Below are 72,089 nucleotides of genomic sequence, written 5' to 3' on the forward strand. Positions count from 1 at the left end.
CTTTTTTTACTTTTCCACCGACAGAGGGTTGTTTTTCTGTGAGATGAGTGATAGCTTGGTTCCATTTTTTGATACACACAATTTTTTAATCACTTTTTATTCAATTTTTTTGTTCCAAAGATAAGCAAGAACCAGTTAAAAAATATTAAAAAAAACTTTCCCAAAATTGTTATATTCACTATTAATCAACTTTACTTGCCTATATTTTAGAACATATACATCTGATCTCACAAGTAAAGGTATGTATAGGATCCGCATGATAGCGCCAGTATAGCACTGGCTTTAGTTTATATAGGAAAATCCTGGTGGTTGGTCTTCTTTAACTTTTCATGTTTTTTTACATTCCGCTAAGAATGTCAGAAAAACATTTTTTCCTGCAGAATTTTACAAATATCTTTGGTTACTTACTTAAATTCGACATCTACAGTATATTGCCCCCAAAGGTAATTATATGCTGCTTAATAACTTTAACAGTCATATTACCACATTTTTGGGCCTCACACAACAGAAACTTTAGGCCCATATCACTTTTAAATTTCGATGTAAAATTGTATGCAAAAATTATTTCGGCCAGGGTTCATAAAATTCTCCTGAAACTAATTGCTCCAGATTAGGTGGGGTTTGAGGCGGGCAGACAGGCGAAGGATGGAACAAGAAGGATGCTGGACATGATCGCGCTAGTTGAGAAAAGGAAAACCCCCAGTGTGCTCCTGTACTTAGATGCAGAAAAAGCATTCGACAGGGTACACTGGGGTTACCTGAAATCGGTACTAGATAAGTTTGGATTTGAAGGCCCTATTTTATCTGCTATAATGGCGCTTTATTCTAGTCCCAATGCTAAGGTATTGGCGTCCAGGTTTATGTCTCGGAGCTTTGAAATCACTAATTGGACACGTCAAGGATGCCCCCTCTCCCCTATCATTTATGCTCTCACCATTGAACCCTTGGCCCAGGCCATTCGTGAGTGTCCGCAGATTTCGGGAGTGAAAGCGGGCAAGATGGATCATGTGATCAGCTTATATGCAGATAATGTCATCCTATCGTGTACCAATGTGGTGGTGTCCATGAAGCATATAATGGAGATTTTGACCTCTTTTTCACAAATCTCGTACTACAAACTAAACGTTAATAAATCCCTCATTTTTCCCGCTTTTCCTGCCTTGCCGCTTCCAAAACCGCCTTATCTCAGTTATACCCCTTTAAGTGGGAAGAGGATGGTATCCCCTACCTGGGTATTATACTGGCCCCACTTAAGACCATAATTCAAAAGAATATGATAGCTCTACATAATTCACTGGAAAATGAACTTGCCCGCATTACTCTGCTTCCTCTGTCCTGGATGGCAAGAATGCAGACTTTCAAAATGATATGTCTCCCAAAAATCATCTACTTCCTGAGATGCCTCCCCTTGGCAATGCAACACCGCTATCTATCTAAAATCCATTCACTAATGGGAAAATTCATTTGGGCTGGGAAAAAAACGAGAATAGCCCTGCGCTGTATGCATGCCCCGTTGAATGGCGGAGGCATGGGTATCCCAAATATTCTAACCTATCATAGAGCTGCCATTTTGGAGGCGGCCCGTGACTGGTGGAAAAACGAACTAGACCAGAGATGGTTGCAGATCGAACATTCCTCAATCAGTTTTCACCCTAAACGGTTAATTGAATCGTTAATTCTAGCCCCCTCTTCCCATGGCGATCTTCTTTCCACAACAGCAACACTGAAGAAAAATTGGAGCGAGTGGAGTGGAACAGTGTCACAAGCTTTAAGACCAAATATCCCCTCAGAGCGCTTGAATCCTTCATCCCAAATTTAAACCTTACCTCATGGGTAAAAAAAGAGCCTGTGGTGTTAGCGGACCTATATAAAGATGATGTTTTGCTTCCTTACTCAGAGATGTGTGAGAAATCCAATCTTCCTCGGCACAGCTTGTTCCAATTTTTTCAGTTACGCCACTTTCTCATAAACGCCCACATCTTCTCCAACCCTCTAGTAGCTGACCCCATCTCAATTAAAAACTTCTTTCAAAATAGTAAAATTAAGGGCCTATCATACGTGTATAAATTACTAAATGGCCCACTAGATGATAAACAACTCCCCTACATGCTTAAATGGGAGAAGGATCTTTCCTCCTCACTCCAAACTCAGGCCTGGCACTCTGCCTCAAAGTGGATCCAAAGATTTTCCTCATGCCTTAGCCATATTGAACAACTAAAAAAAATCCACCTGAGATGGTATAATTTCCCCACCAAATTAGCAACCTTTTCTCCAAACATGTCCCCACTGTGCTGGAGGGGCTGCAACCACAGAGGTACTTTAAGTCATATGGGGGGGATCTGCCCGAGGACCTTTGAATTTTGGAATTTAGTTTTTGAAATGATCCGGGAGGTCACTGGTCTCCGGATCCCCCCGTCCCCAGCCCTCGCCGTTCTACATATGGGTATAGACACAATTCCTGACCCCTTTAAAACCATTATCTCCCATTCCTTATTGCAGGAAGGCATTGTATAGCTTACAGATGGAAGTTCCCGCTGTCTCCAACTAGGACAGCGCTAACAGACAGGCTGAATCTACAGTGGGTATATGAAACGAGTTTAGCTTCTAGTCTGAAAAAGAAAGTGGCAGTGCTAGAACAATGGGCCCCCTGAGCACCTTCTCCTTATGCCGCGTCTCTCCCGCAACCTTCTAACCCCCACAGTCGCCAAGCTCCTGTGAACCTTGAAGTAACCTAGAGCTGGCCCCTTGAGACAGAGAACCCCAGGGAAATTGCCAGACTCACTAAGGTAATTTATCTATATGGCTGCTCACCCCTCCCCCCCCCTATGTTTTTCCTTAGTTATTCCCAGTTCGTACTGTAGGGTTATTTAATGTCCCACAATGATATGTTGATATACCCTATATGTACTCTGTTTTTGTATTGTTATCTGTATGTGGTTTGACATTGTCAAATTTCTTTGTTATATGCTGGAAATTTAATAAAACCTTTATGAGTAAAAAAAATTATTTATTTGTTTATTTCCCACAGTGACCTGGAAGTCAGAGATGTGTCCATTTATGTGCTATTTCTATCCATTTAAGTGATTTTCCTGCCCTCCTGTTGGGGTCTTTTGAAGAAATGCTTGAGTTTCCCACTGACTTCCATTATACTCATTAATCGAGTCAAGCCCATCCGAGTTAGGTAAATCCCAAGCACACAAGAGGACAAAAGAAATTTGAATGCAATAGTGTTTTATTGACAGACTATCTGCAAAGAAAAACAAACGCCTCAACCAGAAATAGTGCAAAAGCCAACGTTTTGGCCAAGATTGGCCTTTATCAAGGTTTTGCGTATCCTACACTAGTGAGTAAGACGAATTGGACGTCTACAAGTATGTATCTCAAAGGAGCCGTCTTTTTTTTTTAGGTATATTGCAATAACACAAGGAGGCACGTAGGATAGGTAGAGGGAGAGAGGAGATGCCTTAGCAGCAGGAGGAATGGGGACAGGGTCCCAGGGGTCAGCGGGTGGCCAGACCGAGTGTCTGACCTGCTCGATTCGAGTACCGAGCACTCGAGCATATTAGTGCTCGCTCATCACTGTTCTTTATGCATAAAATTTGATCATTAGATTGCCTCTGCAGTGTGTTTACCCAAGAGCTTAATACTCTTCAATCTTTTCTGATGGAATTAGTTACATATGCTGGTTGGGTGTGGTAATTATTGAAGTTTTAGATCATATTTTATCATACATTTATTGAATTTGATATGGATGTGGAACAAACAGACTTTTTATAGTCCTGTGAAGTTTGAAAGATTATTTTGTAACAGAATATTAAATTTCATAACTGCCATCAATATCAACACATGGACGAACACTAATCTCCAATTAGAGAAAAGTGCGTAATGATTACGCATGGCTGACGTAAATGCCAACGTCAACACAAGTTAATAAAATATAATCAAAACCATAATAGAATCAGATGGTAAATTTCATTACTCTGTTATAAATGTAATCATTACAAGTAACATTTTATAATTACTCATGGACAAGAAGGGTAATCAACAAAAGGTAATGGTAAAGTCACAAATCTATATGACCTTTTTTAACTTTTAAATAAATACACTCTTCAAAACTGAAATTACAACCCCAAGAAGAAAAAGTCGTAAAGTTATGAAAATCACATTATTATTAGAAATGTTACTGATATGCAAACTATGAAAAAATGGAAACAACCTTTTTAAAAACATCTCGATTTATTTAGTATCTAGTGTGAGCACCACACTCATAAATCCCTGCACTTATACTTCTTGGCAGCTATCAATGAGGTTATTAATGGTTGTCTGAGATATGTTCTGCCACACTGAATTAACAAATCATCAAGATCCACTGCTGGCAGCTTCTTGCACAATTGCCGACTCATGACGTCCTAGATGTACTCAATGGGAAACAGTTCCAGGGATACTGTAGGCTATAGTAGCTTATTTAGGCCACAGAGGCTTCCTACAATAGCATGAACAACATGCAGCCTGGAACTGTGTAAAAAATGGCTCTTGGGACACTTTCATATTCAGTTCTGAAGGCTTTTTTATTGCATTGCCCACTTGATCTCCAGAACAATATCACTGCAACCAAGACAAAAGTGGAACACATTGCTCAAGAGTAGTGATGGTCGAACTAGCAGATTTCCAAGATTGGCGGGACTAACTGGATATTAAATAGAAAATCGGTTCCAGCCCGGAATTGATCCAAGATATCTGACCAGACACCAGTCCTCATATAAGTCTATGGTGACCAGAATCTGGTGCTTAAAAATGGTGGTAGACAGGATGGGGGTATTAGAGCAAGCACGCTATACTTACCGAGTCTCTGGCGCAGTTGTAACTGTTTCCGGACCGTTCACTCTTCCTTCCAGGGCAGCTCATTTAACTTCATGCGTATTCACTGCTTCCCCCACAGTTCCCACGGTCCTTTTCCTCTGATCACAAGTAACCTGACTTCAGGTGACCTAATTAAACTCAGTGACCTCACCTCACTAAATTCACTGAAATGCATCTCCTGGCAGAAAACCTCCGTTTTCTTTTCGAAAGAGATTTAGGCGGGCTTTGCACACTACGACATCGCAGGTGCGATGTCGGTGGGGTCAAATCGAAAGTGACGCACATCCGGCGTCACTTGCGATGTCGTAGTGTGTAAATCCTAGATGATACGATGAACGAGCGCAAAATCGTCGTCATCGTATCATCTCTGCAGCCTCCGACATTTCCATAATGCCGGGGGAGCGACAGGTACGATGTAGTTCCTCGTTCCTGCGGCCGCACACATCGCTGTGTGTGAAGCCGCAGGAGCGAGGAACTTCACCTTACCTGCCTCCCGGCTGCAATGAGAAGGACGGAGGTGGGCGGGATGTTTACATCCTGCTCATCTCCGCCCCTCCACTTCAATTGGCCGCCTGCCGTGTGACGTCACTGTGACGCCGCACGACCCGCCCCCTAAGGAAGGAGGCGGGTCGCTGGCCAGAGGGACGTCGCACGGCAGGTATGTGCGTGTAAAGCTGCCGTAGCGATAATAATCGCTACGGCAGCTTTCACTATATATCGAACGTGCGACGGGGGCGGGACTATCGCTGCAGCATCGGTAACACATTGTTACCGATGTTGCAACGTGCAAAGCCCGCCTTAGATTTGATGCTGATATTTTTACACCATATTCCTGCACTCAGTCTACACCTCCTAGACAAAAATCGCATCATACCGCATTAGGTTTTGATGTTTTTTTTGTCAGGAGGTGTAGATTGGGTACATGAATATTGTGTAAAAATTTAATCACCAAATTTGCATCTTTTGGCCCAAAAATGCAAAAAAATGGTTTTGACACTGTTTCAGTGTGGGGAGGTTCACTGTCAGGAGGTGAACATTTTGTGCTGATATATCTGCAGAAGATTTCAGCACCAAATTTGCATCTCCTGCCAGAAAACCACACCAAAATGGCATGAAAACTGTTTTCCCCCCAGTTTTGGGCCGAGATGCAAATTTGGTGATGACATTATTACACGATATTCCAGCACCTAATCTACACCTCCTGGTAAAAAAAATCGCATCACTGCTGCATCATACCACATGCGGTAGTGATGCAATTTTTTACCAGGAGGTGTAGATTGAGTTGCTGTTGAAATTTCAGCACCAAATCTGCATGTCTTGGCAAAAAAATAGGCGGTTCTGCCAAAGATGCAGGTCTGTCAACTCAGTGACCTCACCTAAGGTAAGGTCACTGACTTTACTGAGGTCACCTGAGGTCAGGTTACCTGCAATCACAGGTGGAGGACCATGGGTACCTTCAGCTGTAACCACAAATAACCTTATTTACATCACTGCTCATCGCGTGGCCCAGATATTCTTTGCCTGAAGCCCACAGTGGGTGGGCATGTTCTATGGCTGACCCCTGTCACTTCAGATGTTGCAGAGCTGGAATCGTCATGGGACCTCACGTGAATTATGACAGACCTGGGTGTTTTTGTATTTAATTTCAAATAAAGAATTTTTTTCGTGTTTGTGTTTATTTCTTTTCACTTACAGATTAGAAATGGGGGACGTCTCATAGACGCCTCCCATTACTAATCTAGGGCTTAGTGGCAGCTGTGAGCTGTTATTAACCCCTTACTACCCTAATTGCCACTGTACCTGGGCAATCAGAATGAGCCAGGTAAAGTTCTGGGATGGTCACATCTAATGGATGCGACAATCCTGGGTGGATGCAGGCTGCTGTTTTTAGGGCCCAATAAGCATGGGTCTTCCCAGCCTGAGAATACCAGCCCCCAGCTCTGGGGCTTTATCATGGCTTGGAATCAAAATTTGGGTGGACCACAAGCCGGTTGTTTTAATGATTTATTTAAATAATAATAAAAAAACAAGACAAAAAAAACCCGCATGTGCGTATTTTGATACACAGCCAAAATAAGCGCACGGCTGGGGGCTGCAGCCTGAAGCTGTTTGCTTTATCTGTGGGAGGTATCATAATATGGGGGGACCCTATGACAGTTTATTTATTTATTTTTAGACATGCGTGTCTCTGCTCAATACAAGAGAATTGAACATTGCCTAACAACTCTAGCTGGGATATGGCCAGAAGAATGCCAATAGCATATTTACAATAACATGACCGCCCACTCCCAATGCTAGTACCGGATAGTCCTCACAGCTTGTGGTGGTCGCGCAGTAAGTACTAAAGTCTGTAGTCACATAGACTTTAACGTCAAGCCTAGACAACCCCTTACAGGGTTAAAGTATGTTTCCACCCAATAAATAATTTGACTGTTTTTTAATTAGTACATGCAATTTTCTTAGTAGTTAAATGAGAATAGGAGATTCCATGAAATTTGGATGAACAATTATAGTGAACTTGAATATACAAAATGATGCATTAAAATACAATCAACATGTGTGTTTGGAAATGAGCAGTGCATTGCAGAAAACATGTCATCCTCCACAGTCACACAATTGGAAACCTTGACCAAAATATCTTGTTAATGCACTTTTTGGCAAACTACTTTGTTCCACCTCTAAATTTGTCTCTGTCCACTTTTCTGCACATATTTCTTGGAATATTGATGAATTTCTGTGTATTGTTTTCATAGACCAAAATATATACAATACAGACCAAAAGTTGGGACACACCTTCTCGTCTCTAGAACAACTATTAAGAGGAGACTTTGTGCAGCAGGCCTTCATAGTAAAATAGCTGCTAGGAAAACACTGCTAAGGACAGGCAACAAGCAGAAGAGACTTGTTTGGGCTAAAGAACACAAGGAATGGACATTAGACCAGTGGAAATCTGTGCTTTGGTCTGATGAGTCCAAATTTGAGATATTTGGATCCAACCACCGTGTCTTTGTAGAAAAGGTGAACGGATGGACTCTACATGCCTGGTTCCCACCATGAAGAAAGGAGGAGGAGGTGTGAGGGTGTGGGGGTGCTTCGCTGGTGACACTGTTGGGGATTTATTCAAAATTGAAGGCATACTGAACCAGCATGCCTACCACAGCATCTTGCAGTGGCGTGCTATTCCATCCGGTTTGCGTTTAGTTGGACCATCATTTATTTTTCAACAGGACAATGACCCCAAACACACTTCCAGGCTGTGTAAGGGCTATTTGACTAAGAAGGAGAGTGATGGGTGCTACGCCAGATGACCTGGTCTCCACAGTCACCAGACCTTAACCCAATTGAGATGGTTTGGGGTGAGCTGGACCGCAGAATGAAGGCAAAAGGGCCAACAAGTGCTAAGCATCTCTGGGAACTCCTTCAAGACTGTTGGAAGACTATTTCCGGTGACTACCTCTTGAAGCTCATCAAAAAAATGCCAAGAGTGTGCAAAGTAGTAATCAAAGCAAAAGGTGGCTACTTTGAAGAACCTAGAATATAAGACATATTTTCATTTGTGTCACACTTTTTTAAGTATTTCATTCCACATGTTTTAATTCATAGTTTTGATGCCTTCAATATGAATCTACAATTTTTAGAGTCATGAAAATAAAGAAAACTCTTTGAATGAGAAGGTGTGTCCAAACGTTTGGTCTGTACTGTATTTGTGGGAGATATTGCTGTGATTTTGGTAACCACATTTAGCCACATTTTCATACAGCAATAAACTATCTTTGCTTTGATCACTAATAAGAGTGATCTACAATAGGGCTGGGCAACGAGCAATCCTCTGGCTGTTCCAATTCGGCCGGTGGACCTGGACAGCCGAAGGGCTGAAACAGTGGATCATAGGCCGCACCATGCCCTCAGCTGCCAAGCCGCTGCTCCCACCCACCGCACAATGCTCTGTACACCAATCAGTATGTGATGCCAGTCCTCCGCTCTGAAAGGGACAGTGAATCGCCTGGCTCTGCAGCGTGCCGCAGATCACCACGTGCCATTCCACTGAGCCTGGCAGGCTCGGATGGCCTTCTACAAAATGGCTATGGCCCTACTCCAGGCTGGAGACCGGGAGGGCTACAAGGAACTCATGGGAGAGCGCAAGGCACAGCGTGAGGCTGTGGAGCGAGAGCGCAGGGCAGAACGTGAAGCTGCGGAACGCAGGGCAGAGAGCAGGGCAGCGTGTGAAGAGTGAGAGCGCCAGGCAGAGCGTGACCACCAGCTGCAGCTAGCTCAGCTCCGGCCCTCATCAGCCACCCGTGACCTTCAAGACACCAAACTTTCAAAGGTCCGTGTTGAGGACTTCCCAGCGCTGGAGAAGGATGGAGACTTGGACTCTTTCCTGACTGCTTTTGAACGGACTTGCCTGCAGCACCATCTGGACAAGGATCAGTGGGCCAAATACCTGACCCCCCATTTAAGGGGTAAGGCCCTGGAAATCCTTGGGGACTTACCTACTGAGGCAGATCAGGGCTATGACACCATCAAGTGGGCCCTGATCCAACAGTACAACCTCACTCCGGAGTCCTACCGCAAGAAGTTCCGGACCCTGCAGAAGGGACCAAAGGACTCCTGGGCTGACCACCGGTGGGCACTTGCCCGAGCTGCCGACCACTGGACCCAAGGCCTGCAGCTTTCCACCGGACCGGAGGTCCTGGACTTGTTCATCACGGAGCAACTCTTGTGGAACTGCCCTGAGGATCTCCGCCAGTTCATCCGTGACCAGAAGCCAAAGGGGTCCACAGCTACAGCTGCCCTGGCCGATGACTACACCAACAATCGGGCCCCTGAGGTCAGGAGAGCGGCCACCAGCAGCACCTGGAGAGGGGGTAAGATGAATTCTGCGACTGCCCCACCTGCCCCTAGACTGCAGGGGGTGTCCCCCTCAACGCCCCTCTCCAGGCCCGTGGCAGAACCAAGACGGTGCCACCAGTGCAACCAACCTGGACACTTCAAGGCCATGTGACCTCAGCGTCCCAAGGGCCGCCCAAGGTGTATTGTGTGGGTGGGGTTGGTGGTAGGTCCCTGGACAGCTTCCAACCTGTCACCGTCGGCCGGTCTACGACCATAGGACTGCGAGACAGCACCTCGGAGGTGACTCTGGTGCGGCCTGAGATGGTGTCCCCCCAAGACTTGGTACCTGAAAAAACCCTCGCTGTCTCCGGAATTGGAGGCACTGACCCAGCGCTGCCCGTCGCCAAGCTTTATTTGGACTGGGGCGCCGGACGAGGGGTGAGGGAGGTGGGGGTAACTGATCGGATCCTCGCGAAAGTGTTACTTGGGACAGATTTGGGGCAGATAACCTCCCAGTTTGGGCCCCTGCAAAGGGCTGAACCTTCAGCCAGTACTGACATGCCTCCTGACAATGTTAATGTGTTATCTATGAATGATGTAAGGGAGGAGGGGGTTGGAGAGGGGTGTGACAATGCCTCTACAAGTGATCAGCCAGTGAGCTGGGATCTGTTGCCCTCTGCAAGGATAAGCAGAGAGCAGGGTGCTGCAGGGGGAGAATCACTGTGTGGGGTGGGGGCTACCACAGCAAATAATGTGGGGTCCCCAGAGATTTCTCAGCGGGGTTCTGTTGCTGCAGGGGGGGAACAGGCAGATGAGATTGGGGCCGGTCCCGGAGCGGAAGTGCTCCCAGGTAAGATCTCGGTGCAGGGTTCCCCCACAACCGGGGTGTCAGGAGGCCAGGTAGGTCTGCCTGAACCGGCGGCTTGGTCAGGAACGGAGAAGGAGCAGGCACGACCCACGGTAGCAGCGTCTGTGGCCGCTGTCAGTGGGAGTGCTGGAACCCAAGGGGCCTCCCGGAGGTCCGATAGCTCTTCCCCTTCTGACCAAGTGACAGCCGAGTCAGGCGGAGGCCAGGACACAGGTCCCGGGGTACTGACCGAAGATGTGACAGTCTCGTCGATTCTGGCCACATCTAGTCAGGGGTTTCAGGCCGCGTTAGAAGCTGACGACAGCCTGAAAGCTCTTAAGGAGCAGGCGGCACAGCCTCCCTCGGACTCGGAGCGAGTGATCTGGGACCAAGGACGGCTGTACCGGGTCACGGTCCAGCAGGGTTCACCGGAGGCGTGGCCCAGGGACCGACAGTTGGTGGTACCCTATCCGTTCCGGACGGAGTTGTTGCGGATCGCACATGAGATTCCGATGGCCGGACACCTAGGGATCGCTAAGACCAAGGCCAGGTTAAACCAGCATTTCTACTGGCCAAAAATGGGGGCCGATGTGGCTGCCTACTGCCGTTCATGTGAAACCTGTCAGAGAGTGGGGAAGGCGGGGCCACACTCCAAAGCCCCACTGGTATCTCTGCCCATCATAGATGAGCCTTTCAGGAGGGTAGCTGTGGATCTGGTCGGCCCGCTGGCCATCCCCAGCAGCTCCGGGAAACGCTTCATACTGACGGTAGTGGACTATGCCATCCGGTACCCTGAAGCAGTGGCCTTGTCGTCCATTCGGGCTGACAAGGTGGCCACCACATTGCTGGAGATTTTCTCCCGAGTGGGTTTTCCCCAGGAAATGCTCACTGACCGGGGGACCCAATTCATGTCACAGCTGATGGAGGCCCTCTGTAAGCAAGTCCAGGTGCAACATCTGGTGGCCAGCCCGTACCATCCACAGACTAATGGCCTGTGCGAGCAGTTCAATGGCACCTTAAAGCAGATGCTTAAGATGTTGGTCGACTCCCACGGGCGTGACTGGGAGCTGTATCTCCCACACCTGTTATTTGCTTACCGGGAGGTCCCACAGGCCTCAACGGGATTCTCACCGTTTGAGCTCCTGTACGGGCGACGTGTGTGGGGCCCCCTGGCTCTGGTGAAAGAGGCTTGGGAAGGGGATTTGGCCACCCCTGGAGTGTCGGTTATCGAGTATGTCATGCGCTTCCGGGACAAAATGCAGGCCTTGAAGCAACTGGTACACGACAATATGGCTCAAGCCCAGGCCGATCAGAAGCGTTGGTACGACCAGAACGCTTGTGAGAGGACCTACCAAGTGGGTCAAAAGGTGTGGGTACTGGTCCCTGTACCACAGAACAAGCTTCAGGCAGCCTGGGAAGGCCCATACCTCGTGTACCAGCAGCTCAACCCTGTAACGTACCTGGTCACCCTCGACCCTGCCCGTGGAAGGCGGAAGCCCTTCCATGTGAACATGATGAAGGCACATCATGAGCGGGATCCATGTGTGCTCCCTGTGTGCAACCTGCCCGAGGAGGGAGAAGCGGAAACCCTCTTGGATATGCTAGACCAGGTTAGGGCAGGCGGATCCATTGAGGATGTGGAGGTTGGCCACCAGCTCTTGGAGGACCAACGGTCCCAGCTGTGGGCCACCCTACACCCCTTCCGGGGGTTGTTTACCAACCAGCCCGGAAGGACTGACTTGGCTGTCCATCATGTGGACACTGGGGATCATCCCCCAATCCGGCGTTCAGCATATCGGGTCTCCCTGGAGGTGCAGCAACACATGCGCCAGGAGATTGACGAGATGCTGAAGCTGGGGGCGATCCGGGCATCCAACAGCGCTTGGGCCTCGCCTGTAGTCCTCGTCCTTAAGACGGACCGAACCACTCGGTTCTGCGTGGACTACAGGGGGCTCAATGCTGTCACGGTCGCCGATGCGTACCCAATGCCACGCATCGATGACCTGCTCGATCAGTTGGCCGGGGCTCAGTACCTGACCATCATGGATCTGAGCCGGGGATATTGGCAGATCCCCCTGACTCACAAGGCCAGGGAACGCTCTGCCTTTATTACCCCATTTGGACTGTACGAGTCCACGGTGATGCCATTCGGGATGAGGAATGCCCCTGCCACTTTCCAGCGGATGGTCAACACCCTGCTCAAGGGACTTGAAGGGTACGCGGCCGCGTACCTGGATGACATTGCCGTATTCAGTCCCACCTGGGAGGACCACCTAGAGCATCTAGCACAGGTGCTCAGGCGGATCCACCAGGCAGGTTTGACCATCAAGCCAGGAAAGTGTCAGCTGGCCATGAGCGATGTCCAGTACCTCGGTCACCGGGTAGGTGGGAGAACTCTGAAGCCCGAGCCTGAGAAAGTGGAGGCCATCGCATCTTGGCCCACCCCCAGGACCAAGAAGCAGGTGATGTCCTTCTTGGGGACCGCCGGGTACTATAGTAGGTTTGCTCCATGCTATAGTAGCCTGGCAAAGCCCTTGACGGACCTCACCAAGAAGAAGCTGCCCTCTGCAGTCGATTGGACAATGGACTGCGAGACAGCCTTCCGGGCCCTAAAGGACGCCCTGTCCAGCCCACCCATGCTACAGGCAGCCGACTTCACGCGGCCGTTTGTAGTACAGACCAACGCCAGTGACTTCGGCCTCGGTGTGGTGCTCAGCCAGGTGGACTCTGCGAGCCAAGAGCACCCAGTCTTGTACCTGAGCAGGAAGCTGTTACCGAGGGAGGTGGCCTATTCCACGATGGAAAATGAATGTCTGGCCATAGTGTGGGCCCTACAGCGTCTGCAACCCTATCTATACGGGCGCCACTTCATCGTAGAGACGGACCACAATCCCCTCAGCTGGTTACACACCGTCTCCGGGACGAATGGCAGGTTGTTGCGGAGGAGCCTTGCGCTCCAGCAATACAACTTCACCATTCGACACAAAAGGGACCGTGACCACGGTAACGCAGACGGGGTGTCCCGACAAGGAGAGGTCGCGGATGGGCGCACGGGGGAACACCGGAGTGTGCTGCCCCCTAGCGCCCTCAAAATGGGGGAGGTGTGAGGTAAATCCGGAGATATGACGATAAATCATGATATTCAAGTCATGTCCATAAGCCCTCTCCTGGTGTCACCCCCCCTTTCCTTCACACAACTCCTTCAATCAGAAAAGTTACCACAGGGATAAATGGTTTGTTTAGCAGATAGGTGTCAGAGGAACTGGTCTGTGTTCCACTCACACAGCAGAGGAAATCTCCTGTGATATGGAGATTAGTTGTAATCTCAGGCCTTTAAAACAAAGAGAGAGAGGAAGACCCCCTGGAAGCTGTGTCCACTCATCAAAGAAAGTGGACAGTGACCTGGCAGAACCAAAAGGAAGCTAGTCACCACAGGAGAGCATACTGCTGGCTCCGTAATATCATACACAGTTATGATATTACCGTGTGTCTCAGCCATACACCCCCTACATCGTTAGAATCGGGACTTCGAGCCGAATCTGTGCATATCCTCGGAGTCTATGTGGCACCCTGGGGCGGCGAGATATAGAGAACTGCTAGTAGGAGTCCGGTAAATGAGTCGTGCTTGGACTCAAAATGTAGAGGGGACCCGGGCGGATCTGATGGCACCAGAACCGTCCCAATCGGACCTCCCAGTCCGGAGTTGCGGGTAATAGTCCCTTCTGGGATATTACTCTGACTCAATGCAGGGGGAGTGGCAGTGCTTCCCTGTGAGGTCACTAAGGTAGGAGGGGACAGGGATTTGCCCAGGTTGATAACCCCAATTCAGCCATTTTCCAATGTTCTTTCGCTGGGGGTCACGTGTAGGAAACATCTGTGGGAAAGATCCTAGAAACCTGGTCTACAGCGCCCCCCTGTGGCCAGACGCACAAGGTAACTGATTGAATTGTATACCTGTTTGTAATCCATATCTTGCTTGTAACTGTACTCTGACCTATGTATATTCTGTAGATCCCCTATTGTATATATTGTAGTTTCTAGTGTGCTTTAGGCTGATTAAATTATATAATTAATCTTGGGCTGTTCTGTTATCTTGATCTTGAATCCCACGTCTGTGTGTTCGGCTAATAGTTACCATAAATCGGTTGGTGGCAGCGAGTGTGTGCCAAGGACCATTGTGGGGCGGCCAGTGAGAGGCGAGGAGGTTCTTATATATTCCGTCCGCGGAGGAATATATACCCTGCTCTCACCGGGGACCCTTCAATCATCGGCACAGGAGAATAGCGGCCACCTTGCTTATTTTCGGGCAATTCCATAATTGGCCTGACTATAAGAGGGGCACTAGAGAGCGCGTCACGTGCTCTGTCTGTCGGTCGGGAGGTATAAAGGAGGGGTGACCCCCACTTGTTACCCCCCGATCGTGACCTTGGTGGACAGCACGGGGGGATTTCTGAGTGACCCCCCCGGTGGTTCGTGACAGCCGTGTCTGACTGTACAGGGACATGATCTGACCATACCACAGCACCTGGGCCGGGGAGCACGTAATAAAGTATAAAGACATTATAGCTTGGGATCACAAATTATTCTTTTTATGAGATAAAATATCTTTTAAAAAAAAGGCAGGGAAAACCTCAAAAAACAAGAATCAGATATGATTCTATGTTGTGCTAGCTATACACTCTTTTGCTTTCTCCCTTGCCCAGGAGCTGTGGTATGATCAGACCATGTCCCTGTACAGTCAGACATGGCCATTACACAGTACATAGCAGGGGCACATGTGCCCCCCCAGCAGCGGTCGAACCGCTCGGGTCCGGGGGTGATTACTCATGGCTCGAGGGTCTCCGGACCTGGGGGCTAGAGGCCACTCTTAAATGTAAAAGGGGGGGTTATTTACAGGGGAGATATAGTTCGTGACGCCACCCGTGGTGTGCGGTAACGGAAAGTACCGCCGCTGCCGATGGGAGTACTGGGGTTGATGGAATGGGGGCAGCTAGATGACGTTTTCCCTCCATGGGTAGGAAAGGCCCCAGGCCCAGGACTCTGGATGGTGGGGTGAAGGGGAGCGCAGGCTTGTTGGAAGCAGGGGATGACCGTGTACTCACTCAGACAGCATCGGTGATGAAAGCAGACTCTGACAACAAGGTAAACCAAGTCTCTGGGTGCCGCTGTTCTCTTGGGGGAGCCCGTCCAGGTATCCGTCCCCTGCAGTACTGCCTGATGGTCCGGAGCCTGCCTCCGTGCACAATTTTAAAAGTGTCCAAGTGGCCTGTAAGCATACAGCTGTTCGGGCCTCACTCCCTACTATGGATAGAAGAGGAGCTTGCTTTCAAGGGCTCATGCTTGGGATTTCTGTGGGCTGCTTGAATTGGAAAGCTCTATCCCCCTCGTTGTGCTAGTGCCCCTGATCTCTGAGCTTCGTGGGGACAGTCCATAAAGTCACTATCCTCCGTAGGTTAATTGCCGGGTTGCTTGAAGCTACTCCCTGACCTAGGGTCTAGTACCCCGCCGTGCTTTCGGTCCCGGACCGGATATTGTACTTGACCTGCTGACTGTCCTCCAAGACTAGTCCAGGCACCCAGTCCCAATATCCCGCGACGGGTCTCCGACTCCTCTGGGCCCAGACCACCGTCTGCAATCCAACCTTTACTTCCCGGGAGCTACACGCTCCCCTAGCTCTTCACTGCTCAAGGGCTATCACAGAACTCACGTGTCACCTCCCACTAGTCTGCCTGACCCCTAGGTGGGTGGCCCTATTCCAGCTCAGCAGCCCACTGGTGTGTCTGACAGGGTGTGGTGTGAGGTCTGATTGGCATTTTTGAATGCTGGTGGAGGCAGTACTACAGGTTAGGAACCCAGAACCATGGGGGTTTTAGTGCTGCACTAAGGATAAAGAGCGTGCAGTACCCTGTGATGATCTGACTAGTCAAGGGGTGTCACACATCTACAGTATAAGATTATCTCAGCACAGGAACATTTTTTTTTTTTAAACACATCCAATTGTGGAAATTATTATTATTATAAGACCTATTGATTAAAATCAACTTTGAAATTAACTGTTAGTGGGAAAATCCCTTAAAGATCTATTGTGGCTTATCTGTTTAAATTGTCAAACTGACAAACACAGCACACCAATATTTCAATATTTTACCCTACCTGGCATTTCTAATTGATTTATTATTTTTTTGGACAAGTGTGGTAAAAATTTGCTTTGCATCATTCAGAGGAAGCGTCAATGTGCAGCACACCTTTCTCCTCACGTTCACCTTTCTGTCAGCCAGGCCACAGCCTCAAATTGTATCTATTACCATCATCGTTCTCTACCACTACTGGTTGCCATACTCTGAATTCTCTTCCTCCTTCTATTCTGTGGCACCAATGGAATTTTAGTCCTCATAGTGTGTAGAGGAAAAAGCATTAATTCCCCAGTCATCCGCTTGTGTGCCATCTAAACTGTAATCTATTAAAATTGCTTGATGTGATGACAAGAACCCGGGTGTAATAAGACACCAAACCACTAGGTGTCGCCAGGCATACTAGTGGAGTGTGTCTGCTGGGTATGTAGACTAGGTGTTGCTAAACACACCTAGTGAGGAGCAGTCAAACAACCAGGGGTCAATAGCCAAGAGATAACGTAAATGACAAAAGGAGAGAGCGTAAGTACAAGGAGCGAGCAGAGCTGGAGTCAGGGGTCAGTAAACTGAAAGGTCACATAAGTAGAAGGGAGCTAGCAGAGCCGAAGTCAGGGAACAAGCCGAGGTCAGGGAGTCAGGGAATCAAGTCAGTAGGCCATACAGTGGACAGTTTGCTGCAATGCATCAAGAGGCAACTCTTCTGGTGGCTGGCTCCCTATGAACTACATTTGGGAATTGTCGTAGAGACAATACTCAGAACATTCTGGCTGCTTCATGGTCAGGCAAAGTAACTCATGCTCCTTGCATGGCCCATGTCTTAAATTTAATTGTGTAACATTTCGTTAAGAAATATATCCACTCTCTGCTCATTTCAGCCATTCTTACATGGCTAAGCATGTCCTCCTGGCTTTGCAAAAACAGAACAGATAAAGAGTCTGTACAAGCAGCATAAAATGGATACAGACCATACCATCCATCAGCTAATGGGAGAATGGGTTATTTTGAGATCCACCATTGACACCTGATGAGGGACACATGTTGCCTACTAAAGCCCTACAATATTTGTCAGTAAGGACAACTGTAGAATTAATAATGTCACCCACCTCATATTTATCCTGGAAAAAATACTCGAATGTAAGAAAGGATGTAGGAAGAGCAGCAACTTGTCACCCTATGTCTGTTGGAGACTGTCAAGGTCTCCATGTTTGATGCTGCAGGATGTGAAGGAGGAAGAGCATGAAGAGGAGGATGAGTAACAGCAAATGGTTATGCAGGAGGACATTGAGTTGGCACAGGCAGGGTATGAGGATGATAGTGTGAAAATCCCAACAGCGAAGCTGGCCATGATAACCAACTTTTGCAGTGGGGTGATGGAAGTGAACCAACGAGGTCTACCCTGCATGTCACTGTGGTGCCCCTGAGGCTTCAGTCGCCACAGAGTATTGAACCCGATTTAAGGTGTAGTGCTAAACCAGGATCCGGAGGAGGTTGGTACTGGTTTCACCACTTACACACTCAAATACACCACCAGGTTGCCTTCCCCAATGGGGACCAGGCTAGGGTCTTAAGGTTGCCTCCTTCAAACATGGGGGGCACCACCCACTAGTGAAAGGGACCAAGGGGAGGGGCAGCCACTAGGGGGATTCAGGAGCCAACACAACAGTTTTAGGAGGAGTTCTCCAGCAGGAGAGGAAAGGAGCAGACGTGTCTTACCAGTGCTCCGGTGGGACACAGGAATTGTTCTTGCGGTTGCCGAGGTGTGAGCTTAATCGCTCCCTTGGAACCCGGCGCTGCGCAGGATGCAGGACCCTAGGGAAGATCACACTACAAGTTGGTTTTCTAGAATCTTCTGGGACGGGGTGGTATCAAGCTTCCCTGGCCACAAAGAGCCCTAAAGCATAGTTCCAGATAGGATCCGGGGCCTTGGAAAGCACCAGGCCCCATTGCGGAGCTGCGGCACCTGCAAATAGGAAAAAGAGTACTACTCGGGACGACCTGGGTCCCCAAGTAGCTTTAAGCCACGGGGATCCAACATATGGGGTGCTAGGAGGAAGGGCCCACCGAGCACCACACCGGACTGACCTCCAAAGGAATCCGGGTTCAAAGGGGCCCATCACAGCAAGTGACCAGTACTACCCGGGAGAGCGGCAGAAAGAGTGAGAAAGACACATGGAACCGCAGCATCTGACTTGGACTCTTCTTACCGCCGCCGCCCTGTACCTCGCCGTCAAAGGCCTTCACCATCCCTACTCCCCTCATCATTCTCCCCCGGGCCCGCTCCACCTGTGGGAAGCGATACCATCTTTGGCTGCTATTACCATCCGCCCCAGAGGACAGCGACAGCAGCGGCAGCTAATCCCTGGCCATGAACCACAGGTGGCATCACGACAATCTTCCTACTACAATCCCCATCACCTTGCCTCTTTATTGGTGTACACCTCGGGGCATGAAGCCGGGCAGGCCACCGCAACATCCCAGATCACCACACCGGCCCGGCGATGAGTATCTCAGGTACGAGAGCCTTGTGCCTGATTCCTCCTGCTCACTGGGTGCTACATGACAACCATAGGTGACAACTTATTTTATGGATTGAAATAAAGGAATTCAATTTATGGGAGGATTCAACATTTTGGTTTTTGTATGTGTGGCGCCCCTGACCTGGTCAGGCACCACTGAGTACTGCACCCACCCTGGGGACAGTACAATACAGGTAATCCAGAAGGCTGACCGAGGTGTGACTACACAGGCGCATAGTGATCAGGTCTCACACATGTACCTTTGAGAGGACCCCTGGGGATCCCAGGAGGGGGCAAAGCCTTCACCTCCACTGGAATAGTGGAGGGGGCCAAAAGCCTCCATCTCCAATCAAGGGGTGTGGTAAGAGAGCCTGGTTGCTAGGTGGCGTAGGCAGGCACAAGAGGGAAAAGAAGGAAAAACAGTCTGAAGCAGAGTGGGGAGGAGAGAGGAGCAGACCCCTGGGGCTGTGCAGTCTGACAGCGCCCGCGCAGTGGCTACCGACGGGGGAGAACGGTCACCTAGGGGTGCTACCCGAAACCCATCTCAGCTAGAGAGAGCACGGAGTGGGAAGTAAGGAGACTGCTAGGGAGAACCAGGCCCAAACGGGCGGCAGATCCCGATGCGGGGATAGATCCACCTTTCCTTGCTAAACCTGCCGGTGTGGGGCTCTCAAAGCCCACGCCACAACACCACAAAAGCCGCAGCCACGTAGCCACAGTTAGGGCCCATAGTTCGCAGGAGGCAAGCAGCTGGAGTGATCTGGTCCAGGCGACAAGCAAACGGCAACTGAAGGGGAGTGAGGCTTCAGCAACTTCCCTGGGTGACCCCCATAGGGACTCAAAGTCGGGGTTGCCCCAAACCAAAAAGGGCTAAGGAAGGCGAGTTGGTAGTCACCCTCACAAGTCAGCCTGAAGGATGCCTGGTTCCAGCCTGGTTCATCCCAGCTACGCCCGGGTTACTCACTTTGCCACCTTCTGTGAGTAAAAACCCTGAAAGACATCCTGCTTGTGTGGAGTCATTCTGCGCCTTGTAGTTCTACACATCTCCACAGGGCCCTGGGGCTTGCCTCACTCTCAGGAGGCTACTACAACTGACTGCACCCACCATCAGCCCCAGGCATCCCTTAATCTGCAGTGGCGGTCCCCATTGACCGCAATTCTGAGAGTGGCGTCACGACAATCCAAATAGAAGATCTCCTACCGGTGACCAGATCCAGCCGAGTGGAGTCCCTGAAGGTAATGCACCGACACAGCGTTAGCGGGGCTTCACATATGGACAATGATATTATTGGACTTTCCTGATATTCTACATGTGACCAAGTAAGATTGGATAATACTTCTTGCCATATGCTTTCAGATAATTGGACACATATAAATTTTGCCTCAATGCGTTTCTCATATTAGTATCTGCACTTTATATCGTGTATAAATAAGGGCCCAGTTATCTTGAGGCTATTAATAATAATCCAGGTACTATTTGCATGGTGCACTTTCTGCTCTGCATGATACCGCTATCAACTGCACCATATATTCTGCATCATGTTTAGGCAGAATTTATAGGTGCCTATTGTTGGGAGGGCCTTAAAGGGGTATTCCCATCTCCAAGATCCTATCCCAATATGTAGGAGATGTAATAATAATATTAGCAAATACTTCCAACCGGAAATGTAGTATAGTTCTCCTGATATAGCTATGTTTCTTACCTCATGGGCAGAGTATTGCAGCTTAGGTATGGTTTATGTCCACTCATATAGTGAGTTAGTTGCTCGTGGTTATAACCATGGACACCAAAGGTCCTCCAGTGCCCTGCACATGAGGTAAAAGACATGGCTATATCAGGAGAACTATACTACATTTCTGATTGGAGGTATTTGCTAATATTGTTATTATTACATCTACTACATATTGGGATAGGATCTTGGAAATAGGAATAACACTTAAGCATTTAGCTGGACAACATCGAGCTCTATTAGGGGGACAGTGTAGGTCAGCTGACATCGAGTTGGGGTGCCACACATCAGTCGACTGGGGGTGACACACATCAGTCAAGCGGGGGTGCCACACATCAGTCGATCGGGGGTTACACACATCGGTCAAGCGGGGGTGTCACACATCAGTCGATCGGGGGTGACACACATCAGTCAAGCGGGGGTGCCACACATCAGTCGATCGGGGGTGACATACATGAGTCAAGCAAGGGTACCACACATCAGTCAATCGGGGGTTACACAAATCAGTCAAGCGGGGGTGCCACACATCAGTCAGTCAAAGGTAACACACATTGGTCAATCCGGGGTGACATGCATCAGTCAAGCAGGGGTTCCACCCATCAGTCGATCGGGGGTGCCATGCCATTCATCACTACGGTGCCAACCTCCGCAACCAGGTAGTAAGAGTTATCAGTTTAGGGATATTCAGGTTCTCTTTGCCTCGTTAGCCATTTGGGTTGATATTCATATTTATATCCACCATATTGTAATATTCCACTATATGCTGTTTATCATGTTATTTTTTTTGTGGTGTGTTTTAATATTTATTAATAAAAAGCTGATTTTTTTTAAGGCAAACTGTATGTTGCACATTTTGATTTTCTCTTGCTTATATACAGTATATTTCTATCCCTGAGGAAGCTGAGATGTGCGACGCGAAACACGAGTTGGATTGGTTTCATTGATTGTGGGACGCAGTAGCGACGCTCTTTATTAATGGGAAAGCAATTGATATAAGGCTTGACATATTGTACTTTATGACTTACTAGCTGTAGTATCCGGGCGTTGCCCGGGATAGTAACTGTCTCTCTGTCTCAATCCCAGTCTTTGTCTGTGTGTCGCTGTCTGTCTGTCTCTTTCCTTGTCTGTCTGTTTCTATCTCTCTGTATTTGCATCAGTCTATCTGTCTCAATCTCTGTATCTGTCTGTCTCTCTCTCTGTCTCTTTGCCCGGCTGTCTCTTTGCCCGGCTGTCTCTTTGCCCGGCTGTTTCTTTCCCAGGCTGTTTCTTTCCCAGGCTGTTTATTTCCCGGGCTGTTTCTTTCCCGGGCTGTCTCTTTCCCGGGCTGTCTATTTCCCGGGCTGTCTCTTTCCCGGTCTGTCTCTTTCCAGGGCTGTCTCTTTCCAGGGCTGTCTCTTTGGGCATCTGTCTCTTTACCCGGCTGCCTCTTTTCAGGGCTGTCTCTTTCCCGGGTTGTCTCTTTCCAGGGCTGTCTTTTTTCCAGAGCTGTCTCTTTCCAGGGCTGTTTATTTCCAGGGCAGTCTCTTTGCCCGGCTGTCTCTTTGCCCAGCTGTCTCTTTGCAGGGCTGTCTCTTTCCTGGGCTGTCTCTTTTCCAGGACTGTCTCTTTGCCTGGCTGTCTCTTTACCCGGCTGTCTCTTTGCCCGGCTGTCTCTTTGCCTGGCTGTCTCTTTGCAGGGCTGTCTCTTTGCAGGGCTGTCTCTCTCCCGGGCTGTCTCTTTCTAGGGCTGTCTTTTTCTAGGGCTGTCTCTTTCTAGGGCTGTCTCTTTCCAGGGCTGTTTCTTTGCCTAGGTGTCTCTTTGGGCATCTGTCTCTTTGGGCATCTGTCTCTTTGCCCGGCTGCCTCTTTCCAGGGCTGTCTCTTTGCCTGGTCTGTCTCTTTGCCTGGTCTGTCTCTTTGCCCGTCTGTCTCTTTGCCCGTCTGTCTCTTTCCAGGGCTGTCTCTTTCTCTGGCTGTCTCTTTCTCTGGATGTCTCTTTGCCCGGCTGTCTCTTTGCAGGGCTGTTTCTTTCCTGGGCTGTCTCTTTTCCAGGACTGTCTCTTTGCCTGGCTGTCTCTTTACCCGGCTGTCTCTTTGCCCGGCTGTCTCTTTGCCCGGCTGTCTCTTTGCAGGGCTGTCTCTTTGCAGGGCTGTCTCTCTCCCGGGCTGTCTTTTTCTAGGGCTGTCTCTTTCCAGGGCTGTTTCTTTGCCTAGGTGTCTCATTGGGCATCTGTCTCTTTGGGCATCTGTCTCTTTGCCCGGCTGCCTCTTTCCAGGGCTGTCTCTTTGCCTGGTCTGTGTCTTTCTCCGTCTGTCTCTTTGCCCAGTCTGTCTCTTTCCCAGTCTGTCTCTTTCCCAGTCTGTCTCTTTCCCAGTCTGTCTCTTTCCCAGTCTGTCTCTGTCTGTCTTTTTCTGTCTCTCTCTATCCCTCTATCCTATCTTATGCTAACAGTTTATTTTGTTCCTATAGCAACCACTGACAGTTGCTATTTATAGCCTATAGCTCCCAGCTCCATTCAGTTTAATGGCTGTAGGATTTTATAGCGTAACTGGAAAGCACGGGGTTAAATTTTCCCGCCCAAACATAGTCTATGACGTTCCCTGAGTCACATGGAGTGTCTGTATAAAATTTCGTGATTGTAAATGCGACGGTGCGGATTCCTTTAGCGGACATACACACATACACACACACATACACTGAGCTTTATATATTAGATTTATTAAAGCCTGGCTTGTATACCCTTGCTATTGATAGTAATATGAGCGTGCTTCTCTGTCCCACGTATCTGTGGGTGTTTTCCCCTTTATAGCACTTTTTAATCCATATGTCTGTTTTCATAATATGTGATTTTTTGCGACTTTTGTATGAATAAAATTCTTTATTGCCTTATAAAAACTCCTGTCTTTTTCTGGTTTCTCATTCTATTTATTGGGCAGAAGAATGAAAAGAAAACCCCAGCAATTGTATACTTGTCTTATTTTGTTTTATACCGTACAGCATTTTCCTCATGTAATGTTCACTTAATAACTTTATTCTGTGGCCTGTTTGTTTTTAGTAATACGCGATGTATGCCATTTTTATATGTAAGTACTTTTAGACAATAAAAGCACTTACCCTTTGTTTTTTTATATAGTCATATCCATAACTTTTCTCATTCTTTTTGCTGAAAGGGCTTTATGGGCGTTTGTTTGTTTTTTGCAGGAGAAACTGCAAAATTGGTACCATATTGAGGAACATATGACTTTTTTATCACTTCTTTTGAGTGGAGGGGAGCAGAGTGAGCAAAAACCACAATTTTGGCTTTGTTTTTCTACTTTTTCTATATTCACTGTGTGGAATAAATCTTGTGATATTTCTAGAGTTAGTTTTTATGCATGCAATTATGTTCAGATTTTTATTCTTTAGTTTATAATGAAGCATTTAGAAGTATAAAAGTGATTTTTGTGTTTTTTTATACTTCAAAATAAATTATTCATGTTTTACAATATTTATTAGTTTTATTAGGGAAATTGAACATACAGTTTTTTTAACATAATATGAAGCGAATTTTATTATGTAAGTGTTAAAAAAAATGATGTTTAAGTACTGTAATGTATAACTTAAAGGAATTCACCTACAAAGTACATTTTAATCAATAGATCTCAGAATGAAAAATAAGTTACTTAATTGGGTGTGTTAAATAAATGTTCCTCTGCTGAGATAACCTTGTATACAGCTTTGGCAAAAATTAAGAAACCACTGCAAAATTTTCAGTTTATCTGATTTTTCTCTTTATAGGTATATTTTTGAGTAAAATGTAAATTGTTCTTTTATTCTATAAACTACTGAGAACACGTCTCCGAATTTCCAAGCAATAAATGTTTTATTTATTTTCTGAAAATGAGAAATAGTCAAAATAACAAAGAAAAAATGCATTGCTTTCAGACCTCAAATAATGTAAAGAAAACAAGTTCATAATCATTTAGAAACAGCAATACTAATGTTTTAACTCATGAAGAGTTTAGAAATCAATATTTTGTGGAATAACCATGGATTTTAATCACAGCTTTCATGCATCTTGGCTGCTTTACACCAGTCTTTCACACTACTTTTGGGTGACCTTATGACACTCCTGGTGCAAAAATTTAAGCAATTCCTCTTTGTTTGATGGCTTGTGACTATCCATCTTCCTCTTGATTACATTCCAGAGGTTTTCAATGGGGTTCAGGTCTGAAGATTGGGCTGGCCATGACAAAGTTTTGATGTGGTGGTCCTTCATCCACACATTGATTGACCTAGCTGTGTGGTATGGCGCAATGTCCTTTTCCGCTTTGCCCAACACCTTGTGGTCTAATGGTTAGACGGAGACCTGGAGAGGTGTACAAGCCACAGTGTCTTGCACCCACTGTAAAATTTGGTGGAGGATCGGTGATGATCTGGGGATGCTTCAGCAAGGCTGGAAATTCGCAGATTAAACTTTGTGAAGGATGTATTACTCAAGCTGCATACTAGGTTATCCTGGAAAACAGTTGCTTCCTTCTGCTCAGGCAGTGTTCCCCAACTCTGAGGACTGTTTTTTTCCAGCAGGACAATGTGCCATACCACACAACTAGATCAATCAATGTGTAGATGAAGGACCACCACATCAAAAACCTGTCATGGCTAGCCCAATCTCCAGACCTGAACCCCATTGAAAACCTCTGGAATGTAATCAAGAGGAAGATGGATAGTCACAAGCCATCAAACAAAGAAGAACTGCTTAAATGTTTGCACCAGGAGTGCTCCTGACCTCCTCTCACTTTCACCTCCAACACTACACTCTCCCTTTCTCTGACTCTCTTCTGACTGACTACTGACACTCCTGACCTCCCCTTAACCAACCCCCCACGTGGGCGACCCTATTCCACTCAGACCGTCCACTGGTGTGTCTGATGAGTGTGGTGCAGAGTGTTCCTTGGATTTTGATTAGCTGGTTTTGGCAACACCTAGGGAGGGACTATAGTTGAGCGCGGTTCGCGGTTCGAGTGATTTTGGGGGGTGTTCTAAATCGAACTAGAACTCGAGCTTTTTGCTAAAGTTCGATAGTTCTAGTTACGTTCGAGAACGGTTCTAGCAGCAAAAAGCAGGGCTTTTTACAGCTACAGTGTGCAGGAGCCATTGCTGGCAGCCTGCCAGAAGCTGGTAACCAAGATAAACATCGTGTATCCAAGCAAAGCGCTTTGGTTAGTAACCCGATATTTATCCTAGTTACGTGCAGGAAGCCCACACTTCCCCGCTCAGCTCACTCTGCCCCCTCCTGCACGCGGCATGTACACACACACACACACACACACACACTCACCTGTCCCCAGCCAAGCAGTCCACAACACTGACGTCCTCAGCGCCACATGACCCCGCTAGGCTCCACCCACTTCGCACTCCGGCGCCAGCACACATGGCTCCGCCCACCTGGCACTCTGCACACATGGTCCCGCTAGGCTCTGCCCACCTGTCACTCTGCACACATGGTCCCGCTAGGCTCCGCCCACCTGTCACTCTGCACACATGGTCCCGCTAGGCTCCACCCACCTGACACTCTGCACACATTACCCCACTAGGCTCTTCCCACCTGTCACTCTGCACACATGGTCCCGGTATGCTCCGCCCACCTGTCACTCTGCACACATTACCCAGGAAGGCTCAGCCCACCTGGCACTCTGCACACATGGTCCCGCTAGGCTCCGCCCACCTGGCACTCTGCACACATGGTCCCGCTAGGCCCCGCCCACCTGGCACTCTGCACACATTACCCCGCTAGGCTCCACCCACCTGGCACTCTGCACACATGGTCCCGCTAGGCTCCGCCCACCTGGCACTCTGCACACATGGTCCTGCTAGGCTCCGCCCACCTGGCACTCTGCACACATCGTCCCGCTAGGCTCCACCCACCTGACACTCTGCACACATTACCCCGCTAGGCTCCACCCACCTGTCACTCTGCACACATGGTCCCGCTAGGCACCGCCCACCTGGCACTCTGCACACATGGTCCTGCTAGGCTCCGCCCACCTGGCACTCTGCACACATCATCCCGCTAGGCTCCACCCACCTGACACTCTGCACACATTACCCCGCTAGGCTCCACCCACCTGTCACTCTGCACACATGGCCCCGCTAGGCTCCGCCCACCTGTCACTCTGCACACATGTTCCCGCTAGGCTCCGCCCACCTGTCACTCTGCACACATTACCATGCTAGGCTCCGCCCACCTGTCACTCTGCGCACATTACCCCGCTAGGCTCCGCCCACCTGTCACTCTGCACACATGGTCCCGCTAGGCTCCGCCCACCTGACACTCTGCACACATGGTCCCGCTAGGCTCCGCCCACCTGGCACTCTGCACACATTGTCCCGCTAGGCTCCGCCCACCTGTCACTCTGCACACATTACCCCGCTAGGCTCCGCCCACCTGTCACTCTGCACACATGGTCCCGCTAGGCTCCGCCCACCTGGCACTCTGCATAAATGGTCCCGCTAGGCTCCGCCCACTTGTCACTCTGCACACATTACCCCGCTAGGCTCTGCCCACCTGTCACTCTGCACACATTGTCCCGCTAGGCTCCGCCCACCTGACACTCTGCACACATGGTCCCGCTAGGCTTCGCCCACCTGTCACTCTGCACACATTACCCCGCTAGGCTCCGCCCACCTGTCACTCTGCACACATGGTCCCGGTATGCTCCGCCCACCTGGCACTCTGCACACATTGTCCCGCTAGGCTCCGCCCACCTGGCACTCTGAACACATTACTCCACTAGGCTCCGCCCACCTGGCACTCTGCACACATGGTCCCGCTGGGCTTACCTGCGGTGATGAAGTCCCGACCTCAGCGCTGTCACTGTCCTCCATGGCCGCCGCTTGTCACATCACCTTCTCTCGCTTCCGACCCGAGACTGACTAGCGGTGATGTCACGGGCTGCTCGCGATACTTGGCTGTGAAGATGATTGAAGTCAGTGTGCAGGAGATCAGCGCAGGTAATGTACCTCGCTGACAGCAGCACTTGTCATCCCCTGCAGTGACCTGGGCTGACCCATTGATGTTAGCTCAGGTCACTGCATTGCTCTCCCAGCCAATGGGGAACATCCTGCTCTTCATTGACTGGGACAGTGTGGATCGTCATGTCAACCCCTTGGATTACAGCAGACCTGGATTTGTTTTTCTTTCTAATAAATTGGTTAAAGAGGGAATGTATTGGGGAGTGTTTTTTCAAATAAAAATGTGTTTGTCGTCCATTTTTTTTTATTACTGACTGGGTTGGTGATGTCGGGTATCTGATAGACGCCTGACCTCACCAACCCCAGGGCTTGGTGCCAGGTGACATTACACATCTAATATTAACCCCATATATTACCCCGTTTGCCACCGCACCAGGGCGCGGGATGAGCTGGGGCGAAGCACCAGGATTGGCACATCTAATGGATGCGCCACTTCTGGGGCGACTGCGGCCTGCTATTTTTAGGCTGAGGAGAGTCCAATAACCATGGACCTCCCTAGTCTGAGAATATCAGACCCCAGCTGTCTGCTTTACCTTGGCTGGTGATCCAATTTTGGGGGGACCCCTACGTGGTTTTTTTTTTAATTATTTATTTAATTTAAAATAACAGCGTGGGGTGCCCTCAGTTTTGGATTACCAGCCAAGGTGAGGCTGCCAGCTGTGGTCTGCAGGTTGCAGCCGTCTGCTTTACCCTAGCTGGCTACAAAAATAGGGGGAACCCTACGTCATTTTTTTTTTAATTTTTTTGGCTAAATACAAAGCTAAGCACCCCTTAGTGCCACATGAAAGGCACCAAAGGGTGCAAAATTACAAAATGCAGGAGAGTGGGACATTATGTGTCTTTCTGCCATTATAATGACAGAAAAGACTGATATGAAGTGTACAAGCAAAAGAAAATCACCAGAGCGCTCTACGCTGTGAAAAGCAGTAGAAAATGGCACTGAAGTGAACATGTGACCGCCTCATGTAGGATGAAGCTATGGATCCTGGGTAAATTTATGTATTTTCCCTCCTTCAGTTTTTTTGCAGTACACAAAAAAACGGAAGGCACACGGATGACAAACAGATGACATACGGACCGTCTACGGAACGGAAACGGATGCCACACGGATGCACCCGTGAAAAAAAAAGGACTGTTTTTTGCAGACCACAAAAATGGATCGGTCGTGTTAATGTAGTCTTATTCTGATCTGCCGTTTATAAACAGCAGGCAGAAATAAGTGAATAACGCCCCCCGGCATCAGAAAATCTCCGGGGTTTCAGGGCTAGCTGAGACCCTGGAGATCATGATTCAGGACGGTTTTTCCGGTCCCCGCTCACGTGATCACAGGTATACACCGTACACCGATGATCACGTTACAGTAAATGACAGCGCCGGTAAAAAAATATTTATCTCCCATCTGGCATGAACAAACATGATAAATCTCCTACCCGGTCCCCTCCGGTCCCCCGGTGTCGCCAAAGTGCCCCCCCTGATGCCCTCCCAGAAATCCAAGATGGCCGCGCGCACAGCAGCGCGCCAGCCGCATTCACCCTACTCCTCTGATTTCTGTCGCATGTGCCATGTACCAAACTCCTCCCCAGGCCCTGCCAGGTCACCCCCTATAAACCCACCGGTGTTCCCCGGTGTCCCAAGGTACCTGTGCAGCGTTGATCCCCCCACGGCCCTCTCCTTCACAATAGACGCTGCCGCATGCACATAGCGGCTGTCAGCTCAGCTTCCTGTGTTCAGACACAGTGAGTGGTGGTTATGCATCTGTAAGCTAAATGGGCGGCACGGTGGCTCAGTGGTTAGCACTGCAGTCTTGCAGCGCTGAGGTCCTGGGTTCAATTCTCACCAAGGACACCATCTGCAAGGAGTTTGTATGTTCTCCCCGTGTTTGCGTGGGTTTCCTCTGGGTACTCCGGTTTCCTCCCACACTCCAAAGACATACAGCGCTATGGAATTAATAACGCTATATAAATGAATAAATTATTATTATTACTGCAATGCCCTGCTCATGAGGTAAGGAACATAATTGATCAGGAGAGCTATATACTACATTTCCAAATGGAGGGATTTGCTTTTATAGTTTCCCTGCTGAACGACTACCAAACATGAGAGTCCGTTATACGCCACAAGAAAACACATCTAAATAGCGAGCTCTGTTGTTAAGTATTCATTCAGCTGGATAACTGGACTTAAAGGGGTATTCCATCTCCAAGATCCTATCCCCAATATATAGTAGGTGGAATAGCAATAATATCAGCAAATACCAATATTTGGAAATGTAGAATAGTTCTCCTGATTAGGCATGCCCTTACCTCATGAGCAGGGTATTGCAGCTTTGGAAGCAACCATTACGACATGGACTCTGCTACTGTGAACCCGGGGAGAGTGAGTGCAGATTCATTGCACCCACACTCCTCACATGAAGGGTCCGCACTCCTAGAAAATGGGGGATACGTTCCCTGAGTGTCTCCCCCCCATATTCTAGACGGTCCAGAGTCGTCGGGGGACCCCTTTATTTTTTTTCGTACAATAAATTGGTGAAAGAGGAAATGTTTTGGGGACTGTTTTTTCAAATAAATTTCTTTTGTCGATTTTGTTTTTGTTAGTACTGACAGTTTATGATGTATCTGATAGACGCCATGACATCACAAACTGCTGGGCATGATCTCAGGTGACTTTACAGCTAGTATCAACCCGATTTATTACCCCGTTTGCCACTGCACCAGGGCACGGGATGAGCTGGGGTGAAGTGCCAGGATTGGCGCATCTAGTGGATGCGCCACGTCTGGGGTGCCTGCGGCCTGCTATTTTTAGGCTGTGAAGGCCCAATAACTATGGACCTTCCCACCCTGAGAATACCAGACCACAGCTGTCCGCTTTACCTTGGCTGGTGATCCAATTTGGGGGGGACCCTACTTTTTTTGTGAAATTATTAATATTTATAAAATAATTATAAAAAAAGAGCCTGGGGGGACCTCCACATTGGATCCCCAACCACGGTAAAGCTGCCAGCTGTGGTTTTCAGGCTACAGCCGTTTGCTTTACCCTAGCTGGCTATCAAAAATGGGGGGACCCAACGTCATTTTTTTTTTAACTATTTTTTAAATAGAAAAAATTAATGGGCTTCCCTGTATTTTGATTGCCAACCAAGGTAACGGCAGGCAGATGGGGGTGGTAACCCATAGCTGTCTGCTTTATCTGCGCTGAGAATCAAAAATACCGCGGAGCGCTACGTCATTTTTTTAAAGATTTATTTTTACAGCACTGTGATGTCCAGCAATCAAAATACAGGGAAGCCCATTTTGTTTTTAGTTATTTAAATAAATAGTTAAAAAAATATATATGGGCTCCCGCTGCATTTTTTGTATTGCTAGCTAAGCGTAATCCAAGCAGCTACTGGCTGCTAACCCCCACTGCTTGGTGTTACCTTCACTGGCAATGTAAAATCCAGGGAAGCATTTTTTATTTTTTTTGACAAAAAACTACAAAAAAAGGACGTGAGCTTCGCCATATTTTTGTATGCTAGCCAGGTATAGCAGGCAGGTGCTGGAAGAGTTGGATACAGCGCCAGAAGATGGCGCTTCTATGAAAGTGCCATTTTCTGAGGCGGCTGCAGACTGCAATTCGCAGCAGTGGGGCCCAGAAAGCTCAGGCCAACCTGTGCTGCGGATTCCAATCCCCAGCTGCCTAGTTGTACCTGGCTGGACACAAAAATGGGGCGAAGCCTACGTCATTTGTTTTCTAATTATTTCATGAAATTCATGAAATAATAAAAAAAGGGCTTCCCTTTATTTTTGGTTCCCAGCCGGGTACAAATAGGCAACTGGGGGTTGGGGGCAGCCGTACCTGCCTGCTGTACCTGGCTAGCATACAAAAATATGGCGAAGCCCACATAATTTTTTCAAGGGGCAAAAAACGTCTGCATACAGTCCTGGATGGAGTATGCTGAGCCTTGTAGTTCTGCAGCTGCTGTCTGTCTGTATGGAGAAGAGCAGACAGCAGCTGCAGAACTACAAGGCTCAGCATACTCCATCCAGGAATGTATGCAGAAGTTTTTTGCCCACCAAAAAAATGACGTGGGCTTCGCCATATTTTTGCATGCTAGCCAGGTACAGCAGGCAGCCACGAGCTGCCTCCAACCCCAAGCTGCCTATTTGTACCCGGCTGGGAACCAAAAATATAGGGAAGCCCGTTTTTTTTAATTATTTCACTTATTTCATGAAATAATTAAAAAACAAATGACGTGGGCTTTGCCCCATTTTTGTGTCCAGCCAGGTACAACTAGGCAGCTGGGGATTGGAATCCGCAGCACAGGTTAGCCCGAGGTTTCTGGGCGCCTCTGCTGCGAATTTCAGTCTGCAGCCACCCCAGAAAATGGCGCTCTCATAGAAGCGCCATCATCTGGCGCTGTATGCAACTCTTCCAACAGCCCTGGAGCCGGGTGGCTTGTTGGGTAATCATGAGTTAATACTGGCTTTGTTTTACTAGCCAGTATTAAGCCAGAGATTCTTAATGTCAGGCACGTTTGACCCGGCCATTAAGAATCTCCAATAAAGGGTTAAAAAAAACCACCACACAGAGAAAAAATACTTTAATAGAAATAAATACACAGACAGATTAGAGACTCCATCTTTATTACCCTCTGTCAGCCCTCCACGATCCTGCTCTTCTGTCTTTCTCGTTCAACAAATGCAGCTCTGCTACATCACTGCTGCATGGGGGAAGACGCTGCTTCCCGTGCAGCCTTCACTCCGTGAAAGATCAGTGCTGCTAGCGGTAACAGCGGTAACGCTGACAGACGCGTTACCATAGCAACAGGGCTCTGATCATGTGATTCCCGGAGCCGCGGTTAGCGGTGACGTCACCGCTAACTGCGTTGCTATGGCAACGGTGATCTCCGTTAATGACCGGCTGTGTCAGCCGGTCCCTAACGGAACGGGGAGTCGACCGTGTGCTAGAGTATGTCGCCGGTACACGGCGATACACAAATGTGCACCGTGTACCGGAGAGTGCAATGACAGGTCCTACATGACGCGTCATAGTCATGTGACCAGTCTGTAGCCAATGAGATAATAGCCACGTGACTGGTCACATGGCTATTTTGACGTCACGATAGGTCCTGCATCACTGGTGGCAGTGCTGGTCACCGGGAGGATTCAGCGATCATCGGATGGAATAGCAGCAGGAGACAGAGTGCAGGAGGGATCGCGGGGACCGGTAAGTGTTATGGCAATGTGTATTAACTGTATGTGTACATTTATAATGCGTTTTTATGTGTTTGTGATTGCCCCCCATTATATCCTATTGGTTCGAGTTCGGTTCGTCGAACGTTCGCCGAACTGAACTCGAACAGACCTCCGTTCGACGAACCGAACTCGAGCCGAACCACGGCTGGTTCGCTCATCTCTATTAGGGACCCGTAACCAAGGAGGAGGTGGATATTGCACAGAAGGGCAGATTGCACAATACCCTGTGATGACCTGATAGGCCAGGGCGTCACAGTGCCACTGAGAAGAAGGCAAATACTTCTTTCAGATGTGTCGCAGCCTTAAAGGGAATCTGTCACCAGGTTTTTGCTACCTCATCTAAGAGCAGCATAATGTAGAGACAGAGACCCTGATTCCAGCGATATACAGTCAGGGCCAGAAATATTTGGACAGTGACACAAGTTTTGTTATTTTAGCTGTTTACAAAAACATGTTCAGAAATACAATTATATATATAATATGGGCTGAAAGTGCACACTCCCAGCGGCAATATGAGAGTTTTCACATCCAAATCGAAGAAAGGGTTTAGGAATCATAGCTCTGTAATGCATAGCCTCCTCTTTTTCAAGGGACCAAAAGTAATTGGACAAGGGACTTTAAGGGCTGCAATTAACTCTGAAGGCGTCTCCCTCGTTAACCTGTAATCAATGAAGTAGTTAAAAGGTCTGGGGTTGATTACAGGTGTGTGGTTTTGCATTTGAAAGCTTTTGCTGTGACCAGACAACATGCGGTCTAAGGAACTCTCAATTGAGGTGAAGCAGAACATCCTGAGGCTGAAAAAAAAGAAAAAATCCATCAGAGAGATAGCAGACATGCTTGGAGTAGCAAAATCAACAGTCAGGTACATTCTGAGACAAAAGGAATTGACTGGTGAGCTTGGGAACTCAAAAAGGCCTGGGCGTCCACGGATGACAACAGTGGTGGATGATCGCCGCATACTTTCTTTGGTGAAGAAGAACCTGTTCACAACATCAACTGAAGTCTAGAACACTCTCAGTGAAGTAGGTGTATCTGTCTCTAAGTCAACAGTAAAGAGAAGACTCCATGAAAGTAAATACAAAGGGTTCACATCTAGATGCAAACCATTCATCAATTCCAAAAATAGACAGGCCAGAGTTAAATTTGCTGAAAAACACCTCATGAAGCCAGCTCAGTTTTGGAAAAGTATTCTATGGACAGATGAGACAAAGATCAACCTGTACCAGAATGATGGGAAGAAAAAAGTTTGGAGAAGAAAGGGAACGGCACATGATCCAAGGCACACCACATCCTCTGTAAAACATGGTGGAGGCTACGTGATGGCATGGGCATGCATGGCTTTCAATGGCACTGGGTCACTTGTGTTTATTGATGACATAACAGCAGACAAGAGTAGCCGGATGAATTCTGAAGTGTACCGGGATATACTTTCAGCCCAGATTCAGCCAAATGCCGCAAAGTTGATCGGACGGCGCTTCATAGTACAGATGGACAATGACCCCAAGCATACAGCCAAAGCTACCCAGGAGTTCATGAGTGCAAAAAAGTGGAACATTCTGCAATGGCGAAGTCAATCACCAGATCTTAACCCAATTGAGCATGCATTTCACTTGCTCAAATCCAGACTTAAGACAGAAAGACCCACAAACAAGCAAGACCTGAAGGCTGCGGCTGTAAAGGCCTGGCAAAGCATTAAGAAGGAGGAAACCCAGCGTTTGGTGATGTCCATGGGTTCCAGACTTAAGGCAGTGATTGCCTCCAAAGGATTCGCAACAAAATATTGAAAATAAAAATATTTTTTTTGGGTTTGGTTTATTTGTCCAATTACTTTTGACCTCCTAAAATGTGGAGTGTTTGTAAAGAAATGTGTACAATTCCTACAATTTCTATCAGATATTTTTGTTCAAACCTTCAAATTAAACGTTACAATCTGCACTTGAATTCTGTTGTAGAGGTTTCATTTCAAATCCAATGTGGTGGCATGCAGAGCCCAACTCGCGAAAATTGTGTCACTGTCCAAATATTTCTGGACCTAACTGTATCACTTACTGAGCTGTTTGCTGTCATTTTGATAAAATCAATGTTTTCCCTGCTGCAGATCTAGCAGTTATACAGAGCTCATGAATAAGCATGACTACCTGCACACGCCAAGTAGTCCTCTAATGATAATTTACTGCTGATTAAATAGTGATTTTATAACAACTATACTAAGCAGCCCAGTACGTGACACATTGCTGGAATCCGGGTCTCTGTCTCTACATTATACTGCTCTCAGATTAGGTGGCAAAAGCCTGGTGACAGACTCCCTTTAAGAGTTTTGATTCATTAGCCAGAAACTGGAATCACAGCAGCCAAAAGCAGCAGCCAATGGCACAGGGATGGTGAGTGGATGTGGGAAGGAGATCAGGGAGCTCCTGAAAATGCTGCTTAATGTTGTTCTGAGCAAACAGCAACTGCAGTAAAATGATTTCTGTTCTCTCACCCTACTCCCTCACTGAGGACAATTCCTACTGACGCAACACCAACCACAAGTGTCTTAGCCTATCTGTAAGTGGAGGTCCGAAGGCTAAACAATTTTCAACCAAATCCCTACCCATATTTAATGGGGTGATCTAAACTAATCATCAAACTTTATTTCATGGGGAAGATGAATTTAGGCTGCTGTGAACCATAAAGAAAATAAAATGATATGGGTTCCCACCTATTTTGCTTAATCAGCACAAGTAAAACAGACAGCTGGGGGCTGCAACCCTCAGCTGTCTGCTTTACCTTGGCTGGCTATCAAAAATGGAGGAGATCCCAAGCCCAGACCATGAACTCTATATACGTCAATGGATTTTTACTTATATGGGGTTCAGGATCTAGGGTCAAGTTCAAGTCAAGTCCGTGTCACAAACAAAACTTTTAACTAAAGTCCATGGGTGGGCTCATCTCTGTTTATGCTCTCTCACCCTCCTCCCTCACTGAGTACAATTCCTAGTGAGGCAACTCCTACCACAAGAGTCTCAACCTACCTGAAAAGTGAGGCTCGAAGGCTAAAAAAATTTTGAACCAAATCACTATGTATTTAAAGGGGTGATCTCAATTAAGTTCTACAATGGCTGCATACAACATTTCCTAGTCTTCCCTAACTACATCATCTTATTGAGATTGATTTCTTTCTTGCTTCTTCGACTTTGATCTTGATCCAGGCTACCACCGTCCGGTAAGTCTGATATCAGTAGTGTGTAAGGATTTTGAGAGCATTTTAAGAGAAGACATGCAACGATACTAGAGAGAATAATATAACTGCCAAACAGCATGGATTCATGAAAGATAAGTCGTGTCTAACCAACATGTTGGGTTCTATGAGGAGGTAACTGTAAATCTGGATATTGGTAATGCAGCTGATGTGATTTATTTGGACTTTGCAAAGGCATTTGATACTGTACCACATAATAGCCTTATACTAAAGCTCCAGAAGCAAGGACTAGGGGAAACTATATACAACTGGGTAAGGAATTGGCTAAAAGATAGGGAACAAAGAGTAGTCATAAATGGTGCATTCTCTAAATGGGCTATAGTCAGCAGTGGGGTGCCGCAGGGATCTGTGCTAGGACCGATTCTTTTCAATATCTTTCTTAATAACCTTGTGGATGGGATTGATAGTAAAGTGTCAGTCTTTGCTGATGACACCAAACTATGTAGGATATTAAAAACTGACCTTGATAGTACAATATTACAAAAATATCTGGATAAGATGTCAGAATGGGCAGATACTTTGCAAATGAGATTTAATGTTGGTAAATGTAAAGTAATGCACTTAGGACGGAGTAATCCTATAACTGCGTATACATTAAATGGAAGTAAACTCAAGACTACAGAACAGGAGAAGGACTTGGGGATTCTGGTTACAAATAAGCTGAGCAGCAGCACTCAATGTCAAGCAGCAGCTGCAAAAGCAAACAAGATTTTAGGGTATGTAAAAAGAGAGATTAGATTCCGTGATCCCAACGTATTGTTACCCCTTTATAAATCACTTGTAAGTCCACATCTGGAATATGGGATCCAGTTCTGGGCTCCACATTTTAAAAATGACATTCTGAAGTTAGAGGCAGTTCAAAGGTGGCTAACTAGATTATTACAAGGAATGGAAGGCCTCCCATATGATGACAGGTTGAAAAGGTTGGATTTGTTTAGCTTAGAAAAAAGACGTCTCGAAGGAGATCTCATTTATATGTATAAATACATGTGTGGTCAATATAAAGGACTGGCTCATGACTTATTTCTTCCAAAGACAATACTAAGGACCAGGGGGCACTCACTGCGAGTGGAAGAAAAGTGATTCCGAAACCTAAATAGGAAAGGGTTCTTTACAGTTAGAGTAGTCAGACTGTGGAATGCCCTACCACAAGAGGTAGTAATGGCAGACACTATAACAGCTTTTATAAGTGGGATGGATGATTTCCTCAGTACACACAACATTGTCAGTTATAAATGATTTAGTGACAAAATGTATAATTGGTGGAGGAAGGTTGAACTAGATCGACCTAGCTCTTTTTTCAACCTATGTAACTATGCACTATGTGCATGCTGTCTGATTGCTGAATGCTACTCTGACAATGCGCCCTGACTGTCTGCTCTGCTCTGTTTCCAGCCCATTGCAGCTGATTTGAGGCGACAACACAGTGCACACTGACATAGTGAACATTGCACAATGACAGCGTGCAGGGACATAGCAGAGACCAGATCAGACCTCGAAACGAGCGTCACTGTTGTCACTTCATTTCAGGGAGAAAGCAGAGGCTGTGGCAGTGACCACAGCCTCTGCCCCCTAATGATGCACTGGGATTCTCAAACAAAGCATCATCAGACAGGAAATAGGATAAAAAAAAATCAATGTTAGTTAGAAGGCTAGTGTAGTTAGGGAAAGGTAGGGTATTTTTCATGCAATCATATTAGAAATGTCTTTAGATTACCCCAGTAAATAGATTGGGTTTTTGTTTAATTTTTTTGACCCCCCCCCCTTTAAGTCTCCTACACTGTGAATTAGTGCCTTTCCGTTGTACACATTCCTTCACCAAGCAACTATCAGGTTGTAGTTTAGCCCCGCTCCTCTTATTCCTCTAAGCTTTTCTTTTTAATATTTCATCCCCTAGAGACATGATCTTCAGTCTGACTGCCTTGTATTGCCCCATCTTGCCCATCCGACTTCCATTCCTTCACTCATCCATCTCCCACAGAGCCATGTCACTTTGTGTCACCTCCTATGCTTCATTATTAAGCCCTGTTACCTAGGGCTAAGCCTGAGTTGGTGACAAAATGCATGTGTAACACTCTTAATTTGAGAAATTAGAGCGTGAATCCAACTGGATTGCAAAATTTAGCTATTGGTCTTCCCTTGGCTTCATTTTTCACTATCTGCTCTTCAAGGATCCTAGGACTTGAATGCAAGGGGTTTCTTCACTAGTACTTTTCTGAAAAAAGTTAAAGTGAATCTGTCAGATGCAATGTGCACTCAGAAACACGAGCAGTTCTGGGTGCATATTGTTAGTCCCTACCTAACTGTCCCTGTATGTGTGGCACCCCTTAGGCTTCAGTCGCCACAGAGGTACTGCACCTCAGCCAGAGGTGTGGTATCCCATCCCTGGGTAAGGAAAAGGTCATCCACCGGCTCACACAAAATGGTTCACACAAAACACAGACACACTCATTTACCAGATTTAGCAGCTCTCCACCAGGTCAGGATTAGAGCTTTGTGTCACTAATGCTAAGTATAGCCACCACTGGTGGTGACACCTTCCTCCTCCTAATCCGACCTAGCCTGGGGGTGGAGTCTAGTTAGTGGGAGCAGACTGTAGAAGAAGAGTCGAGAAGGAGCAGTAGAGGAGTGAAGACCTATGGTCTGGAGCTGCTGCAACTCAACCCTAACACAAGGAGGAAGGGTCCTAGAGCCACGGGACAACATATCGGAGTGGGGGGACGTGGCCGCAAACGGGGATCCGGTCCCTAGACTAGAGGAGAAGAACCAACGTGCTCATCTAGTAAAACCAGAGGCTGAGGTGACTGCAAGCACTGAGGTCTCATCCACACATGAATCTGCTGGAAGGTAACCACATTGGGCCAAGGGAAAGAGCTTCAAGCCAACCCCAACAGGGTCCATGGACACCGGCTCAGGGCACTGTGTGTGTAGGTGCAGGACAGGCGGGAGAGAAGTCAGCACAGGAAGACAATCAGGGAAAGGAACACACGAGGGGTGCACCGGTATTGACCTCCGAACTACCATTGATTGGCTGCAGCCCATCATAGTGAAACCGAGCGCTCCGGAGGAGGTCACTGACTAGTCGTGTAACCTTGGAACCTGCTACAGTGACTAAAAACCTTTGAGACTGCACCCCTGTGTCCCTCCATTATTCGCCTGCGCCTCTGGCCCTGCACCCCCGCCATCATAGACTACTACTCCCATTGGTCCTGGGGCCCAGCTCTACCTGTAGGGAGCTATACCAACCAAGCTGCATCATCATCTGGCCCAGAGGTCCAATCCTGCAGCGTCGACTATAGCTGGCCGAGTACCACAGGTGGCGTCACGACAAGCTACTACCTCATCATCCCTTGTAAGTAAGCCCCATCATCTTTATTAACGACCACCTCCGGGGTCACGGAGCTGGGCCCAGCCACAGATAACGTAGTTGGCCCTGTAACGAGTGCCCCCAGATCCCGTTGGGCGTGTCATATCTAGTAGCATAGATAAAGAGATCTTTAGAAAAAGTATCTCTAAAGATGCTTTATGATATGTTAATGAACGCAGGGACTAGTTCCAAGGGCGTTAGTTCCTGCTCTCTTTCCGCCCTCTTAACATGCCCACAGGGGTGTGCTAACATGCTATTCAATTCCCATTGCCTAGTGTCATCTGCGCATCACGCGCATACCCGTGTCCGTTGTCACAGCATCAGACACCAGGCAGTGTAATCAGAATGCCCTGCAATTCTGGTCATGCACACTATGAAGCTGGGTGTACATGTCCTGGCTTCAGAGAGGTCTAGTGCGCATGACCGGAAGTGTCGGGCATTCTGACCATGCGCACTGCCCCGTGTCTGATGCTGTGACAACGGACACAGGTACGCGCGTCACCGCTAATGACGCCGGGCAATAGGCATTGAATAGCATATAACCATGCCTCTCTAGGCATGCTAACATGATAAGAGGAAGGAAAAAGCAGGAACTAACACCCTTGCCATTAGTTGTGGGCCTCATTAGCATATCATAAAGGATCTTTAGAAATACTTTTTCTAAAAATCTCTTTATCTATGCTACTAGATACAGGGACAGTTAGGCAGGGATTAGCAATACGCACCCAAAACTGCTCGTGGTCCTGGGTGAATATTGGACCTGACAGGTTCCCTTTAAGACCAAAGCAGAAACTCACAGAAGCAAGTTGTTGACAGAGCTAACATAAAAACTTGTAGTCTGTAAGGAGGGCAAAAGGATGAGTCCTAAATCTATTCTCAAAAATGGCTATCCTAACTCAATAAAACCATAACCAACTTGTACAGTTACAATCATTGGGAGGTAAATTATTGCCTAATAAAAAGACTTATAAGGCTTATAGTTACACAATGGTTTGGTTATTTCCATACTTTATGAAAATACTATATAGGGTTTGGGGGGATAGCAATGGGGTCCTAACCAATATAAGGATAGCCTTGATTGCATTTGAATAGTGAAGCAGAAGAAGTCATACATTAGACAGAATCCCTGTCTGTGACATTTTCTTAGAGTACAGGACCACGATAAACCACAGTAGATATATTTCACACAGTGAACAAGGGTGACATATGTTCCAAATAAAAAAGAACATATTTCCTAAAAATGCTTTGCATTTGTCCTAATAAATGTGAAGATGAAATTCTTTCTGCAGCATCTGTTGGACGGCAATCATCACCAATAATCTAAATAGTTATCCAGAATGAACCTTCTGAGTCATATCAGACAATGTCATTCTGCCGAGCGCCAGGAGTATATTGGGATGTGAATCTTTGTCTCGGAACATCTGTGCATTCGTACGATTCAGACGTAGTTTTCTAATGCTTCAAATACTTTTCATTCTCCAAAATAAATCCCTGGTTGAAAAAAAAAGAGCGCTTGAAATATTTTGTAAATATAATATGGATGACCTAATAAAGTTGTTCCGAGGTTTATATTGACTTTAACTCCTTGAGGACTAAATTAAAGAAGCCTTTCCGTCACACTGATACAAGTGTTTTCTGTTATTTTTCAGTGTTCACCTGGACAGTCAATCAAACCAGAAGTACAGATATAGCCAAGTGACAAATACAGTAACATACCATGTTTATAACGTGTCACAGAAAGTTTTCTCACTTATAGGGAAGCCGACAGCTGATACATTCTGCCCATCGGCCTATACATTATAATATAATATTATATTATTTTATTTAGTATTATAGTGCCATTTATTTCAGGGCACTTTAAATGTGACAATGGGTATCTAATATATAAAACTGAATGTATGTATGGATGTGTGTGTGTGTGTGTTTGTCCGCTAAAGGAATCCACACCATCACATTTACAATCACGAAATTTTGCACCTCATGTGACTCAAGGAACGTCATAGTCTATGTTTTGAGGGGAAAATGTAACCCCGTGCTTTACAGTTATTCCCCAAAATACCTGCTTACATTCAAGTCAATAGAGTAGGGAGCTACAGGTCATTAATAGAAGCTGTGTTTGGTTGTTATAGGCAATGAAGGATATTCTTAGTATAAAAAGCTTATGTGTGAGTTAATATGATATCAGTGGAGAGACAGATCGAGAGAGAGACAGACAGAGAGAGACAGACAGAGACAGAGAGAGAAACAGAGAGACAGACATAGAGATAGAGAGAAACAGAGAGAGTCAGAGAGACAAAGAGAGTCAGAGAGAGACAGAGAGAGACAGACAGAGAGGGAGACACAGAGCGAAAAACAGAGACATACAGAAACAGACAGAGAAACAAAGCAAGAGACAGAGACAGACAAAGCAAGACAGATAGAGAGAGAGTCAAAAAGTCAGAGAGGCAGACAGGAAGAGAGACAGACAGAGAGAGACAGACATAGAGATAGAGAGAGAGACAGAGAGAGAGACAGAGAGAGAGAGACAGACAGAGAGAGACAGAGAGAGAGGCAGAGAGACAGATAGAGACAGAGAAACAGAGAGAGACAGACAGAGAGAGACAGAGAGAGACAGAGTCAGAGAGAGACAGAGAGTCAGAGAGAGACAGAGAGAGACAGAGAATCTGAGAGTGGTAAACATGGAGAGAGACAGACAGAGAGACAGAGAGAGAAAGACAGAGAGACATACAGAAATAGACAGAAAGACAAAGCAAGAGACAGACAGAGACAGACAGAGCCACAGAGATAGAGAGACAGAAAGAGAGGCAGACAAGGAGAGAGACAGAGACAAAGACAGAGAGACATACACAGAGATAGAGAGACAGAGAGAGAGGCATAGAGGGACAGAGAGAGTCAGAGAGAGACAGCGAGACAGAGAGAGACAGAGAGAGGCAGAGAGACAGATAGAGACAGAGAAACTGAGAGAGAGGCAGACATGGAGAGAGAATGAAAGACAGACAGTTACTATCAGTACTACAGCTAGTAGATAAAAAAACAAGTACAATAACCATGAACAATACATAATAAAGGAAAGAAAAAAAGAAGAGGACAACGGGGCGCCAAATCTAAGTGTAGATGTATGTAAACACAGATTGCAATGATCGTACGAATTTTACACTCACACTTCTGTTTTCGCTAGTATGATCCGTGTAGTGGATCAACTCTCTTATTAATCCTCCAGTATGCAGCACGAATCCTCGGGAAAAACAATGAGAGTCCTGAACAGGTGCTCCCACGTGGGTAATGGAGTAAAGAAAAAATCCCTTTCGGCGCTTCCGGAGGATAAATGGGATATCAGTGCAAGTTTGCAAAAACTTCAAGAACAGACTATAGACTATACCTGATGAAGGCTTTTGTTAGCTGAAACGCGTTATCCGTAATTGTCCGTTTTTTATTGAGCCTATTAATAAACCCTTGTTCTTGAAGTTTTTGCAAACTTGCACTGATATCCCATTTATCCTCCGGAAGCGCCGGAAGGGATTTTTTCTTTACTCCATGAACAATACATGTTACAGATTGGTACAGGAGGACAAAGGACTCTGCCTATGAAGGCTCACAGTTGATATGTAGTTTAGGGGGCTAACGGAAAGCTGACAACTGATACATGCTTCTTCATCTACAGGCAGTATGTATCAAACACTGTTTGTATGATTTTAGCCAGGTATATTTTACTCTGCAACACTGGGGCATTTCAGTGAAAATCATACTTTAAAAAGCCAAAGAGGACCAAGCTGCACAGGAGAGTAGTCAGTAAGTCAAGTCCTCATTTGACTTCTCCCTCCCACTGCCAGTTGACTGACTCTTCTCTTCCTGTGTGCGTGTATAGTGAGAGATCTGTCAGTCATTGACAGTGGGTAGAGAGAAGCTACCGGATACCTTCTTTCCCGATTAGTAATCCATGAGGCTCGGTTCCCTGCTGCTTTTAAAGTATGATTTTATTTTAAATGCCACAATGTTTCAAAGTTAAACATACATAGCTCAAACCATAGAGCCAGTGTTTAATACATAGTGCTATTGGAGATGCTTAGACAGCTGAGTGACGTAGATGAAGAGGCAACTCCTGTAATACAAGTGGTAACTAATAACAATCCTTACTGAATACTCAGACAGCACATAGATGCCTGAGATGGCCTTAAAAGACTTTGGGTGATGATGTCAGAGGCATTTGCTTAGTTACCACAGTGCCACTTAATGTACTAGCGCAAAGGCATCTGGCCATAGAGAAAGGAGACAAGCCCCAGCTCTTGAAGCGGGACAGGAAATAAATTGTGTTGGTCTTCTATTATTCCACTTAAAAATGTATGAATAAATTGACAAATGGGTGTTTCCAATTGGGACTGTTCTTACATCTGTGAATGTCAGTTAGACTCTACAGGGACCCACCTAATCGACAAGCAAAATGGTAACGCTCAGTTATCAGTTGAATCACAAATTTTCCAAGGTATAATGGAGGAACAGCACAATATACAAAAGATTCTGCAAAAATTATTGTTACAAAGGGAACATAATTCTTGACTAAACAGATATTTCAGGAGAGGTGACAGGTCCAACATTAACACATAGAGTTGAGAAACTTTGCAGAGTGGCATGGGGCTTTAGTGGTGGTTGAAGGATTGACTCCGAACACCCTGGCATGCTATATTTTTCATTTTTTTTTTGTGATGCACACTACATCCATTCCACTGTTGTTAGTTACCCCCAGTGTGAACCATTCAAACACTGTAAGCACCAAACGCACCCAAGTACAGTGATGTGAATGGTGTTCATACATAAAGCACCCGAACGCCGAATCCAAACTCTGTTTTTAGTAAAGTCTATGTTTGATATTGTCAGGGCTGGGAGGACTGGTAGGCCCAGGAGGTGGATCCACTGGACCATGCACCCCACCAGAGGGCAGGGTACACAGCAGCCGGAGCACTGGTGTGGCAGGGACAGGTATAACCAGGTCACCAGGGTCACAGAGTTCTTTAGGACAGTAAAGGAAACAGGCACAGGTACCAGGAAGCAAAGACAAGAAGTCTACAGGACCAGGGGGCCTGAGCACCTAGCTCATAAGACTATGCTACAAGACACGTTGATCAGGCCCCGCCCACATGGAAAGGCCAGTCTTATATACCCAGCACAGCCTCATGTCATTTCCTGCTGCAGGTGTGCTGGGCCTATAAGACCAGGAGAGTGGGTGCGGCCCGACCCTATACAGAAACATGTGGCTAAGACTCAGAGTCAGACTCATGAGACCAGATGCAGGACGCAGGAGAGCACAAGCGGGGGCGGCAGTTATAACCGGTGGACACGTGGACTGGATCAGTGGTTAAGGAGCAGTACAATGACGGTGAAGCCGGATCAGTGGGTACAGAGCGGTGCAGCGACAGTGAGACCGGACCAGTGGGTAAGGAGCGCTACTGGGACACCGGAAGCGTGACAGTAACCCCCCTTTATGCCCCCCTTCCCACGGCCGGGACATGAAGTCGCGCAGGAGAGGAGCAGCAATGTACTTCGGGGACAGCCAGGACCGAGCCTCAGGACCGCAACCCACCCAATCGACCAGGAAGGACTGCCTACCCCGCACCGTTTTCATGGCCACAATATCCCTTATCGGAGAACCTATGTCAGTGGCAAAGGAGGGGGGGAAGAGTACTGGCAGCAGGAGAGGGGGAATCGTGGACGACCGGCTCGGTAGTACAGGCGGTAAAAGAGGGTATCGAGAACGACCGGCTCGGGTGTCTCGGACCGGGCACAGTACATTGTATCATCATCAGAAGTCGGTGGTATCAAAGGCTCAATTGCCAGGGATGGTGGATCGACGCTGGACTGCGTCGTCTCTTCTTCTAGTTCTGGTGGCACCACAGGCACAAGTGACAGGAGTTGTGGTACGGCGCTGGACTGCGTCGTCGCCTCTTCTTCTGGTTCCGGTGGCACCACAGGCACAAGTGACAGGAGTTATGGTACGGCGCTGGACTGCATCGTCGCCTCTTCTTCTTCCTGCGGCATAACACATTCAGGTGACAGGGGTCGAGGAAGGGGCTGTAGGCAGTGGTCATGACACAAGGGCCCCCAGCGAGTAATAGCGCCAGAGCACCAACTAATGGCAGGGTCATGAAGTTGAAGCCAGGGCAGACCCAGCAGGAGCTCAGGAGCCATTCTTGGGATGACATAGAAGGCAATGGTCTCAGTATGCAAAGTGCCAACCTGGAGTCTCACGGGTTCAGTGGTATACCGGACAGGTTCGTATAGCGGTTTACCATCCACAGAGGTGAACCAGAGGGGCTTGGCAAGTGGGATCACAGGTACCTGGTATCGGTTCACTGCAGACTGGTGTATGAAATTACCCGCTGCCCCAGAATCGATGTGGGCCTCTGCTCTGAACCTGGTCTTCTCCGTCGTCACCTGGACAGTCTGCGTAACTGGAAAGGAGGGGATTCCGGTGCCAAGGGTGGCGGTTCCCACCATCCCTTGGACCTGGGGTCTACCTGGTTTCTCCGGGCAAGAACGGAGCATATGTGAACCGTCTCCGCAATAGAAACACAGGCCCCGGGTGAGCTGTTCTGCACTGCGTTGCTTGGCTTGGTTCAGTTGGTCAACTTGCATGGGTTCTGGAAACACACCACAGGAAGGCAGGGGCGAGGGAGCGATAGGCCTCTGCGGGGACAAGGCGTGACGGGGTGGTCGCTTCTCCCGGAATACCTCTTCTGTTCGCTCCTGGAAACGAAGGTCAATCCGGGTGGCTAAGGATATCAAAGCGTCCAAAGTTCGTGGAACATCACGACCGCCTAGTTCGTCTTTGACGCGGCCAGAGAGACGTTCCCAAAAGGCCGCCGTCAAGGCCTCATTGTTCCAGCCCAGCTCAGAGGCGAGCGTGCGGAACTGGATGGCGTATTGGCCGATGGTTAGGGTCCCTTGGCGTAGCCGGAGGAGCGAAGAGGTCACTGTGGTGGTACGTTCGGGTTCATCGAAGGTACTTCGGAAAGCTTGCAGGAATTCCCGGATGTCGGTGGTCATCGGATCCTCATTCTCCCACAGGGGATTAATCCAGGCTAGAGCTTCGCCTTCCAAGTGTGACATCAGGAACGCCACTTTAGCCTGGTCTGAGACGAACAAATGCGGGAGTAACCGGAAGTGCAAGGAGCACTGGTTCAGGAAGCCTCAGCAGGTCTTGGGGTCCCCCGCATAGCGAGGCGGAGCAACGAGGCGAAGTTGCAAGGCCGTGGAGGAAACTGGTTCGGACCTGGAGACTGGTTGCTGCGTGGACTGAGACGAGGCGGCGGTCTGCAACATGTACAACCGGTGGTCCACGGACGTCATGAACTTCAGTATCTGGTTCAGGGTTTCGCACTGTTGTGCCAGCTCCTGGCGCAGCTCAGCCAGCTCTGATGTTTGTGCTACAGCGGGATCCATGGCCTGATCAAACTGTCAGGGCTGAAAGGACTGGTAGGCCCAGGAGGTGGATCCACTGGACCATGCACACCACCGGAGGGCAGGGTACACAGCAGCCGGAGCACTGGCGTGGCAGGGACAGGTATAACCAGGTCACCAGGGTCACGGAGTTCTTTAGGACAGTAAAGGAAACAGGCAAAGGTACCAGGAAGCAAACACAAGAAGTCTACAGGACGTGGCACCAGGGGACCTGAGCACCTAGCTCATAAGACTATGCTACAAGACACGTTGATCAGGCCGCGCCCACATGGAAAGGCCAGTATTATATACCCAGCACAGCCTCATGTCATTTCCTGCTGCAGGTGTGCTGGGCCTATAAGACCAGGAGAGTGGGCGCGGCCCGGTCCTATACAGAAACATGTGGCTAAGACTCAGAGTCAGACTCATGAGACCAGGAGCAGGGCGCAGGAGAGCACAAGCGGGAGCGGCAGCCATAACCGGTGGACACTTGGACTGGATCAGTGGTTAAGGAGCGGTGCAATAACGGTGAAGCCGGATCAGTGGGTACAGAGAGGTGCAGCGACGGTGAGACCGGACCAGTGGGTAAGGAGCGCTGCTGGGACACCGGGAGCGTGACAGGTATAAACACCGAACAATGAACCTCGGGTTCCCTCATCTTTAATCCTGTTACTTGGGCGCCATGTTCGAGTCCCCGCCCTGCATGTTTTAGTGCTTTTTTTTTTTAAACCACTAAATATGCAGGGATTGCCTGACAATCACTGTAATGCTGTAGCCATGTTGACTATTATTATTATTTAATATTATAGACCAATTTATTCCATGGTGCTTCACATGTGGAAAGAGGCATATGTTGACAAGTAGAATAATCATGAACAATACAAGGGACAGACTTATAGAGGAGGAAAAAGAACCCTGTCGACAAGGGCTCACAGTATGTAGGGGATGGGTGAGCATACAGGAATTAAATGTAGAGTTAGTCGTGCAGTGGTACAGTGGACTAAGCATTACTACCGGTTGTAGGCTTGTCGGAAGAGGTGGGTCTTCAGGTTGCTTTTGATGATTTCCACAGTAGGTTGAGAGTCTGATATGTTAGGGCAGTGCATTCCAGAGTATGGTTGAGTTGCGGGAATATTCTTGTATGTGATTGTGGGAAGAGGCGATAAGATGGGAGTAGAGTAGAAGATCTTATGAAAATCAGAGGTTACGTGCAGGTAGGTACCGGGAGACTAGGTCACAGATGCATGAAGGTGACAGGTTGCGGATGGCTTTGAATGTCATGGTTAGTGTTTTGAAATGGAGTCTTTGGGCAATGGGAAGCCAGTGAAGGGATTGGCAGAGAGGAGAGACCGGGCAATAGTGAGGGACAGGTGGATTAGTCAGGCAGCAGAGTTTAGGAGGGATTACAGGGGTGTGAGAATGTTAAAAAGGAGGCCAGAGAGCAGAAGGTTGCAGTGGTCGAAGCAGGAGATGATGAGGGCCTGCCTTAGTGTTTTTGCAGATTTTTGGTCAAGGAATATACAGATCCAGGAAATATTATTGAGTTGGAGTCAGAAGGAGGTGGAAAGAGCTTGAAGATGTGCCTTGAAGGAGAGAGCAGAGTTGAGGATTACTCCCAGGCAGTGGGCACATAGGACTGGGGAGAATGAGCAGCTAATGACTTGGATGGATAGGTCAACTGGAGTGTTATGCTGGCGCCACATGGGATGATATATCGTGTGATCGCATGAGCGATCGTACCCGTCTCCGTCGTTTGTGTGTCACGGGCAATTCCATCACTCCCCTACCCATGGAGGGGTCAACACCAAGCTGCGCAACACCGTCCCCGGGAGGCCTAGTCAACGGCAGAGATGGTGTCCATCCATTCACCACAACCCGTGGGTAGCGTCACGAACTTATATCCCTTACAAACCACCACGGCTCCGGCCGTGGAACACCCCACTGAAGTCCCTGCGTGTAGCGCCAACCCCCCTGCAGAGTGACATGACCCTTGGGTCCGTGAGGAGCTCAAGCCACCCACCGTACGAGCACGGATCCGAGCGGCTCGGCATCCGGCCGAGCCCGCGGGGCGGTACACTTATCCTACGTAAAAGATCTATTCTATTTTCTAATAATACTGCTCTTAACTGCATTTAGTTTAGGGCAAGCTGCTGGAGAAGGGATAGTGTATTAGAAGCATTTAGGCAGACCTTGCTGCTGCTATGTTAAAAAATCTATTCTGTTCTCTAATAATAGCGCTCTTAGCTACATTTAATGTAAGGTAAGTTTTTGAGCCAGACACTGTGTGACAAATGCTTATAACGTGAGGATCTTAAGAAAGGCTGTGGGACGTAAATGTGGTGCACACGCAGCATACTTTTACAAGTAGCTCAGGAAAATCTAGGTAGGTTTTCAGAAATCTACGAACCACTAAGTTACGCACATGGACCAGGACTGGTACATGTGCGAGCTTGCTAAGCTTCAGAGCCTCCATGAGGTTACAGCCATTGTCACACACGACAATGCCTGTTTGTAAATTAAGCGGTAAGAGTTACAGTTCTTTCTGGTCTGTTATATCTTTCAACATCTCTGTGGCAGAGTGCTGTTTCTCATCTAAAGAAATTAGTTTCATAATAGCCTGTTGCGGCTTTACCGAAGCAGTGCTGCAGTGCTTCCAGCTGGCGAAAGATGTGGATGACATCCTCTGAAATGACAGTTTGAATATATAAGAGGGGGACAAGGGCTGCAGTAACTGGTGTAGAAGGTGGAGGAAACCCTGATGGAACTAAAACCCGTAATCCACAGTGTCGGAGCACGTGTGCTGTACCAGGGTCTAACTCTGTCTTGGTCTCCACAGGCTTCACCCAGTGTGTCATCAGGCAAATTTAGCATCCCTGGCCAAAAGCGCTTGTACATGTGTCAGTGCACCTTCCCAGTAACTCTTTTGGTCAGGGCACGGGTGATGTTATGGGACTCGTGCTGGTGTAAAGCAGGGATGGCACACCAGGAAATATAATGGCAGCTAGTGAACAATCACCAAGGGATGACTGCCACAATAAGGTTGTAGAAAGGCTCAGTGTCCACAAGCCTAAACAGCAACATTTCCAGGTCAAGCAATCTGGAAATGTGCCTGTTTAGTGTTTTGGCCTATGGATGTATGGGTGGCTGGGTATTAAGTCTTGGGTTCCAATGCCTGGAGTAAGGACAGCTGAACACTGCCCTGGGACAAAGAATCGGAGAATGTTGCTGATTGTGCTTGCGAATCTGCAAGAACACATGCAGGGCAGGAGGCATCTGCACCTGCATCCTGGACAGGGGAATGGCAAACATGTAGCACAGTTGTAAAAGCTGTGTTGTCACCCTTAAACACTGATTGTGGAACCAGTCGTTCGGCCCATCTTGTCGGGTGCTTTGATGACATGTGCCTGAGCATGCTGGGGGTGGTCACACAAATAGTGGTTGTTCTGTCCCCACTTAAAGGCGATTGGAGGTAGGTAGTTGGGCAGTGGTGTAAGGAGTCTTACCTTCGTTTCCTCTAGGTGAGATAGACTGGACCAGAACGCTCCAGGGTGGATGGATTCAAATATGCACATGATGGGATGAACAATGGTGGTTTATTTTCGTCCATTAACAAAAACATGCAGCAGTACAGTGGTCCAAGTGCCTGTTACTGAGGTAGTCTTGTGATGATTGCCCCTATAGCTGCTACTGGTCAAAACTTTGCCTTTCATAAGCCCAAAGGAGAGGGATGTGATCTTCACACATGCACTGACTAAAACTAAAATGAATGCCAGGATGGGAGGTCACATACAGTTAGGTCCAGAAATATTTGGACAGTGACACAATTTTCGCGAGTTGGGCTCTGCATGCCACCACATTGGATTTGAAATGAAACCTCTACAACAGAATTCAAGTGCAGATTGTAACGTTTAATTTGAAGGTTTGAACAAAAATATCTGATAGAAATTGTAGGAATTGTCACATTTCTTTACAAACACTCCACATTTTAGGAGGTCAAAAGTAATTGGACAAATAAACCAAACCCAAACAAAATATTTTTATTTTCAATATTTTGTTGCGAATCCTTTGGAGGCAATTAGAGATGAGCGAACCGGTCCCGGTTCGGCTCGAGGCCGGTTCGCCGAACGGGGGTCCCGTTCGAGTTCGGTTCGTCGAACGTTCGACGAACCGAACTAGAACCAATAGGCTATAATGGGAGGCAATCACAAACACATAAAAATGCATTATAAATGTACACAAACAGTTAATAAACATTGCCATAACACTTACCGGTCCTCGCGATCCCTTCTGCACTCTGTCTCCTGCCGCTATTCCATCCGATGATCGCTGAATCCTCCCGGTGACCTGCACTGCCAGCAGAGAAGCAGGACCTATCGTGACGTCAAAATAGCCATGTGACCAGTCACGTGGCTATTATCTCATTGGCTACAGACTGGTCACATGACTATGACACGTCATGTAGGACCTGCGAGTGCATCTCTCCGGTACACGGTGCACATATGTGTATCGCCGTGTACCGGCGACATGCTCTAGCACACGGTCGACTCCCCGTTCCGTTAGGGACCGGCTGACACAGCCGGTCATTAACGGAGATCACCGTTGCCATAGCAACGCAGTTAGCGGTGACGTCACCGCTAACCGCGGCTCCGGGAGCACCGTTGCTATGGTAACGCGTCTGTCAGCGTTACCGCTAGCAGCCAGCAGTGATCACTCACGGAGTGAAGGCTGCACGCTGCTTCCCGATTGTAGTGAGCATTGTAGTTAGGATGGAGGTTCCCCAGCCCCAAGTGATGCCCCTCACTACAATCGTCACTACTACTACACTAGAAAGAAAGAAGACAGAAGAGCAGGATCGTGGAGGGCTGACAGGGGTAATAAAGATGGAGTCTCTAATGTGTCTGTGTATTTATTTCTATTAAAGTATTTTTTCTCTGTGTGGTGTCTTTTTTTAACCCTTTATTGGAGATTCTTAATGGCCGGGTCAAACGTGCCTGACATTAAGAATCTCTGGCTTAATACTGGCTGGTAAAACAAAGCCAGTATTAACTCATGATTACCCAACAAGCCACCCGGCTCCAGGGCTGTTGGAAGAGTTGGATACAGCGCCAGATGATGGCGCTTCTATGAGAGCGCCATTTTCTGGGACGGCTGCGGACTGAAATCCGCAGCAGAGGCGCCCACAAACCTCGGGCTAACCTGTGCTGCGGATTCCAATCCCCAGCTGCCTAGTTGTACCCGGCTGGACACAAAAATAGGGCGAAGCCCACGTCATTTGTTTTTTAATTATTTCATGAAATAAGTGAAATAATTAAAAAAAACGGGCTTCCCTATATTTTTGGTTCCCAGCCGGGTACAAATAGGCAACTGGGGGTTGGAGGCAGCCCGTGGCTGCCAGCTGTACCTGGCTAGCATACAAAAATATGGCGAAGCCCACGTCATTTTTTTGGTGGGCAAAAAACTTCTGCATACAGTCCTGGATGGAGTATGCTGAGCCTTGTAGTTCTGCAGCTGCTGTCTGCTCTTCTCCATACAGACAGACAGCAGCTGCAGAACTACAAGGCTCAGCATACTCCATCCAGGACTGTATGCAGAAGTTTTTTGCCCCCTGAAAAAATTATGTGGCTTCGCCATATTTTTGTATGCTAGCCAGGTACAGCAGGCAGGTACGGCTGCCCCCAACCCCCAGTTGCCTATTTGTACCCGGCTGGGAACCAAAAATAAAGGGAAGCCCTTTTTTTATTATTTCATGAATTTCATGAAATAATTAGAAAACAAATGACGTAGGCTTTGCCCCATTTTTGTGTCCAGCCAGGTACAACTAGGCAGCTGGGATTGGAATCCGCACCACCGGTTGGCCTGAGCTTTCTGGGCCCCACTGCTGCGAATTGCAGTCTGCAGCCACCTCAGAAAATGGCATTTTCATAGAAGCGCCATCTTCTGGCGCTGTATCCAACTCTTCCAGCACCTGCCTGCTATACCTGGCTAGCATACAAAAATATGGCGAAGCTCACGTCCTTTTTTTGTAGCTTTTTGGCAAAAAAAAAAAAAAATGCTTCCCTGGATTTTCCATTGCCAGTGAAGGTAACACCAAGCAGTGGGGGTTAGCAGCCAGTAGCTGCTTGGATTACCCTTAGCTAGCAATACAAAAAATGCAGTGGGAGCTAACATATATTTTTTTTAATTATTTATTTAAATAACTAAAAATAAAATGGGCTTCCCTGTATTTTGATTGCTGGACATCACAGTGCTGTAAAAATAAATCTTTAAAAAAATGACGTAGCGCTCCGCGGTATTTTTGATTCTCAGCGCAGATAAAGCAGACAGCTATGGGTTGCCACCCCCATCTGCCTGCCGTTACCTTGGTTGGCAATCAAAATACAGGGAAGCCCATTAATTTTTTCTATTTAAAAAATAGTTAAAAAAAAAGAATTACGTTGGGTCCCCCCATTTTTGATAGCCAGCTAGGGTAAAGCAGACGGCTGTAGCCTGAAAACCACAGCTGGCAGCTTTACCGTGGTTGGGGATCCAATGTGGAGGTCCCCTCAGGCTCTTTTTTATAATTATTTTATAAATATTAATAATTACACAATAAAAGTAGGGGACCCCCCAAATTGGATCACCAGCCAAGGTAAAGCGGACAGCTGTGGTCTGGTATTCTCAGGGTGGGAAGTCCATAGTTATTGGGCCTTCACAGCCTAAAAATAGCAGGCCGCAGGCACCCCAGACGTGGCGCATCCACTAGATGCGCCAATCCTGGCGCTTCACCCCAGCTCATCCCGTGCCCTGGTGCAGTGGCAAACGGGGTAATAAATCGGGTTGATACTAGCTGTAAAGTCACCTGAGATCAAGCCCAGCAGTTTGTGATGTCATGGCGTCTATTAGATACCCAACATCATAAACTGTCAGTACTAACAAAAACAAAAAATCGACAAAAGAAATTTATTTGAAAAAACAGTCCCCAAAACATTTCCTCTTTCACCAATTTATTGTAAGAAAAAAAATAAAGGGGTCCCACGACGACTCTGGACCGTCTAGAATATGGGGGGGAGACACTCAGGGAACGTATCCCCCATTTTCTAGGAGTGCGGACCCTTCATGTGAGGAGTGTGGGTGCAATGAATCTGCACTCACTCTCCCCGGGTCCACAGCAGCAGAGTCCATGTCGTAATGGTTGCTACCAAAGCTGCAATGCCCTGCTCATGAGGTAAGGGCATGCCTAATCAGGAGAACTACTGTAGAGGAAGCTCTGCTCACTGGTATATAGGTGCTCAGAGGTAATAATAGATAAAATTAGTGAGTAACCTCGGCACTCTATATCTCCCAGACTAAGTCAGTAAGTCACAACGGATAGTAATGCAAAATCACTCTTTATTGGTCCGTATTAAGAAAATTTTTTTTTCATAAGCATATATGTTTTTGTCCAAAACAAGTTACAAATGACGTTTCGGCCTGAGCCTTCGTCAGATTGGACTTATCTGCATGTAATCATGAAAAATGACAATAATCAGTATCACATAAGAGTGAGAGAACAATAACATAAACTCGAACAATGTAGAGGTACAATTGGGATGCAGCAAAAAAATTGCAACACAGCAAGAAATGAAACACATGATACAAATGTCATAATACAGTACAAGGACAATATAGTAATGACAAATATGGGGTCAGAGTAGACTTAGACAGCTCTGGTACGAAAGAGATGTCAATCATAAAGTAACATGTGCAGTAGGTGTAGAGCTACACTATGCATGGCAGAGCTAATGGGTAGACCGACCATAGAAAAAGTAGAGAAAAAGTGGAGAAAAAGTGGAGAATAAGTGGAACATAAGAGGAGAAAAAGTGGAGAAAAAAGTGGAGAAAAAGTGGAGAAAAAGTGGAGAAAAAGTGGAGAAAAAGTGGAGATTAAGAGGAGAAAAAGTGGAGAAAAAAGTGGAGAAAAAGTGGAGAAAAAGTGGAGCATAAGTGGAGAAAAAGTGGAGAAAAAGTGGAGAAAAAGTGGAGCATAAGAGGAGAAAAAGTGGAGAAAAAAGTGGAGAAAAAGTGGAGAAAAAGTGGAGCATAAGAGGAGAAAAAGTGGAGAAAAAGTGGAGCATAAGAGGAGAAAAAGTGGAGAAAAAGTGGAGAAAAAGTGGAGCATAAGAGGAGAAAAAGTGGAGATTAAGAGGAGAAAAAGTGGAGAAAAAGTGGAGAAAAAGTGGAGAATAAGAGGAGAAAAAGTGGAGAAAAAGTGGAGAAAAAGTGGAGAATAAGAGGAGAAAAAGTGGAGAATAAGTGAAGAAAAAAATGGAGAAAAAGTGGAGAAAAAGTGGAGAAAAAGTGGAGCATAAGAGGAGAAAAAGTGGAGAAAAAGTGGAGAAAAAGTGGAGAAAAAGTGGAGCATAAGAGGAGAAAAAGTGGAGAAAAAAGTGGAGAAAAAGTGGAGAAAAAGTGGAGCATAAGAGGAGAAAAAGTGGAGAAAAAGTGGAGAAAAAGTGGAGCATAAGAGGAGAAAAAGTGGAGAAAAAGTGGAGAAAAAGTGGAGAAAAAGTGGAGCATAAGAGGAGAAAAAGTGGAGAAAAAGTGGAGAAAAAAGTGGAGAAAAAGTGGAGAAAAAGTGGAGAAAAAGTGGAGAAAAAGTGGAGAAAAAGTGGAGATTAAGAGGAGAAAAAGTGGAGAAAAAGTGGAGAAAAAGTGGAGAAAAAGTGGAGCATAAGAGGAGAAAAAGTGGAGAAAAAAGTGGAGAAAACGTGGAGAAAACGTGGAGAAAAAGTGGAGAAAAAGTGGAGAAAAAGTGGAGCATAAGAGGAGAAAAAGTGGAGAAAAAGTGGAGAAAAAAGTGGAGAAAAAGTGGAGAAAAAGTAGAGAAAAAGTGGAGAAAAAGTGGAGAAAAAGTGGAGATTAAGAGGAGAAAAAGTGGAGAAAAAGTGGAGAAAAAGTGGAGCATAAGAGGAGAAAAAGTGGAGAAAAAAGTGGAGAAAACGTGGAGAAAACGTGGAGAAAAAGTGGAGAAAAAGTGGAGAAAAAGTGGAGAAAAAGTGGAGCATAAGAGGAGAAAAAGTGGAGAAAAAAGTGGAGAAAACGTGGAGAAAAAGTGGAGAAAAAGTGGAGAAAAAGTGGAGCATAAGAGGAGAAAAAGTGGAGATTAAGAGGAGAAAAAGTGGAGAAAAAGTGGAGAAAAAGTGGAGAAAAAGTGGAGCATAAGAGGAGAAAAAGTGGAGAAAAAAGTGGAGAAAAAGTGGAGAAAAAGTGGAGAAAAAGTGGAGATTAAGAGGAGAAAAAGTGGAGCATAAGAGGAGAAAAAGTGGAGAAAAAAGTGGAGAAAAAGTGGAGAAAGTGGAGAAAAAAATGGAGAAAAAGTGGAGAAAAAGTGGAGAAAAAGTGGAGAATAAGAGGAGAAAAAGTGGAGAAAAAGTGGAGAAAAAGTGGAGAATAAGAGGAGAAAAAGTGGAGAATAAGTGGAGAAAAAAATGGAGAAAAAGTGGAGAAAAAGTGGAGAAAAAGTGGAGCATAAGAGGAGAAAAAGTGGAGAAAAAGTGGAGAAAAAGTGGAGAAAAAGTGGAGCATAAGAGGAGAAAAAGTGGAGAAAAAAGTGGAGAAAAAGTGGAGAAAAAGTGGAGCATAAGAGGAGAAAAAGTGGAGAAAAAGTGGAGCATAAGAGGAGAAAAAGTGGAGAAAAAGTGGAGAAAAAGTGGAGAAAAAGTGGAGCATAAGAGGAGAAAAAGTGGAGAAAAAGTGGAGAAAAAAGTGGAGAAAAAGTGGAGAAAAAGTGGAGAAAAAGTGGAGAAAAAGTGGAGAAAAAGTGGAGATTAAGAGGAGAAAAAGTGGAGAAAAAGTGGAGAAAAAGTGGAGCATAAGAGGAGAAAAAGTGGAGAAAAAAGTGGAGAAAACGTGGAGAAAACGTGGAGAAAAAGTGGAGAAAAAGTGGAGAAAAAGTGGAGAAAAAGTGGAGCATAAGAGGAGAAAAAGTGGAGAAAAAAGTGGAGAAAAAGTGGAGAAAAAGTGGAGAAAAAGTGGAGCATAAGAGGAGAAAAAGTGGAGATTAAGAGGAGAAAAAGTGGAGAAAAAGTGGAGAAAAAGTGGAGAAAAAGTGGAGAAAAAGTGGAGCATAAGAGGAGAAAAAGTGGAGAAAAAAGTGGAGAAAAAGTGGAGAAAAAGTGGAGAAAAAGTGGAGATTAAGAGGAGAAAAAGTGGAGCATAAGAGGAGAAAAAGTGGAGAAAAAAGTGGAGAAAAAGTGGTGAAAGTGGAGAAAAAATGGAGAAAAAGTGGAGAAAAAGTGGAGAAAAAGTGGAGAATAAGAGGAGAAAAAGTGGAGAAAAAGTGGAGAAAAAGTGGAGAATAAGAGGAGAAAAAGTGGAGAATAAGTCGAGAAAAAAATGGAGAAAAAGTGGAGAAAAAGTGGAGAGAAAGTGGAGAAAAAAATGGAGAAAAAGTGGAACACCCTTTGGTACCTTTCATGTGGCACTAAGGGGTGCTTAGCTTTGTATTTAGCCAAAAAAATGAAAAAAAAATGACATAGGGTTCCCCCTAGTTTTGTAGCCAGCTAGGGTAAAGCAGACGGCTGCAGCCTGCAGACCACAGCTGGCAACCTCACCTTGGCTGGTAATCCAAAACTGAGGGCACCCCACGCTGTTATTTTAAATTAAATAAATAATTAAAAAAAAAACACGTAGGGGTCCCCCAAAATTGGATCACCAGCCAAGGTAAAGCAGACAGCTGGGGCCTGATATTCTCAGACTAGGGAGGTCCATGGTTATTGGAATCTCCCCAGCCTAAAAATAGCAGGCCGCAGCCGCCCCAGAAGTGGCGCATCCATTAGATGCGCCAATCCTGGTGCTTCGCCCCAGCTCATCCCGCGCCCTTGTGCGGTGGCAAACGGGGTAATATTTGGGGTTAATACCAGATGTGTAATGTCACCTGGCATCAAGCCCTGGGGTTGGTGAGGTCAGGCGTCTATCAGATACCCGACATCACCAACCCAGTCAGTAATAAAAAAAAAATACACGACAAACACATTTTTATTTGAAAAAACACTCCCCAAAACATTCCCTCTTTAACCAATTTATTAGATTGAAAAACAAATCCAGGTCTGGTGTAATCCAAGGGGTTGCCATGACGATGCACACTGTCCCAGTCAATGAAGAGCAGGATGTTCCCCATTGGCTGGGAGAGCAGTGCAGTGACCTGAGCTAACATCAATGGGTCAGCCCAGGTCACTGCAGGGGGGTGACAAGTGCTGCTGTCAGTGAGGTACATTACCTGCGCTGATCTCCAGCACACTGACAGCCCCTGTCACTGAGGTCAATGACCGGCGCCTTCACATCAAGTATCGCGAGAGGTCCGTGACGTCACCGCCAGTGTCAGTCTCGGGTCGGAAGCGATAGGTGATGTGACAAGCGGCGGCCATGGAGGACAGTGACAGCGCTGAGGTCGGGATGGCGGGACTTCATCACCGCAGGTAAGCCGAGCGAGCGAGCGAGCGAGCGGGCGGGCGGGCGGGGGGGGGGGTGGATGTGTGTGTGTGTGTGTGTTTGTGTATGTGTATGTATGTGTACATGCCGCGGGCAGGAGGGGGTGGAGCGAGCTGAGCGGGAAAGTGTGGGCTTCCTGCACGTAACTAAGATAAACATCGGGTTACTAACCAAAGCGCTTTGCTTGGATACCCGATGTTTATCTTGGTTACCAGCTTGTGGCAGGCTGCCAGCGATGGCTCCTGCTCACTGTAGCTGTAAAAAGCCCTGCTTTTTGCTGCTAGAACCGTTCTCGAACGTATCTAGAACTATCGAGCTTTTAGCAAAAAGCTCGAGTTCTAGTTCGATCTCGAACAGCCCAAAAATCACTCGAGCCTAGAACTGGAGAACCACGAACCACGAACCGCGCTCAACTCTAGAGGCAATCACTGCCTTAAGTCTGGAACCCATGGACATCACCAAATGCTGGGTTTCCTCCTTCTTAATGCTTTGCCAGGCCTTTACAGCCGCAGCCTTCAGGTCTTGCTTGTTTGTGGGTCTTTCCGTCTTAAGTCTGGATTTGAGCAAGTGAAATGCATGCTCAATTGGGTTAAGATCTGGTGATTGACTTGGCCATTGCAGAATGTTCCACTTTTTTGCACTCATGAACTCCTGGGTAGCTTTGGCTGTATGCTTGGGGTCATTGTCCATCTGTACTATGAAGCGCCGTCCGATCAACTTTGCGGCATTTGGCTGAATCTGGGCTGAAAGTATATCCCAGTACACTTCAGAATTCATCCGGCTACTCTTGTCTGCTGTTATGTCATCAATAAACACAAGTGACCCAGTGCCATTGAAAGCCATGCATGCCCATGCCATCACGTTGCCTCCACCATGTTTTACAGAGGATGTGGTGTGCCTTGGATCATGTGCCGTTCCCTTTCTTCTCCAAACTTTTTTCTTCCCATCATTCTGGTACAGGTTTATCTTTGTCTCATCTGTCCATAGAATACTTTTCCAGAACTGAGCTGGCTTCATGAGGTGTTTTTCAGCAAATTTAACTCTGGCCTGTCTATTTTTGGAATTGATGAATGGTTTGCATCTAGATGTGAACCCTTTGTATTTACTTTCATGGAGTCTTCTCTTTACTGTTGACTTAGAGACAGATACACCTACTTCACTGAGAGTGTTCTGGACTTCAGTTGATGTTGTGAACGGGTTCTTCTTCACCAAAGAAAGTATGCGGCGATCATCCACCACTGTTGTCATCCGTGGACGCCCAGGCCTTTTTGAGTTCCCAAGCTCACCAGTCAATTCCTTTTTTCTCAGAATGTACCCGACTGTTGATTTTGCTACTCCAAGCATGTCTGCTATCTCTCTGATGGATTTTTTCTTTTTTTTCAGCCTCAGGATGTTCTGCTTCACCTCAATTGAGAGTTCCTTAGACCGCATGTTGTCTGGTCACAGCAACAGCTTCCAAATGCAAAACCACACACCTGTAATCAACCCCAGACCTTTTAACTACTTCATTGATTACAGGTTAACGAGGGAGACTCCTTCAGAGTTAATTGCAGCCCTTAGAGTCCCTTGTCCAATTACTTTTGGTCCCTTGAAAAAGAGGAGGCTATGCATTACAGAGCTATGATTCCTAAACCCTTTCTCCGATTTGGATGTGAAAACTCTCATATTGCAGCTGGGAGTGTGCACTTTCAGCCCATATTATATATATAATTGTATTTATGAACATGTTTTTGTAAACAGCTAAAATAAAAAAACTTGTGTCACTGTCCAAATATTTCTGGACTTAACTGTATAGGGCTGAAAACACTCCCACAGGCTGTGTTCTGCCTTCTTTCACGTAACGCTATGAATCTCTGGCATACAGCTAAACCCGCATTCACATTTCAAATAAATAGACTGTGGAGTTCAGTAACCTTGATTTATTGGCTGGTAACGTGAACTTGATTGCAGTATACGTGGAATATACAGTGAGTACAAGGAATATCCAAGATACAGTTGAATATGGTACGGAATACGGGTAAAAACTGTAACAAGAAAATGATTATAGTCAGTACAGTGTTAATACAGAGTTAACATAGCATAACAGTATATGAGGTGCAGTTGTAATGAGAAACTAGGTGAAAGGTCACTGCAGCTGCAACATACAGAAGTCTTATCTATACAAACAAGGCAGGGATGACACTAAGGTGTAGGATTACAATGTAAAATGCATTTACTACACAGTCTTCCATCTAAGATTCTATCACTAACACATGTAATTTGCTTTTGCTCACTGGATTACACTAGGCAGGGTATGAATGTACAGAGAGGTGAGTCAGCAGGTAATTTCCTAACAAATCCAAGGAGAAAATGGCTGCAGGCTTCTTCTCAGCTCAGAGGGGCGTTCCCTTACCTAGAACACACTTAGCTTAAAGAGAAACTCATCAATTCAAAGAACAACAACGACTTCTAGGGGTTGTAACAGAAATTGCAATGAATGACTATTATCAGGCTGCCATACATGGCAGAACAGGCTAGACTAAAAAGAGCCAGGGGAACAGAAGGGCCTGACTAGTAGGCTGCAGCAGAGGACAAGCATGAAACATAAACAACATAAGACATTGATAACAGTGGATGTAACATAAGGTAACAGTTGTAAATAAAGGAGGTAGGAACAGCACAGTGGTAAGGCCCTTGCTGATCTTGGTACGGCAGAGGTTGGAAATGACCGTTCTTTTATCGGCCACACTTTCTATAAAATAGTGCCATACTGAGGAACACCTAACCCTTGGCATCAAAACTTGCCGCGTGTGGGTACTCTTGGGAACAGTTGCCTGCCTTCTTTCTCTGGCCACCCAACTGCCTCTGATGGCCCTCTCAAAATTCAGTGAGGGATGACTGCTGGCTCTCTAAAAGTTATGAGTTAAGGCCAGCGGCTGTCCCTCTAAAAATTGACAGAGGTCCGACTGCTGACCCTCTAAAAATTAGAGTGATGGGCCGCCTGCTGGCCCCCTAAAGCACATGAGGGAGGGGTGGCTAGTGGCCCTCTAAAAATTGAGTGAAGGCCGACTGTTGACCCTCTGAAGCATATGAATGAGGGTCAGCTGCTGGCCCTCTAAAGATTATGAGTGAGGGCTAGCTGCTAGCCCTCTAAAAATTGAGTGAGTGCCGCCTGTTGGCCTTCTAAAAATTATGAATGAGGACCAGCTGCTGGCCCTCTAAGAATTTGAGGCCCTTTCTGGATTTGAAAGGGATGCATAGGAATACACCAGAAAAAAAAATAACATTTGAATTGGCTTTATGTTCCACTGCTATGATCCTCTTTGCTTAAGAATTCAGGGCCAATAAAAGGCTTCTTCTCTTTGAGGACAGTCAGCCTGTCAGCATTTTCATTTCACAGGCGGCTGCACCTATCAAGTATTATGCCCCCGAAGGCACTAAAATGGAATCAGCTTAAGCATGGAAGGAACAGTACATGCGGCCTGTGAGACTGATATGGCTTAAGTCTGTGGCGAGCAACATTATGAGTAAGGGCCTCCTGACGGCCTTGAAAAAATTTGGAGTAAAGGCCACATCATAACCCTGTTGATATGTTGGAGGAGGAAAAGGAAAAAGGAAAAGCCAGAGGAGAACAAGAAATATAATAAATGATGAACTGTATACCATTTTAAGGGTGGAAAGGGATACATGGGAATACACCAGAAAAAAACATTAAGCAACTGAATTGGCTTTATGTTCTGCTAATGTCATCTGCTGGAGGCCTATCCAGACCTTGTTCATTTTGAGAACAGTTAGTCTGTCAGCATTTTTATTTGACAGCTGGATAAGCCTATTGGTTATTTTGCCCCCAGTGGCACTAACAACCCACAAAATCAACTTAATCAGGGAGAGAGCAGTGGATTGTTCCTGCGAGCCTCAGATTTCCCTTAACTAATTGTAAAAAATAAAAATAAGGATGCATTTATACAATGGGAGTAAGGCCCAAATGCGCATCTTGTGTGAATAAATGGACAAAGGACTTGTGGTGTTCTTTCCTCTGGAATGGGATAGAGAAGTTCCTTCCACAAGGTTCATGAATTTCCAATGTTAATGGTCTCCAAGGAGCTAAAAAAGAAGCTAGCACATGGAGAATTGCCTTCCACCTTAGCTGGAGTAAAATTGGAGTCGGATGTCTGAAAGTCCTTGTTGTGACACTTTTACTCTGAGTAGTGGCCTTCAGGAATCCTTGTTGTTGGAAAAAGAAATCCCACTCCTTCTAAATGAAAATGTTTTCTTAGGTTCTACTCTACATGTGTTGCAGGGTGTATTAGAATTCCTCCTTATCATTTTTGCCAGCTCTTACACATTGTGTCTATGCTATTCCAGTCTAGGAGGTCCACCCCTTCCAAATGGGAAAAAAATAATTCTGAGGCCATCCTCTATGTATATTCCAGGGTGTATTGCAATCCCTCCTTTCAGTTTTTGATAGGCCTTGAACTTATTGCATAGGCTTCACCAGTCTTGGAGTCCCATTCTTTAGAAATGGGAAAATAAATTGAGAAATCTCATGCACATGATTCCTTATTTTTCCCTGACTAAAATGGAAAAATGCTGCATTTTGTTTTAAAAAAGAAGCATGTCAATGCTTTCAGCATTTTTTTTCACCATTGAAAGCAGTGAGATTGCAAAAACACAGTAAAAACATTACTTATGAACATAGCCTGAGAGTTGAAGGAGTCAGATTTTCTCTCTTGTTAAATTTGCCTTACATACAAGTCATAATACATAACAGAATGTTTCCTAACATTTTTTTCCTGTAAGATCCATGTCCTCTTTTTTTTTGGAATGTTTAATTGTTAGTCCGTAAAAGTGGTGTAAAGTTCTGACATGGCTCCCACCAGGGACCTGGGAGTCAGAGACAGAGATGTGTCAAGTCGTCTTCCCCATGCTGTTCTCATTCCACTTGAGCACTGCTTCTGTAGAGGAGAGCCATTGGATCAAATACTTAACCTCTGAACATAGAGGACTGTGGAAGTGTGTTCAATTAAGTCAATTCTCTATACATAAGTCAGTCAGTCATCAACCCAAGATGGCCCCCGATGATATCATAGACCTGCCCATCAGCATCATCGCAGAGGACGTCATAAACCCGCCCATCAGCATCATCACAACTCCACCCAGAGGACGTCATAGACCCATCCATCAGCATCACCACAGATAGGCCCGATGTAATAGACCCTATGATGACGCCCACCAATCAGCTCATGGACTAACACATTGTTCAACCCACTGACCAATAAACACATCCGAGCATGTCCACTGTAGAGCCGACCATGCCCCTTAAGTTATATTAGGGTATGTTTCAGTTGTAATAGGCTCTGTTCTGGCACAACCTCGATCGAAGAAAGATGAATATCTGAATGTGTGTGTCTGATGTCATTTCTCAAGCATGCATTCAATCCAACAATAATTAGAATCAGGCAGTAGGCAACGAGTGAACCCTGGATACATGTTCACCTTAACACTTCTATCCATTTTAGAGAAATTCCTGCTGCCCCCAGACCTCAAAATGCTTGAGTTTCCCATTGACTTCCATTACTCGAGAAGAGCACTCGAACATTAGAAATTGCTTATCTCGAGAACTGAGCACCGGAGCATTTTAGTGCTCGCCCATCACTACTTGCAATCAATGTAAAAATAGAAATGTGGTATATAAAGCACACATGGACACTTCTCACTCAAGTCGTTGCTACATTTAGTAAGAGGCAAAGTGGATTGTAAGCTTTTTGTATATACTAATTAAAACAATAACATTTATTTTGGGAATCATATGTGCAATTGGTGGAATCTGTCAACAGCTGTGGCGAAATGAAGTTTTGAATTTCCTTTCATTTTGCACATTCATTTCAACCACAGAATTTGTTTTCCCTCATAGCCTGGACTTTCTCCAAGGCCCTTCTGTATCTCTCTGCAGGGTTGGGCAGCAGCCGTGAACAGTATGTTCATCATTAGAGCGCTCTCCCTAACCAGTTGTCTATGTTATGACTGGACAGATCTTGTTCTATTTGAGATGGTTCTCAGATGGTACATGATCGGCTTATATAACTACTCATAAATTGTGAGAAGTGGAGAGGACCACAATGTGTGAAGCCGAAGAGGACTCAATAACAAGGGGGTTGTATTGGAAAAATTAACTTATGAACACATGGATACACGTGCAAAAGTGCACCCTCATTTTCCAGCTGTGTTCAAGGTCACATCCATTGGCAGCAGTAGTCAGCACATAGCGAATCCAAAAATGTGCCTATAGAGTAATCTCATTATAACGTCTCAAAATACCTATAGCATAAAATTCTCTATAACAGTGCAAACTAATGTGTCCTCATGGAAAGGCTAAACAATTAAACAATGCACCAGTTCATACAGAGGGCTTTTAGTTAGTGCCATGTTGCAGCCTCAGTGCCAGAATTACAAGAGCATCTCAATAAATTGGAATATTATCAAAATGTTAATTCTTTTCAGTAATTCAATACAAAAAAGAGAACCACATATATTATATAGAGTCAATACACACAGAGTGATCTATTTCAAGTGTTATTTCTGTTAATGTTGATGATTATGGCTTACAGCGAATGAAAACCCAAAAGTCTTTATCTCAGAAAATTAGAATAATTACTACAAAAACACCTGCAAAGGCTTCCCAACTATTTAAAATGGTTCCTTAGTCTGGTTCAGTAAGCTCCACAATAATAAGCAAGACTGCTGACTTGACAGATGTCCAGAAGGCAGTCATTGACACACTCCACAAGGAGAGTAAGCCACAAATGGCCATTGCTAAAGAAGCTGGCTGTTCACAGAGTGCTGTATCCAAGCATACTAATTGCAAGTTGAGTGGAAGGAAAAAGTGTGGTAGAAAAAGGTGCGTAATCAACCGGGATAACCGCAGCCTTGATAGGATTGTTAAGAAGCAGGCCATTCAAGAATTTGGGGGAGATTCACAAGGTGTGGACTACTGATGGAGTAAGTGCTTCAAGAGCCACCACACACAGATGTGTCCAGGACATGTGCTACAACTGTTGCATTCCTTGTCTCAAGCCACTCATGACGAATAGACAACGCCAGAGGCGTCTTACTTGGGCTAATAAGAAAAAGGACTGGACTGTTGCTCAGTGGTGCAAGGTGTTGTTTTCAGATGAATGTACATTTTGCATTTCATTTTGAAGTCACAGTCCCAGAGTCTGGAATCCAAATTATGAGTCTGAGATATATATGCATACATTGACCATGGCATGATCAATCAATGTACTATGATCAGAGCTGTAAATAGACTGCTTTAATCAAGGAAGTTACACACATCTTATAGCAAAATCTCTTGGATTCTTTCCAAGAGTGCATATTCTTTTCCATTGGTCAAGCTGCAGATATACAGTATATATCTAATATATAAAGCTGAGTGTATGTATGTGTGTATGTATATATGTGTGTGTATGTATGTATGTCCGCTAAAGGAATCCGCACCGTCACATTTACAATCACGAAATTTTGCACAGACACTCCATGTGACTCAGGGAACATCATAGACTATGTTTGGACGGGAAAATTTAACTCTGCGCTTTACAGTTACTCTCCATAAATCCTGCCTCTATTAAACTGAATGGAGGTGGGAGATACAGGCTATTAATAGCAACTGTCAGTGGTTGCTATAGGAACAAAAATAAACCGTTAGTATAAGAAGCTTATGTGTGAGGTAATAAGATGTCAGTGGGGAGACGGATAGAGAGACAGAAAGAGACAGAGAAAGGCACAGACAGAGAGAGGGAGACCGGGAAAGAGAGGACAGACAGACAGGGAGAGAGACAGACAGACAGACAGTCAAAGAGACAGACAGAGGCAGACAGAGAAAGAGACAGGCAGACAAGAAAAGAAACAGAGAGACAGACAGAGACAGATAGGGAAAGAGACAGAGACAAGGAAAGAGACAAGGAAAGAGACAGGGAAAGAGACAAAAACAGGGAAAGAGACAGAGACAAGGAAAAAGACAGGGAAAGAGACAAACAAGGAAAGAGATAGGGAAAGAGACAGAGACAGACAGGGAAAGAGACAGAAACAGAAAGGGAAAAAGACAGTTGGGGAAAGACGCAGACAAACAGGGAAAGAGACAGGGACAGAAACAGAGACAAGGAAAGAGACAAGGAAAGAGACAATGAAAGAGACAGGGAAAGAGACAGGGAAAGAGACCGAGAAAGAGACAAAAACAGGGAAAGAGACAGAGACAAGGAAAAAGATAACGAAAGAGACAGACAAGGAAGGAGACAGGGAAAGAGACAGAGACAAATAGGAAAGGAGACAGGCGGGGAAAGAGACAGACGGGATACACACAGACGGGGAAAGAGACAGACGGGGAAAGAGACACACGGGGAACGAGAGACACGGGGAATGAAACAGATGGGGAAAGAGACAGACAAGGAAAGAGATAGACAGGGAAAGAGATAGACTGGGAAAGAGACTGACAGACAGACACAGAGATAAAGAGAGACAGACAGACACACAGATAAAGAGAGACAGACAGAGAGATAGACAGACAAATAGAAAGATAGACACAGACAGACAGACATGGATAGAGAGAGAGACACATGGATAGAAACAGACACACAGACAGAGACAGACATAGAAAGGGACAGACAGACAGACACACAGACAGACAGAGAAAGAAACAGACAGAGACAGACAGAGAGACAGACAGAGAGAGACAGAGACAGACAGACAGACAGGCACAGACACATAGACAGAAAGAGACAGAAATAGACACACAGTGACAGACACACAGAGACAGAAACAGACAGAGACAGATGGACAGAGACAGATGGACAGAGACAGACAGACAGAGACAGACAGACAGACACAAACAGACGAAGATGGGAGACAGACAGAGAGACAGTTACTATATCGGGCAACGACCGGGTACTACAGCTAGTATATTTATAAATATCATAATTTCCTGATATTGTATTTTTCTAAGATGCAAGAGAGAGCAGAAGTAATTTATGTATTTCTTAATTTGGTAAATTCCAGAATCTAAAATATAGTAACAAATGTTTTTTAAAAAATGTCTCTGTGGGTAATGCAATGTAATTATTAGTGAAAACGCCATCTTGTCCTGGATTTTGGGTATCTTCATATAATTATGTCCATAACAAGGACAGGCCAAAAAGCGCTGATGACATGGAAACTTGGTGTATGCGCATTACAGTGTTTTGCTCTTCCCTCAGCATTTTTTGTGCTATGTAGAGGTAATTGGGGACTTATATACAGCTTACTAGAATACTGCAAAATATGCCTTATAGGTGGTAGACTTTGTTTATTTTGGGAAAAGTTGTGACAGGTTCCCTTTAATTAATTTTTAGTATTTTTTTTTTAGGTACAGCTACAGAACAGATGGAGAAAGTAGTAAATTTAATATTGAAATGACACTTCAACAACAATTTAAACAACAAGCTGTTAGGAACCAACTTTGTTCCGGAGCTTAGATAGTAAATATGCATGTGACAAAGGGAGAAAGTGTCATAGGAATACCATACACTTCCCTAATAGTGTGCTATGTTTTTAATGTCTTAAACAAATAAGTATACTGAATATAAAACATATAAATATAAAATAAAATATATATATTAGTTTTTTGGGGGGTTTTTGTGCGTATGTGAGCTCTTGTTTATGTCCACATTTTTAAAATCTGAAATATATCTGACTTGTTTGAACTCTTATCGCTCGGGATGAATTATGATAAGAAGTACAGTATGTACATTGGCATCAGCCAAAGGGATCAAAAGACAGAAAAGGTGATTTTGACATTTAACAGCTTTTTTTCAGAAGTCTGATAGATGTGCTATTATTGAACCCCTCCAAATCCAAAATATCTTACATATCTTCTTTATCAATTAAGTTCTCTTAAGGTGTTGTGTTCAGAAGCCTGTAGCATTTTATAACCCTGGTAACCATATTATTTTATGTTATAGCTGCATATCATTTTACTAATCAAAACGGTCAAAAAAATTAAAATAAAGTGCAAGGCAACGCTTTTAAGAGGCTTTTTAATATTGGGTAAAAGGTTGTAGGATGAATAAAGAAACAAGCCAAGTAAGGAAAATGCCTGTCTTGTTTATTCTGGTGTTCCCCGTGGGTCTTTATTTACTGATTTGAATAGGTTACTGTTTTAACAAACTTTGCATAAATTATTAGTATAAGAAAAGATAAGAAACATTGTAAGAATTATAAGATGGTGTACCCCAGAGAAGATTGTCGTCTGGGATGTAAACCTGGAACGTCTACTCATGTGCCTGTATTGTCACGAGCTTTGTTAAGGAGTTCAAGGGCCAGGTTTATGGATAGCTGGAGAGAAGGGTGGGTCTGGCTATCCACATACCTCCACCCATGGGTGTGAGACACCCACGCCGGAGGCTGCAGGGCTGACAAGGTCACTGGGCCGATGGTGGTTAGGGTCAGCTGTGAGTGGCCCGACCCGGCTTCTGTGATTCTGGCGAGTTTCAATAAAAGAAAGTTCGACAGTCCGGTGTGACAAGGGGGTAATGGAAGGAGGGTGATGGGGTTCCTGGGGAGCATGTCACCGGTTGCAGCGACGACTGGGGTTTTCGGCCTCCTCTGCCACAGACCCCTTCCCCCTGCAACTCTTCTCTCCCCCAGGAGCGGTATGGTAAGAGAACGCGGGTTGCAAGAAGAGCCACCCGTCGTATGCGGCCAGGTGATCAGCCACCGCTGCATAGTCTCTCTCCGGTGCAGGTGTTAGGTGCACTCAGGGTGGAATCACTCCCCATGGGTGGAGCGGGGAAGCCCCGGGAGGTTAGTGAGAACCAGGGGCGGCAGTCCACGGGAGCAATGGGGCACAGGATGGCGGCATTTACTCACAAGAGTCACCCAGTGTGGGCTCCAGATTCTTTTACTCACTGGCCTGTTCAAAGTCGCACCCGGGTGCTGGTCCTCGCCGTTGTAGCCTTCATTCGGTCCCGGACAGGTCAGAGGCAGGGGAATACATGTAATAGCAGAAACTGCTGTGTGAATACTGACATGAAAAATTCAATAGCTATTTGTAAGAATGAAATGTGAAAAATGGAACCTGCATTACTGCCATGAATATATGAATAAAGAGAAATTTAGCTACTGAATTGATCAATGCAATAGAGCCCCAACACTACGCCAAAGTATTTCTCTACGTTGGGGTCCCTAGCTTGTGTGTGACCTCTCATGCAGTTAAAAAACTTACCGTGTATGGGAAGCTGAGACCCAGGCTATATATACGATGTGGATTGGCAATAGGTGTGTATGGGGAGGGTTCACAAACGAAAAACTGCTAACATTAAGGAATAACGTTTGGAACTCCATTCTATGTCTGAACTGGGTGCAAAAAACCTAAAAAACATCACTATGGGGAGATAAGGTATGCACACCAGTGACTATGGAAGGGGAATACATGTAATAGCAGAAACTGCTGTGTGAATACTGACATGAAAAATTCAATAGCTATTTGTAAGAATGAAATGTGAAAAATGGAACCTGCATTACTGCCATGAATATATGAATAAAGAGAAATTTAGCTACTGAATTGATCAATGCAATAGAGCCCCAACACTACGCCAAAGTATTTCTCTACGTTGGGGTCCCTAGCTTGTGTGTGACCTCTCATGCAGTTAAAAAACTTACCGTGTATGGGAAGCTGAGACCCAGGCTATATATACGATGTGGATTGGCAATAGGTGTGTATGGGGAGGGTTCACAAACGAAAAACTGCTAACATTAAGGAATAACGTTTGGAACTCCATTCTATGTCTGAACTGGGTGCAAAAAACCTAAAAAACATCACTATGGGGAGATAAGGTATGCACACCAGTGACTATGGAAGGGGAATACATGTAATAGCAGAAACTGCTGTGTGAATACTGACATGAAAAATTCAATAGCTATTTGTAAGAATGAAATGTGAAAAATGGAACCTGCATTACTGCCATGAATATATGAATAAAGAGAAATTTAGCTACTGAATTGATCAATCCAATAGAGCCCCAACACTACGCCAAAGTATTTCTCTACGTTGGGGTCCCTAGCTTGTGTGTGACCTCTCATGCAGTTAAAAAACTTACCGTGTATGGGAAGCTGAGACCCAGGCTATATATACGATGTGGATTGGCAATAGGTGTGTATGGGGAGGGTTCACAAACGAAAAACTGCTAACATTAAGGAATAACGTTTGGAACTCCATTCTATGTCTGAACTGGGTGCAAAAAACCTAAAAAACATCACTATGGGGAGATAAGGTATGCACACCAGTGACTATGGAAGGGGAATACATGTAATAGCAGAAACTGCTGTGTGAATACTGACATGAAAAATTCAATAGCTATTTGTAAGAATGAAATGTGAAAAATGGAACCTGCATTACTGCCATGAATATATGAATAAAGAGAAATTTAGCTACTGAATTGATCAATGCAATAGAGCCCCAACACTACGCCAAAGTATTTCTCTACGTTGGGGTCCCTAGCTTGTGTGTGACCTCTCATGCAGTTAAAAAACTTACCGTGTATGGGAAGCTGAGACCCAGGCTATATATACGATGTGGATTGGCAATAGGTGTGTATGGGGAGGGTTCACAAACGAAAAACTGCTAACATTAAGGAATAACGTTTGGAACTCCATTCTATGTCTGAACTGGGTGCAAAAAACCTAAAAAACATCACTATGGGGAGATAAGGTATGCACACCAGTGACTATGGAAGGGGAATACATGTAATAGCAGAAACTGCTGTGTGAATACTGACATGAAAAATTCAATAGCTATTTGTAAGAATGAAATGTGAAAAATGGAACCTGCATTACTGCCATGAATATATGAATAAAGAGAAATTTAGCTACTGAATTGATCAATGCAATAGAGCCCCAACACTACGCCAAAGTATTTCTCTACGTTGGGGTCCCTAGCTTGTGTGTGACCTCTCATGCAGTTAAAAAACTTACCGTGTATGGGAAGCTGAGACCCAGGCTATATATACGATGTGGATTGGCAATAGGTGTGTATGGGGAGGGTTCACAAACGAAAAACTGCTAACATTAAGGAATAACGTTTGGAACTCCATTCTATGTCTGAACTGGGTGCAAAAAACCTAAAAAACATCACTATGGGGAGATAAGGTATGCACACCAGTGACTATGGAAGGGGAATACATGTAATAGCAGAAACTGCTGTGTGAATACTGACATGAAAAATTCAATAGCTATTTGTAAGAATGAAATGTGAAAAATGGAACCTGCATTACTGCCATGAATATATGAATAAAGAGAAATTTAGCTACGGAATTGATCAATGCAATAGAGCCCCAACACTACGCCAAAGTATTTCTCTACGTTGGGGTCCCTAGCTTGTGTGTGACCTCTCATGCAGTTAAAAAACTTACCGTGTATGGGAAGCTGAGACCCAGGCTATATATACG

The sequence above is a fragment of the Anomaloglossus baeobatrachus genome, chromosome 2 (genome assembly GCF_048569485.1).
Source record: "Anomaloglossus baeobatrachus isolate aAnoBae1 chromosome 2, aAnoBae1.hap1, whole genome shotgun sequence".
Taxonomy (NCBI): Eukaryota; Metazoa; Chordata; class Amphibia; order Anura; family Aromobatidae; genus Anomaloglossus; species Anomaloglossus baeobatrachus.